The sequence below is a fragment of the Camellia sinensis genome, chromosome 7 (assembly GCF_055761805.1).
Source record: "Camellia sinensis isolate YWXY chromosome 7, ASM5576180v1, whole genome shotgun sequence".
Classification (NCBI taxonomy): Eukaryota; Viridiplantae; Streptophyta; class Magnoliopsida; order Ericales; family Theaceae; genus Camellia; species Camellia sinensis.
This window is the reverse complement of record NC_138967.1, coordinates 41,282,623-41,354,711: the sequence shown is the minus strand read 5'-3', so window position 1 is coordinate 41,354,711 and position 72,089 is coordinate 41,282,623. Positions and strand designations below refer to the sequence as shown.

Sequence of the window (72,089 nt, the reverse complement as noted above, 5' to 3'; positions counted from 1 at the left end):
AATTTCCAACCAAATAGCCAAGAACTATCCCACAATTAATAATCCAATAAATTACAATCCCTCTTATTCAATCCGTTTAAACAAATATAGCATCGTGGATGATTTCATTAGATGTTTTGTAAGGGTTTAGGAATTAGTATGTGACCACTACTTTTTGGGGGTTCATGGAGTTTTTAGGTCTTTCAAAAAGAAAATGACTGAGGCCCCAGTGGGGGTGACCCCAGCACTCCCACTGTTTTTTCATTGGCTGAAATTTATTTTTATTTATTTATTTATTTATTTTTGTCTTGCCATCGCAGAACCCCACGTGGAGCTGGGGTTGCTGGGGTCCCCACCACAGTTCCTTTCAAAATTGTGTTTATGGGTGTGTACCTATTATACTTTATTATCTTTTTAACAAGAGTAAATTATGTAAATGATCTCTATAGTTTATACGATGTGTCAATTTGGTCTCCGTCGTTTTAATTTGCTCAATTTTGCCCCTTAATTTAACAAATTGTGTATTTTAATCCAATAAATAATGATTTTTAAATTTGATGGAAAAAAAGTCTACACAATGTGTCAATTTGATCCTTATAATTTACATAATGTGTCAATTTCGTCCCTATTGTTTTAATTTGCTCGAATTTGACAGGGACCAAATTGACGTTAAGAGCAATAGTTTTGTTCTAATAATTTGACTGATCTAAATCGCTATATGCTATCTGTTTTTCTACAGTTTTATGTCACCCTCTTGCATAACAAAGTATAATGTACACAAAATGATTAAATATATATATATATATTTAGTTACATAACATTTTTTCTTATTTAAATTTAACACATTTGATTAAGGAAACAACAGGGACTTAAATGCTGCCTTTGCCTTACTGTAAGAAAGAATGGAAAATACAGTTTGTGCCATGGTGAGCATAGTATAACCGCAGCAAGAAATGAAACAAATGCCTATGGACTGTTGAAGTAATTCCGCCTTAAGTTTGTCATCCACACATTGGCGCCGCATACAATGGTTATCCACATTATTGAAAACTTCATTATAACCAAAGTTATTGGCATTTCTCATGGTGACCTTGATCGGTTTGTGCCACATGGTGTAAACCTCTACACCATCACCTACCCAACTTTCAATAATTCCACTATGGTGGAGCAAATTAACATCCTTTGAAGAATTGATGAGGCAATCCATGAACACGATATAGTCACAAACACACAATGGTTGATTATGATCTAAAGGACACAACTCGTATGCAACTAGATTTCTAAGGAAAGACTCTGTATTATCCGTAATGGATAAGAGTGGGACTTTTCAATGCTCCACTTATGAACTTTATATCAAACAAGTTGTCGCTTTTCAACCATCTTGAATTGAACCCCAAACTCTTGAAGCTTTGTTGCCAAGTTTATGAATTGCCATTGCTTTACCTTTACATTTGTACAAGTCCCAACAAATGTAAAGCACCAATAATCATGTACCAAGCCAAGCAGATGCTTGATGTTGTCAATTGGGATTCCATACTGAGCTTCGAAATTTGTATGTAGCTGGGTATGTTATAGAAAATTTATGGCAATATGAATGATTCCCAAGCTTGGAAGCCTAGTCATGTTGAACAAACAAACAAGGATAAAGAATGGAATTTGATTTTCTAGTAAAACCAAATCATGTCGTAAATCATGAACAATTTGTTTTGATTGGAAAATATGGTCATCACTATCTCTCAGTTCCTTGTTCATTGACTTGCGAAATAACTCAATGATAAAGAAACCGTCAAGAAGCATTATTTCCACAAACTCATCGAGTCAAGTCTAATGGTTTCTGCATAACAATTGCATGCACTTTTTTCTAATTCTCTTATGGCCATAACATACCTATCCACGCTCTTCTCTTTCTGTCGATTTAGAAGCCTTTGCAGGTATCATAATTTGTGCAGCGCCATTTCTTGTAAGTTAGCCTTACTGGGATGGTAAGGGCCAATGGCAACTATTGCTGGTTCATATGCTTTCTCATTTTCCATGCATTAGTGGTCATTGATTCTGAAGATTCAATGATCAGAGGATGTATTCGATAAATTAGCATGCATTTTGTCAATACGAATGGAAACATGATCTTCGATTTCTTCCAATTCGCTTAGCGCCATGGTTTAATTACCTATAACGAACAAATTAATTTAAGTTATAACAGTTAGATATTTACATGAAATTTTTTCTTCTCTTTGAATTTTTTTCTGATATAAACTCCCAATTCCTCCACTACAATTTTCATTGCAGAAGCCATGGGAGAAAAGAAGCTAATTTCTATTTTCAGTAACTTCAATCACAAATTCATGCTCTTACCATGTTCACTGCAACTTCGAACACTGCGGATCATGTAATTAATGGAGAAAACTATTTGAAATTATAAAATAAACTTGATAGAAATTCCACTACTTATTCCCTCTGCATATATTCTCTTCAAGTGGAAATGAGAAATTGCTTTCTATGATTGAAATAACTAGAAAATGAGAAGACTCTTTTCACTTTAATAGGAACTACGGTGGGTGCACAAGTGATGTGTGTATAAATATTTTAGAAATTGAAAGGAGAGATCTGCACCATGAAAAGCCAAAGTGAAAACCCAAGTCTTCAATCTGATATTGAATAAGAAAAGAGAAGCAAGTGACCTAATTATTTTGAATAAGAATCATCATGTGTCTAGCCACCAGGCACACTATTCCCACATTGAACAAGGAAGGATAAAATCTATTTTATCATCTTATAGTTACACCCTGTAACACTTTACTTCTCTAGCATTTAAAAATAACCAAAGAAACCTCACGTTGTTTTAGTTATTTTGTAATTTTTCTCCCTACCGTCACTAATTCCATCAAAATTGACAGATTTTGAAGTTCACGCATCAATTATGAGAGTGAGTGGCTAAAAATAAAAAATAAAGTCAAATCACAAGGCAAAATGACAAACTCACTCTCTTCCCTTCTATACAGCCGCTCCCTTCACGATTTTCTCCCCTCCCACGGCACCAGCAAACATCTTCTTTCCCACCCATGCATCCCAACTAGATCTGTTTGCCGAAACACGATGCAAACAAATGGAAAAATTACAAATTCATCCCTTGAGGTTTGATTAAAATACAAATCGCTCCCGATAGTTCTGAAAATTACATTATACTCCCTGAGGTTTCTAATTTCATAACAGATTGCCTTTTTTATTAATAAATCATCAAATCAATTAACAATTTTTAATGATGTAGAAATATGTTTCTATTAATAATTTAGGTAATTTTATTATTGTATAGGATAATTTGTATTTTAAGTAAATCTCAAGGGGCGTATTTATAATTTATCCCAAACAAATTGATGCAATATTTGATGTTACTAACTAGAATCCAAAATTTTTTTTTTTTATAACAGTGTATATATATGAACATTGAATTTATATTTATATATATATATAAGAATAATTAGAAATGCTATTAGATTAAAAATTAAGATAAAAAAGGTTTGAAACTAATTTATAAAATTAGGATTATTAAAGTTAATAGATAATTTAATTGGTTAACACGTAATTAAGTTATTAAATTAAACGTTATGATAAAAGGTTAAAAATTAATTTATAAAATTAAGAGTACTTTAGGTTAATATGTGATTAAATTAGAATTAATGTGAATAATAGAAGAGGGTAGAAAGAAAATGAAAAAAGAGAAAGAGAGAGAGAAATAGAACATGGGTATCGAGGTCATTTTTCACATATCAGTAACGATGCTAATGTTGTATTTTAGTCTAAAATCATATTAAACCTATTTAACTATTTTTATTAGACAAGGAGGTGAGGTGCTTTAGAGCAAACTACAATGCGGTAAGATTTTTCTCAACAAAAAATGAGTGACTGACCCAATTGTACTTTACATAATGGCCTTGTGTGTAGCCATTAGAGTCCAAATCATCTACAGTGGCTTCCTGCAATGCTTCCTGTTGTGGTATCAAATGACGTCGTTTTGATTTTTTTTTTTTTTTTTTTTTGCCCCCTTGGTTTCTTCTCCCTAACTCACCGACGGAGCAAGAACAAAGAAATGAAACGAAGAGGCGAGGCAAGGGTGAAGCGACGGTTCGTCGAACATTTTCAGAATGCACAGAGGGGTTTTCGAGTTCATGTGTTTTTGAAGATACAAAGATGAAATACTTGATAAATATGAAGATATTTTGGTGAAGATTTTTTTCTATGTGATGAGTGTGTGTGTGTGTTGGGTTAAGCTTGCCTGAACAGGGATAGAAGGATCCAAAATTAGGGTAAATAGGTCTGAACTTGAAAAAAAAAAAAAAAAGATCAATTTTGGCTTCACCTAGTAAAAAACACAAATTAGATCTGCCGAACAAATAATTCGAAAATGAATAAAAATTTTCCTCTTCTTCCCTCAAATCTATTTGCTTTCTGAGAAAATGTAAAATTCCTTTCCAACTCAATTCAACCTTGGGAAAATGGGTCTGAACTTGAAAAAAAAAAAAATCTTAACCAAATCATTTTTTATTTTTCTGGTGAAGTAATTCTCTTTTGCAATAGCCCGAAAACATATTAATAGTATTGCTTTTAATTCAATGTTGTTTATTGAAGAGGAAAACATGATTTGCTTGCTGGGTTTCTCTCTCTCTCTCTCTCTCTCTCTCTCTCTCTCTCTCTCTCACAGTTCGTCTCTCTGTTAGGTTAGGTGAGGAACAAAACAAAGCATCTGACAAAGAAGTGCCAAAGAGTGGGAAACCCAAAAAAAAAAAAAAAAAAAAAAAAAAAAAAAAAAAAAAAAAAAAAAAAGAGTAAACAAAACGACATCGTTTTGTCGTACTACAACAATCATGGCAAGAAACCATAACAGAAGATCTGAACTCATAGCAACTATGGCCGCTCCAAGGAGTAATAAGAAATAATCTTCTTTATATTCATTGAATTTATTATTTTATTTATCATAATTACATTGGTTGAATAAGTTCTACTAAAAGTGATAATACATCATATAATAAATTAAATATGATATATGAATATAGTTAATCTAACACTCTCAATAACAAGGAAAATTTTATTATGCGCATCCCTCGAAAAAGTGTATCATATGTACTCTTAATTATATTATTTTCTTTTTTAATTATAATCAACTTTTTTGTTTCAGTTATAATAATATTTTAGTTATGACTCATGAGATCTTTAGTTATGCCTTATGTGAAATTTAATGTTAGAAAAATGATTTAAAAATCATTAGTAGGTGAATGAGAAATTGATTTCAAAGTGCATCATTTAACAATGGTTTTAAGACAAAATTTATTTAATATAAAATTTGATTTTTATTTCAATAAATTTGTTATTTTCTAGGTCAAAATTGAATCGAATTCGATACAGAAATTGAACCCGTTTGTGAGAACAATTGTGTCTATTCAATTGCACCTATTCAATGAGAGAGTTGTGTCTATATAAGCAAGTCCCATTGCATTCATTAATAATTGAATTCATCTTGAAATTCTCTTCTTTTACAGTCTGTCCTTCTTCTATAAAGAAGAGTTTCTACACAGTAAGATTCGTCAGACTTATGGATTGCAGTGCTATTCTTGCAAGGTTCGATCGTTGTATCGCGAAAGATAAACGTCCAATTTAAACTCAAGAGCACTATAGCGAGGGACGAATTTGTCACAAGTCTTGATTAAACAATTTTTGGTTCCAAATTTTTACATGTTAGTAAGTTTTCTATTTCTCTGTAAGTATTTCCAATTTTTTCTATACGGTTTGGTTTGGTTTTACCCAAACAAGTTACATTATCTTCAACTTATATATATATTGATAATATATTTGATATAATTATTACATGTTTAGATAGTACATGAGAATTAACCTCAACATTTAATTATAATTTTTTTTTAAGTATAACTTAAAAAATATAGAATCATGCTATTTTGAATATTCAAAATAGATAAGTCATGCTATTTAAATAAGTTAAAATATTCAAAATTCAATGTTAGTAATCCTTTGAAATGGATAATGATTGATGAACCGGATCAATATTTTTGCGATAAATTATACTTGGTACTCTTACATATTTATTAAAATTTTATTTTGATCTATTTATTTTTAATTATAACAATTAATTCTTTATATTTGAAATTAATTTTTAATTTCATCTTTTCATCCATATACCGTTAATACCATCTCTAATCTTTCATTAGATTTTTCATCAAATTTAAATTTGATTAAAAACTAATAAAAAGGTGCTCTAATCATTTCATCAGTTTAGTATCAAATGAACGAAACGATACTTCTTTTATCAAATGAATTGAGCATTTATTCTTTCATCAAATTTGTAGGTGGCTGTTGGTTCAGACATCCGTTCAAAGTGCTCTCAGACATCCTCCCGGACAACTGATTTTAAGAATGAATTTGAATTTACTTCAGACGGACGACCAACCAGTTGACTGGCCAGATTTGATGAAAAGGTTAGAATGTATCATGTTAGATCAATTTTTTATTTAAATTTTTATTCAAATTTGATGAAATATCTGATAAGCAATTGGAGATGCTCTAACAAAACTAACGGAAATTGAAAGTGAAAGAACTAAAGTAAAATTTTGGTGAAAGTAAGAAGATTAAAATGAGATTTTAATAAAAGTATAAGGGCATTAATGAGACGACAAAAATGTCAAGTATGCTTCAAATGACAAATTTTGTCAACTTAATTAATTAAATAGATGAAATGGTGATATTACAACTTTACTTAAAGTATAAGAGATTGACTATTACAATTGAAAGTAAAAGGATTAAAATGAAATTTTAATAAAAATATAGAGTTATTAGCGCTGTGTTTGGTTAGAGGATTTGAGAAATGATTTGGAAAATAAAATAGAAAATAGAAAATGAAGGTGAAATATGAATAAAATATACCTACATTTCACCTAATTTCACACACCTTTTTCCTATTCTTTTATAAATTCCTTCTCAAATTTCCTAACAAAACACAACATTATAGGTAATTTACTCATATTTTTAAAAATCGGTGCATGAATTTGCCCCAGTTTTGAATTTTTTACCATTAAACAATTCAATAGTCTTGATCAAATGTTTGTATCCAAGGGCTAATAAGGTTGCATATGTTGTGCAACTGTAAGGGATTGCACACTTAAACAGCACCCAACAAGCAAAAAAAAGAAGACTCATGAAGCATTGATGTGTACTTGTGGCACCATCATCAAAACCAAATAGAGGGTAAGATGGTTCAAGTGAAAAATAATAAAAAAAATCAGAGCGTTCATTGCCCAACACCTATTTAGCATAGTAAAATCTCATATATTGTGTGTGTGTATATATATATATTAATGTATATATGTAAAGCCCTGTAGAGGAATGGTGCAGTAATTTTTGGTCTACAAATTTGGACTTATACCTTGTGGAACCAACCAGGTTTTGATATACGTAAAGCTTTACAGCACCATTCCTCAACACACAAACTCACACACATACTATTGTACACATTTTTCACATAGTTGAAACAATTATACATAAACATACAAATAGAATCATACTGATGAGGGCTTGTGACGAGGGATATCAACTAGATAGCAATTAAAAACAACTAAAGTGATTGAAAGAAAAATGATGAGCAGATCACAAAATGTAGATAAGCAGAACAAGACATAAAGATTGAACAAGCAGATCATATAGAAATTCATCGAGCGCACACATACACCTTACGGTATATGTAGGAATATATATATATATATATATGAATTTTTTTAAATTGGGGCACTCAAACCTGGTATCATCATCTCTAGATTTTAAGAAATACAGAGAGGGAGATCTGAGCTAGGGCTTTGACGGCAAAGTATGTGATCTGTCTCATTTAATATCTAAAATTACACATATAGACCAAATTGAAGCTTTTTTATGTATTCGGGACTAAATTGACACAGTTTAAACATAGGGGATCAAAATACACAAATCTCATATTTAAAGATTACAAATGTAATTGACCTTGTACATATATATTATATATACATCATGTATACAGAGCAAACAAAAAAGGAAACAAATCCAAAGAACAAAGCAGCAAACCCACTAAACAAATGTCATACAAGGCGAAGATCTGAGATGAGATCAAAATTCAATTTGATGGAGGAGGTTAGATAAACCCAATCTTGGGGTAGAGCTAAATTATGTCCTAGAAGAGTTCTCTATTCCTCCAGAAAATTTAATCTTCCTTAATTTGATTGCTCTGTTTGAAATTTTTTGTTTTTTACATCCATATGTAAGCGTACTGATGGGCACAAAATAAAATTCAAACTCTGGCAATAATCAACACATTCACATTCCAATGTATCAAGTTAAAAGTTCCAACATAGAGAGATAAAGAGGGAGCGAGATGAGAAAGAGAGTGACCAAGAAACTGAGGATATATATATATATATATATAGATAGAGAGAGAGAGAGAGAGAGAGAGAAAGAGAGTGGAAGAGGGTTTACCAGAATGTAATGGCGGTGGATGTAGTGGTGGTGGTGGTGGTGGTTTTGAAACCCTAGCCCTGAAACCAACCCTCGATTTTCCTCCAGCCATCAATTTTCCTCTGGCATCACTTTCGAATCGACTACACCAACCTTCGGCAGGACCACTACACATTCTCAGTCGATTGAGGGTCCATCTACTCCTCGACTTGGCTCACACGAGAGAGACGCAATAGGGATGAGAGCAGAGAGAAATAGTGATCGCTAGAAGGGGAGGTGAATAGAGAACGGAGGAGATCAGTCCACAATCGGACTGAAGAACTGTTTCGGCCCAGTTTTGTTTTTATAATTTGAATAGTTGATATTTTAATATTCGTCAAATACTTTCATAAAAGTTTAAGGAAAATTTATTAGAATTTTTGTTTATTAATTAATTCATAATATATTTTTATATTTTAATAAGTTCTATTATTTGAATATTTGATCTATCAAATCTTAATTCTCATATTTAAGATATTTTGTAAATATTTTTACTCTTACAAATATTTTTTGAAAGGTTAGTAATTTAGTGATGTGAATATTCATATTTTACAATGTGAATATTCACATTGACGTGTGAACATATATATTGATAATATGAATATTCACATTAATATGTTAACATTCAGATTGATCGTATAAACATTCACATTATGGAACATTCACACTGTAAATATAAATATTATTAAGGGTATTTTGATAACTATGTCACCCATAAAACTTATTGAAACATAAAAAAAAAATAATGTGAACTAAATAGAATATAAATAGCTGAAAAGGAATTTATGAAAAAGTGTCCCAAAATTTAAATCCATCGAATAACAATAATTATATGTTTAACTTAATTTTTTATAGAAATAAAATACTTAACAAATTTTAAAATATGAACAATTTAAATTATTAAAACAAAATCCAAAAATGAGTCAATTGGGTCAAATAACATTTTTCAGTCTGAATTATGGATTGGAGAAAAGCTCGAGAAAGGAGAGTATGGATTATTCCGGTTGCCCTTTTTCAACCATTAAAAAAAATAATAAAACAATTCAGTAATCAAGATCAAATATTTGTAATCTAACAACTTAAAACTACCATGCATGTATGTAGCCCTTAATGGGTTGCACATGGAAACACCACCCTTTATTTTAGGGGTCATTTGGTAATGACTTTTTTAGTTAGTTTTTTGATTTTTTTTTTTTGATTATTTTAACCTGAGACTTTTTTGGTTATTTTGTTTCCTGTTTGGATTTTTTGGTTTTTTGACATTGGAATGGCAATTTTTTTTTTTTTTTTTTTTTTGTGATTTTTTAACTTTTTTTTGTCCTTTCGTGATTTTTTAGCCCAATGAGGAAAACCAAATGAGCACTTAATATGTGTATAGGTAAACATGGATGAGTTCAGATCCCCTCCTTGAGAGTCCTACTTTACTTCCTACATTCAATGGTTGAGATCAACCGTTGCACATCCAACGATTAAATATATATATATATATATATATATAAAATTAAAATTTCAAAAAATTCCTGCCCGATGCTATACATACAAAGGTTATACATTTGCTCTCACTCTCACTTTCACTCAGCCTCACAGACACCCGTTCTCGTCCACCGAACCCACCCTCACCGATGACCGATCCTGACGGCGACCCAGACAGTGAACCCATTCCTAACCCTAACCTGCCGCTCCAGCCCTAATATTTTCTGCTTCGTGAACCATAGCTTCACCGCAACCACCATCGACTAAGCGAAGAAATTTCTTGACGAAAATGTGGGCTCTCAAGCCATAGATGAACCAGGTTTGTCTTCAAAACACTGAAATTAAGAAGTTAGGATTGTGTGATTGGGATTAAGAAAATAGATTTGAAATTTCAAAATTAGGGCTTTGATTTGGGATTCCAACGGCTAAAAATTTAGGGCTTTGATTTGGACTTTCTCTTTTTCTTCTTCTTCTTCTTCTTCTTTCCATCTCTCTATTACATTGTTTAATACTTCTTTAGGTTTGTTTTGTTTATTCTTTGTTGTGGGTGTGTTTTTGATGAATCAGTATCCATAAACCTATTTAATTAGTGAGATAAATTGATTGAAGCTCCCTAATTTTCTATCTTAAATTGATTGATGCTCGCTATTTAATTACTTCTGTGAGTTTCTGTCTTAAATTCCAAAGACAACAAATTCATGAAAATATGATATGAAATATGAACAATCTGAATACCAATTCTTTAAATCAGTAGCCAATGTTTGATAAATCAGTAGCCAATTCATGAAATATGCTCCCTGTTTTTGATGAATCAATAGCCAATTTTTAAATTTTTTTTAATCTCATTACTTAATTGCCTCAAATCTGAACAATCTAAATACCAAGTCAACAGTTATGATGTTTAGTACTCAAGTGACAATGTGGACCAATAGATGTGAGGTTGGATCATCACATCATCAAAAAAAAAAAATTAATAATAATAATAACCAACATTGTTTTATGAGTAGTGCTATAGAATTGAGGTTGTGACTAATAGAGTGTGTTTGGAATTTCTGTTGTTTGACCTTTGCAATAAGCCAAACAAAAAAAAAAAATAACACATGTTTAAAGGTAAAAAGATCAGTAAACATTCAGAGCCCAAGATCCCAAATATTGTTTCCAACCAACATTACTGTGCCCTTGTAACTCATTCTCAAATGTACCTACATTGCAAAAAGAATCTACACAGAAAAATTACAGAGAATTTTAAATATCAAATGCATATCATATGAATGGTAAACACTTGATCCTATGAGATGGAGCACTAATGAATGATATCATATGAATGCATAATAGCTTGTTCATATCATATGAATGATCATATACAGACTGTGTTATATTGGTCATAAAAATATGGTCAGACATCTTCCTTGAATATCTAACACTTGTTCCTATGAGATGGAGCACTAATGAATGATATCATATGAATGCATAATAGCTTGTTCATATCATATGAATGGTAATCACCTGTTCCTATGAGATGGAGCACTAATGAATGATATCATATGAATGAATGATAGCTTGTTCATATCATATGAATGATCATATACAAACTGTGTTAGTATTGGTCATGAAATAATGGTCAGACGTCTTCCTTGAATATGTAACACTTGGTTAGTGCAGATCCCAAACTAGTTTGGACTTGGAAATGGGAACCATTTTTACTTAAGGCACATGTTGTAGAAATCAACTTTTTTACGCAAGTTTAAGCCACATGTTGACTTTGTTTCTTATGAAAATTCAGCCATATAAGTCTATATGCCATTCTTAATCATTGATATCAAAACGTTTGGTGATAATCAGACAAGAATGTTCAAAATGTCAAGCACAGTCATTTTGATCCCTTGGCAACTATATTCTTAACCACACTTCACTACTGAAATGAAGTAAAGAACAACTTTCATTAGCACCAAGTTAACCACACTTCACTACTGAACTACATTCTTAACCGCACTTCCATAGAGTGAAAGACACATCAAAGCTTACACCACCTATTGTTTTGAGATTGTTTGTATTATGTATGCACACAAATGGCTTCTTCTTCTACTAACAATAGCAACATAAGATTAAAACCAAGATTGTGCAATTGTGGAAGAGCAACTGCCGTATATATTGATAGAACCAATGAGAATCGAAATCAAGGGAGTTTGTTCTTTGTTTGCCCATCAAAATATGTAAGTATGTATTGGAAATATTAAATATGTAAGTAGTGAAAAATTAATTAGTGTTATTCGACTAACTGATTGTCATGCATTGTAGAGTAACACTGCCCATTGCAATTACTTCAAGTTCGTGGATGAAGATGATGAAGATGTTACGTCCACAATCCGTTCCAACACTAGAGCTTTTGATGGTATTATAGTAGAAGACTTTAACGAGCTAAGGATGAGGCTTGATGGCGTGGAAAATGAAAATGATGACTATGGTCGAAGGCTTGAAAGGATAGAAAATAATTTAAAGGCGATGGTGTATTTCATTGTATTTTCTATAATTTTGTACTTTATGATGTAACTTATTGTTTGGTTGGCTTCTGGAAAATTTGACTAATGTTATTATGGATTTTATGAAACTTAACGGATGTATTGTCAGCGTTTGTAGCATTTTGGCTTTGATGAAAATATGCAATGATTTTAGATGGTTTTCATGAATGGAAATTTGATGAAAGTAGTTATGGATTTGATGATTATAGATGCAATGATTTTAGATAGTTTTCATGAATAGAAATTTGATGAATGTAGTTATGGAATTAATGATTATAGAACTTGGAAATTTTAGCATTTTGGTCTTGTTTGCATCAATCTTACCGCGAGTTGGTTTGGGTGTAGAGATAGTACTTGATTGGTGAACAAAGTTTTTGGTGTCGTTCTTGACATAGCCTCTAGAAAATTTTGAAACAACCATACAAACGATTCGGCAATCTCATCATACAACAAGGCTGCACCAAATATAACTATTTCCCTATGATGGTTGAATCCCACAAAAGATGCAAAGGGTCTATGTTCTTTGTTTAACTTGTAAGTCGTATCAAATGTGACAACATCACCAAATTGGGCATAATCCATGATCATTTGTGCATCGGCCCAAAACATATTCATTATATGCTCCTCATTATCTAATTGAAAAGTATAAAAAAAAGAAGGATTCTACAAAGATTTTTCTTTAAAGTATTGCAACACATTGCCTTCTTCCCCATATGCTAAACTTTGTTGTCTTTTGGTTCTCAAATAATTTTTTTGATCTAATTTCGTAAACCCAAGACATTGCCTCCTACTAGCTTCCCTACCCATGAGTTCAAAAGACTGGCCTAAACGAAGACCAGATTGTGCCGCCAAATCTAACTCAATTGCTTGGGTAGTCGATATCTTTCTTTGTGACGACAACATGTGGGCACACTCGGGTGATACAAGATCATGCTTGTGTTTTTCTTTGAAATCAATCACAACAAATTTCCCAGTACCCTCATCTAATTTAATATAAAGTCTAGCCTCATAACCAGTTCCAGTTTCAGCTTTAGGGTTTTTTGCCAATGGGTCTCGCTTGTCAACCTTCCGAAATCCCTCCTTGTTGCAAACCAAAAGTCCACAAATAAGTTAGTTAGTGAACTTGTTCTTCCTACAATAATCTCTTCTTATGCTAAACCTCATTCTTCCTCCATATATATTATAAAAATCATACGCACATTGTTCAGAATCAAATGTCATTCCCTATTTTGGCTTCCAAGCACAATCATTCTCAGGTTCCATATCCATATCAAAATGCAACTGAAAATCCATATAAATAAAATCTTAGCTACATAAATTAAATCTTTATTTTAGAGACAAAAAAACACAATATCTACTCCATAGATAAAAAAAATTCCAGACACTATTTTCATTTGGCAATGATTTACTGTGTTTTTCATGCTTCTATGTCCTCAGTATACTGGTAGTATTTCATTTATATTTTCATGCTCTATTTGTTTTATAAATAATTTAGAGTTTGTTAAAAACCCATGAAGCCATCATTAAATTTAGTTTGACTTTTTATCTATAGTTTAAAAATTTGTTAGAACTGGATACAATATCTTGTTGTGAATCCTATAGTCGACCCCAATTGATTGGGATACCACACTTCATTTGATTTGACCTTAAGTGACCCTAGTTGCTTCTATGTCTTCACAATTCCAGACACAAAAAATAATTCCAAACACAAAAAAATATTCCAGAGACTAATTTCAGTTTTTAAAAAATTCCAAACACACATTTTTGGGAAGAGGATATGTTTGAAGCTCAATCAAACATAATCAATAATCAATTACAGAGACAGAGACAAATAATCTTGTCAATTGACGGTATTGTATGCATGTTTGAGCTTCAAACTGAAATTGCTTTATCAGAGACATTATTTGAGTTTTAACATTGGGTTCAGCTTAACAAAAAATGAGGGCAAAGCAAATAATGAGGTTGTTAATTACAAATAATGGGTTAAACAAGCTCAAATGAGGTTGTTAAACAAAAAATAAGGGCAAAGCAAATAATCACAAATTAGCAAATAATGAGGTTGTTAACCCATTTAGCAAATAATGGGTTAACCCATTTAGCAAATTAGCAATTTGTTCAACCCATTTGTCCTCATTATTAACAACCTCATTAGTTGCTAATTTGTGATTAACAAAAAATGAGGGCAAAGCAAATAATGTGGTTGTTAATTTTTTGTTAGATAGAGACAAATGGGTTCAGTTTGAAGCTCAAATAATGGGTTCAGTTGGACGGTATTGTATGTATGTTTGAGCTCAAATAATCTTGTTAATTGACAAATATTGCTTTATCAGACTATTTTCAGTTTGAAGCTCAAATAATCAATTACAGAGATAGAGACAATGAAGAAGACTAACCTCTGGTTTGCGAAGTGAGGGTAGATAGAATGAAGGCAAAGCAATGGGTTCGGTTTGAGGAGTGGGTCACTGTAGAGAGAGTCTGCCGATGCGACGGGTTCGGTGAGGTAGAGGAGAAGAACGTAACGACTCTGGTTTGCGAAGCAGACATAATTTGTATCGGGTCGAGAGTGAGTCACCATTGTTGGATCTGCAACGGTATCGAGAGTGGGTCCCCGCCGATATTGGGTCGCCGGTGAAGGTGGGTTCGACAAAGGAGAATGGGTGAGTGTGAGGCTGTGTGAGAGTGCGTATCAAATCTATATAACATCTGTATAAGCTATGTTTTGTTTTGTGCGGGAAACTGAAATTTCAATTTCATATATATATCTATATATATTTATGGTTGTTGGATGTGCAAAGGCTGATCTCAACCGTTACAAGTAGGAAATGAAGTAGGATTCTCAAGGAGGGGATCTGAACTCAGACATGGACTGTTCAACAACTACAAATATATATATATATATATATATATATATAATATTCTATTTCATTTGGTGGTTGATGGTTATTAACAGTTTACAAGCATGACCAGGGTCAATCTTGAGGCAAGGCGAATGTAACGCCCCAAAATAATCCCACATAACTATTACGTCAACCCACTTCCAAAATGAGATATTAACCATGTTCCTTTACATAATTCCAAATGTTTTACAAAAATAATCTCACATGCGCTAATGCATTCATTGGCAGACTATTACATGAATCTATAGCATGTAAAATCATTAAATCAAAATGAATAAGGCCCTTAAGGGCTTACAAGTTCCAAGGCAATGGCCTGGTTACATAAAATGGTCTCTCGGACCCATACACATTAGCCCTAGGCTTTACAAAAATAACAAACAAAATAGAGAGCAATCTACTGTTCACAAATAAATCCACGCCCTCAACTTGGCGGGATCACCACATCTTTACGTGCACCAAACCCCATAGGGGTGAGCATAAAGCCCAGTAGAGAGTTCTCACAAAGTATATACAGTTATGGCAATTCCCTCAACATTTTTAAAAAATGCATATGTAGTGCCATGCGAGTGCCAATAATGAAGGAAAATTTTATTTCAATGCACAATTTGGAAATCATCAAGTTCTTCATAATATTTTTCAATTTCATAAATTTCACAATTACCAATATTTAAATCAATCAGGGCGGTAAATACGATACTAGTAATCCATAGGTTGGTGTCTGCAAGTAGGCTCTACGAGTACTACCAAACTGTCATTTTTACCGGTATTAACCGAAAGGCTCGACACCTATCCGCGCGGTTTTTTGGTCTTTCACCATGGACGCTCAGGCCAACTTATCAAGTTCAACTACACCCCCTATCCGGACTTACCACGTATTTACCGTATACACGTTATCATAGTTCTCATTACAATGTAATCTTTCTCAAAATAAATGTTTCTCCAACGCATGTCTAGATGCACAATAATGATACTCCCTCCGTCCCAAAATATTAGTCCCTTATTCCATTTTTCATTGTCCCAAAATATTAGTCCCTCTTTATAAATCAAGTATAAAAATAATGTAAATTTCCTATTTTGCCCTTCTTTTAAATTAATAAACAATTTAAAAAGTACAATTATGACATTGATATTCTCAAAAAATGTACTATCAAAAGGGTAATTTTAGAAAATCAACTTTTTTCAAATGCAATAAGTGTACTACCAAAAAAAGTTGAATTCCCCAAAAGGGATCAATATTTTGGGACGGAGGGAGTAATATTCAATTTAAACATGATGCAATAATTACTATTACGTAGCACCTTTCTATTCTCATGATATCTCTACAACAATATCAATCAATCCCATTTCTCATTTCTTCTCTTTCAAAGCCATTTCACAAAATATCCATGTGCCATCAATTCCTCACAACAACAAACTCTCACCATGCACAAACCACAACAAGTTAGCCTCTTTACGGTAATATGATGTTTTCAACATAATCCCAAGATCTTACAATTTTCATATTCATGATACATAGTCATTCACCACTTTCCAACAACACATGTTCAAATATTTTTAATGGTTATGCTATAATAACATCTCATTCATCTTAATGACACAAAATAATAAAGGATTTCACAAGCATTTACATGTTTCCTCAAAATCCCCAAATTCTAGAGTTTTTCCTCAAGACAATCACCCCTTATTTCTTGGTGAAAACCCTCATCAAAACATTTTTCTTAGGTCAACAAAATGGAACCCTCAAAGATTGACCAAATTTTTGAAAGTTTAAAGAAAAACCCTCTTTTGAAGAAAATCTCTACATTTTTGAAATCACAAAATTGAAATCATCAAAACTAGAAGAGGGTTCTTAAATCATCATCAAAATAGCAAAACTAGCATATATAACTCAAGAATCTCTACCTCAAGCTTGTTGATGAAAGGTGAGATGAAACCCTAGCCTCAAAGATGAGAGAAACCTTAGATTTCCACCACCCAAGTGAAGCCCTAACTTTGGATTTTCAAGATTTAGAGAAAGATGATGAAGATCTTGACCCAAAAATTTGCAAAATCAAAGTGTTTTGAAGCTTGAGGAAGTTTTCAAGAGAGAAGGGGGAGAGAAATAGGGTTTAGAGTGAGAGAGAAGTGTGTATAATGAATGTTATATTCGGACCAAAAAGTTATAAAAAAATAGAGCTCAGACTGCCCAGTTGGCCGCACGTGTGGCGCTCATTCCCGCACGTGCGGCGGCCTCCACCGCTCGTGCGGTTGACCCCACCGCTCATGCGACCCATTTCCCCAGCTCGTGTGTTTTAAACAGAATGCAAAATTCTGGGTTTCAACCTCCACCGCTCGAGCGGCCCCTCCCGCCGCTCGTGTGGCCCTTCTCCACACGTGCGGCCTTGGGCCCCGTACGTGCAGCCTTGGCCCAGTCACCCAAAAGTCCCGTTTCGCTTCCAGGCACTCCGGACTCGGCCACGCACCCTCCGAACGAAAGAAAGGCAACCCGAAAATAAATAAGGATGTGAATTAAAGAGGAAACATCCGAAATCAACAATTTCCAAAGAAAACAAAGGAAAGAAATGCATGACAAAGCCGGTCATCATAGCGGACAAGATTCTTGTCTCGGATTTTCAAATTTCGGAACAATTTGGCAACTTGATAAAAAGCTAGTTTTTTGGTTTTTCACCAAGTTCTCCCAAAAAAGTCACAAAGAAATCAGCCGTTTTGCTAAAAAAGCCACCAAAAAAGTCAAAAAGTAAAAAAGTCAGCTTTTTACCAATTTTTCAAAACACAATAGAGTTTCAAAATAATTTTGATTTTAAATTATATTTGATTAATTATTTTGATTTTAAGTTATATTTAGTTTGTTGAATTGAAATTGAATGGAATAATTATTTTATCATCATATTTGTCCTCAAGTTTGATTTATTAAAAAAATATTACAAACAAAATCACCATTTATCATTATAAGGGAATAGTAATTTTATAAAAGGGCAATTCTATACCATTATAAGGGAATCGTCATTCTATAAAGGAAATAAGGAATAACTATTCCTTTCAATTTAACTCATTTTAGTGAACCAAACACTATATTATAATGTTAGTAGTTTAAAAATAAAGATTTGCAGAATATTTAAGAAACTAATAATAATAATAATAATTGAATTGGTGAATTATTTAAAAATAAAGATGGATGGCTGTTTGCCAAATATATGAATCATTTATAGAATATTATTTGACTATACAATTGCTTCGGGAGAAAGAATTTTTTTTAAAAAAAAAAAAAACAATTGAAGTTGATCAAATTTTATAATTCAATCTACTATGCCAAGAAAAAATGTGAATAAATTAATAAGGTTAACAATCAAAAAAATTCAAATTTATCCCAACAATTATGTTTTTCGTCAATCTCGATGGTTATGATTAAGGAGGAGGATCCCTCCAGTCCAAAATTTGGACTAGAGGGTGTTGTTTTGGTCCATGGGGCTTATCAGGGGCCTCGTGATGATCTGACCCATTTATTTTGTCAGGTATTTCATGTATTTCATCTATACAAAAAATTAGGTCGATCGGATAATTGTAACTTATTACGTTTGTCACTAAAAAATGTATGGTTTATTTTTAAAAATACAATTGTTGTCTATTTTTTTATTGAAAATTTGAATTAGTTACAATTATCAGATCGACCTAATTTTTAGTGTGGATGAAATACACAAAGTATCCGACAAAATAAACGGTTCAGATCATCGAAACTGGACTCATGGTCGACCTCACGGACCCAAACAACATCCTGCAGCTAGACTGGAGGGAATCCTCCTCTTATGATTAATGTCAACTATGAAAATAATATGAAATTGTTTAAAAAATATAATATAATAATTATTGTGAAAATAAATTATGATTAGAATAGAATAATAATTTTATCATAATCTTTATCCTCAGGTTTGATTTGTTACAAAAATATTACAAACAAAATCATTGTTTACTATTATGAAGGAATAGTCAAAATTATTATTTAGATTGATAAAATTAAAAAATTAAAATTTATTTTATTACAAAAATCAAACTCTATTTTTACGCGTGTGGGTGTGTGTGAGTGCCGGGCTTTCATTTTTGTGTGTTTGTGTGTGTCTATGTGGGTGAGAGCTGGGCCTTCATATTTTTTTGAAAAGTTAGAGCTGGGCTTTTAGTTTTTAAGTTTGCCTTGAGCTTTCAAAAAGTCAGGATCAATCTTGATCACACCACTCAATTTTGGATATAATATTCAATACTCCTAACCATCATACTGCGAATTTGCGACCAAGACTAATATAGACCTCAATATTATTTAAAATCGTAGTCCTCATCAAGAAAACGGGAAGAGAGTGTTTAATTAACACAACATTGTTTCTTTCTTTTCATGATAGTCATTTTTTTTTCCCCATAATTAAGTCATATTATAATCAAAAAAGAAAAATATATCATGAAATTCAATACACTTCTTTTGCAAGAAGAACAAAAATAAACAAAAATAAACTATCCCATCAAAATAAACAAAACTAAGTCTATAAAAGATAAAAACATTCATAACAAAAAGGATTCAAAATTTTCCTCTAACATTCATGATAGTCATTTCAATGGTGAAACATTTATAGCACATGCATGCTTTGTTCTTGATTTATGTTTGCAAAAACAATTGACCGCTTTGTGAGATTTGAGATTTTGATTTCCATCCAAACGAGAATGGTGCGCTTGATCGAACTTATAATTCAAACACATGTTTGTGTCAAAAAGGGGAATACCGCAAAGGTTCTTTCTTATGTATGTAGAGTGTGGAACTTAAGATTAACTAAACAAATGTAGTAAACTACTTGTGTAGCCGAATAAATGAAACTGAGTCCTCGGCTGGCATAGTATGAGTCGGCGGAACACGCTGAATCCATGGTCACAGGCAAGTCGGCCATATCAGGTTCAGTGGACCAAAGCCGAATAAAATCAGGTTTAAAGGGCCGTCTGAGCCAATTATCCCATAGGCCATATAGAGGGTCCATGAATGGAGTCAAAGCCCAACAGGGAGCAGTGGGCCCTTAGAGAGTCACTAGGGAAACAATATAAAAGAAAGGAGAGGAAGACAGAGAGAGGGATTTTGTTTTTGGATAATAGAGTATTCTTAAACCCATTACACCACACTACTCTACTGATAAACAGAGAAAGTTTACAAATCTAATTGGTGTAAAACCTACAACTATCGTAAAAAAAAAAAAGAAAAAAAAAATCCAAAGAAAGACATTATAAACTATGAAAATTAAGAAATGCAAACAATAATGGCACTACGCGGAATTGAAATGCTAAAATATAGAGCTATATTGTTAGTGCTGGGACCTTTCCCTATTGTGTCTTTACAGCAGTCTACCACATGGCCCATGTTAATCCTAATACCAACCCATCTGTCCATATTACATCACATGCTCCATTACAAGGCACGGTTTTGCTGTGGTCTTATGCTCTGGTTGTTTACAGTCGTTGACGTGGTCCAATGACATACTTTCGTGTTTTTAAGTTGGATAAACAAATAACTGAGATGACGCGGTTCTTTACCTTACTCTATTTTTCCCCTCTCTTCCACATCATGATGTTCTCTTTTTTTCTTTCTCTCCCCTCCTCTCTCTCTCATCTCTCCTTTTTTAAAAAAGAAAATGGAGATCTCATTACATTCACCATTGCTACCTTCTCCTTTCTTAATCTCTTACACTGTGCTTGGTTGGAGGATTTGGGAAGAGATTTGAAAAGAAAAATAGAAAAGCTAAGTGAAATGAGAATAAAATATACTTACATTTCACCTAGTTTTGTTAGGAAAAATCGATGATTCTCAACAAGTAAATCAATCAATGGGAATAAAAACTAATGCGGAAAAATTAGTTCAAAAGCAACACAAGAATTTTTACGTGGTTCCCTCAATGTGAGGTACGTCCACGGGATCGAAATCCGATTCCATTATCAACCAAATAGTTTCCAAACGATTACAAACGAGACACGAATTGTCTCACAAACCACCCTTAGGTGAATTCCAAATATTCACAAATAAACAAGAGGAAAGACCTCACCAAATAGATGAACAAAAATCTTCAGAAACCAAAAGTGAAGAAGACCCAAAAAAACGAACCCAAATAAGCTGAAACAGAGCAACTAACCGAAGATCCACACCTTAACCAATTTGTTGCCACTAAATTAATTACCCAAGCCGAAACAGAGCACTGAATTGATGTTTCCACAAGGACTATCTCACCAAAAAAATATGAATAAACTTTGTTAACCCACCAAATTGATTTTTTAATCAACACAACTTGTAGCAGCCGCAACACCTCGGAATGAGCAAAGACAAAACCCTAAAATATTGTGAATCTAGGGTTTATTATCAAACCTTAGTTGTTTCCAAATTGGATTGGGTCTCCACAAATTAAATATAATATATAAAAATATATTATAATTAATACTAAACCAAATCAAACTCTTTTTTCAAAACCAATTGGGCCCCACACTCTAATAAGGAGGTATACCCGACAATTCTCCCCCTACCGACTTAGGTGGAGAAATCAACCATACCTGCCAAAGTTCCACACTTTAAATGTTTGTCCCTCGACAAAGTCTTTGTCAACATATTTGAAATATTATCATCTGTGTGAACCTTTTCGAGTTGTAACAATTTCGAATCTAACACATCACGAATCCAATGGTATCTCACATCAATGTGTTTCGATCTCAAATGAAAATTAGAATTTTTGCTCAAGTGAATAACACTTTGACTATCACAATAAAGCACATACTTTTCTTGCTTCAAACCCAACTCTTGCAAAAATTTCTTCGACCATAACTCTTTTTTGCAAGCTTCCGTAATGGCGAAAAAGTCAGCTTCGGTAGTTGAGAGAGAAACACATTTTTGTAATTTTGATTGCCATGCCACAGCTCCCCCTGCAAAAGTCATCAAATACCCCGAAGTAGATTTCCTAGAATCAACATCACCAGCCATGTCAGAATCTGTGAACCATCAAGCATCGGCTTACCATCCCCAAAACACAAACATACCTTCGAAGTTCCTCGAAGATACCTTAGAATCCATTTTACCGCTGCCCAATGTTCTTTACTCGGATTAGAGAGAAACCGACTCACCACACCAACGGCGTGAGCAATATCCGGCATTGTACAAACCATGGCGTATATCAAAGAACCAACTGCTGAAGCATAAGGAACTTTCAGCATCTCTTCCTTGTCTTTCTCACTTGTAGGACATTGATTCGAACTAAGCTTGAAGTGACCCGCAAGTGGACAACCAACCGGCTTTGCTTTATTCATGTTGAACCTCTCAAGAACTTTCTCAATGTAGCTTTCTTGAGACAACCAAATCAATCCACGGCTTTGCTTTAAAAACTAATGCGGAAAAATTAGTTCAAAAGCAACACAAGAATTTTTACGTGGTTCCCTCAATCTGAGGTACGTCTACGGGATCGAAATCCGATTCACACACCATTTCCCTTTCCATATCCAAATCCGTCCCCAAATCTCCCAACCAAACACAGCATTACTGTCTCTCCACTGAGAACAACCCGCATCAACACCAACCTCACTGTTTTCCCATCGCTATTACACCCAAAAACTCAATGGAATCTTCATCACTACCACAACTGACTCCATAGCCACCACCACCATCTCCCCCTCCCCTATTCACATCAAGACCAACAATCAGTTCACAACTCACAACACTATCTTTTTTATTTCACTCATCAAATCTCTTTGGTGGGATATTTGGAACAATTTTGCAATTTTTTTTCTAAGTTCTTTTTCTTCAAATTCTGCAATTTGTAATTCATATTATAGGCATTGTCAAAATGGAAGATTGTACAGTTTTCTATCAACCAAAAAGAAAAAAAGAAAAAAAGAAAAACAGGGAACTTGAGAACAACAAAATAATTTCTTCCCATGACTGACATTGTAATTTTGTAACTCTAAATTTGAAAGAAACAATGCTTTGGTGTTCAATTAGAAACACTGCTACAAAATCGATCCACGATGGATCCGCTGTAGGATCTTGTTCCCATGACTGACTTTGTAAAAAATTAATGGAGAGATGAGATAGAAGGAAAAAGCAAAAAGAGAATAAAAAATAAATAAGAGAGAGAGAAGAGTGAGAGTGGAATAGTAAATAAGCAGAGAGGATATAGACTAAAAAGGTAAGACAACGCCAACTCTCCATCAGTTTTACAATACAACAATACTTGGTAGTCTGAATGTTCGAATATCCCAAAACCACGTCATTTTTGGTGTAAAACGATGTAATTTTGATACATTCGAGCCATTCGGGCTACAGAAATTCAAGCTACCAAACATTTTTCTTTACAGTATTTCAGAAACATGTGTCACGTTTTCATTAGGCCAATAAGCGACTGGAAGTGACTGGAGCTTCAATGACAGTAGCAACAGAGAAGTTGGTTGGTCCTAGGGTGGCCCATGTGTGTGTTCTGATTGGTGGAGGAAAGAAAACTTAAAATTTTGTGTTCTGTAATTAAGGAATATAAGGGAGCATATGATTTTGTGATCGACCATGAGTATGTGTCACGACCCCAAACCGTCCCTAGTAGTTTGGTGCCGTGATGGCCAGTAATCCGAGATTACCGAAGGCCAACTTTCAAAAATTTAACACAATCAGAGTATAGTATGCGGGGTTCACAAATGCGGAAGCAATAAATCAAAATACAAGAGCAGTGCGTAAGTCCAATGAAATGGCATACATCTTTACAAAACTTTACAATTTGAATACAACAAGGTAAAATACGTATTACTTCTTGATCAAAAGGCTTCTCGAGCCGACATATACAAAATACAGTGAATACAAGCCAAGAAGCATGATTTTCAAGATTCGCCGACATAAAAGAAATGACATCGCCGACGTGAATACAAAACAAAGCCGACAAAACCATGGATCCAAAACAAGCTTTCAAAAACACATTCTAGGCGTCGCCGACGTCCTGCTCATCACCTACATATATATAGAGAGGGTGAGCTTGGATACTCAGTGAATGGTACTAGAAATAAAGGTTTTGCATGACTATAGCCGAAGTCTTTTCCAAACAAAATATGCCAAGACCATACGAATATTGGCCGAGATCCTTCCAGAGCGAAACACATCAAAACTTTATCAAAACAAGAGATGAACCGTATTCATATATCAAGTCTTACAAGTCTCAAGGGATGCTCCCTAGCATCGACAAAACACAAATCAAGCTTTCCGAACAAACCAGTCCACGCGGTAAACCGTTAGTGGCAAAACAAGGACTGCACGATCCGTAATCGATTAGTCAAGGTACTGTGAAAGTTTATAGTCCTCCAGCACAAGGGACTTGTGTTACTTAAGCCCGTAGCTCCTTTTAACACGATGGTCTTGCGTTACTTAGGCCCGTAGCCCGTTTTAACACGATAGTCTTGTGTTACTTAGGCCCGTAGCCCGCTTTAACATGATAGTCTTTCCAAGAAAGGACCGTATCCTTTTATACTTAGTGCTGCGAAAGTTTAGAGTCCTCCAGCACAAGGGACTTTTCAAGGATGACATCAAAACAAAGCTTATACTTGATACATCAAAACGGAGCTATTCATTCATGCTTAACAAATACTTTCGTCAAAACAAAGCAAAGCAAGATTTATTAAAACAGTATAACATAGCTTTATTAGAAATACCACTCACATAGATCTCCTCGGGTGTAGGCTCAAAGCAAAGATCAAGGACCTACAATCACATGGCAATCACATTCTCAAAACAAGCTTTATATGCATGCAAATGATCCCGGCATTCTCACCAGATCCAAGTCAATAACAAGCAAAACATGTTGGGAGTTTAAACACTGCTTCCGTCCCATGAAAACACACTGGGTACCAACCAGGTCTTTGCCGAGGTCCTACACCTCCTTGCCGAGGTGTGGTCCCGATGGCCTCATTCAAAAGCAAAGTCGGGAAAACCTGGGTTTCCCTTTGAAGAACATGAAGAACATGGTCATGAAGAAGATGAATGCAAAGATCATAACTTGTTACAAAAATCAGAGATTTCATTCCATGAGTTCAAAACATGGACCTGGGTACCCATACAAGAAGGTCATGCAAGAACAAACACAAAACATGGTTCTTGTTCCAAACTTTCGGATCAAAACGAGACTTTTCTTCAAGAACACATGAATACTATCTTTCTCTTCCGAAACCAACTTCAAATCGATCCATGACATGCAAAACGAATTCGATCATGCAATGCAGCTAGATGATCAATAACAACAACCAGAGTAGATTAAGATTCTTACCCCAAAGCTCGAATCTAACGGCTCAAACTCCAAAGATCAACTCAAAGATCTACTCTCTCACTCTAAAACTCCTTCTCTCTCTTCTAGAGCTTCTCTCTCTTCAAGAACAAAACTTGCAACAAAATGATACAAAAGAATGATATGTTCACAGGCCTGCCGGCTGACTTAACCTTCAGCTCGGACACGTGGCGCTACCGGGTTGGTTTAACTCAAAAGGTGACTGATTGATAAGACAAGTCTATGACAAAGCGTATTCAGCAAGCTAAGGCAAGACACATCGGCAAGTAATGACATCGGCTAAAGTTAAAGCTTCGGCAACAGGGTAACAAAGACATCGGCTAGAGAGGACGACACTTGACTAAGCTGTGCCACACCTTGGCCTGGGTGTGCCACACCTCGGTCTAGGCCAAACCTGCCCAAGGACAAGGATCACTAAGTGCAAAACATCTCGGCAACATGCCCGGGGTGAAGATGGGGGTCGACCAAGTGGTTCCAAAACAATTCTAAGTACAAAGGTTCAGAGGTGAACTAAGCTCAAGATGACCTCGGCTACACACCAAGCAAGGAACAAAATCATGCAAGCAACACTTAAACAAAACAAGGCAAGGCAAAACTTGCAAAACAACATAACAAGACGAGATCATACATGAATGTATGCAAGTATGACAAGAGTAAGGTGAGGGTTGCTACAGTCTACCCCCCTTAAAGAAGTTTGGTCCCCAAACTTAAATTACCTTACTCTATAAACAACTCCGGATAACGGATTCTCACATCCTCTTGCTTTTCCCACGTGGTTTCTGTGCCATAATGCTCCTTCCATTCGACCTTTACCATTGGTATCGATTTGTTTCTCAACTGTCTCACTTGCCTGTCAATAATCCTCATTGGTTCCTCCTCGTAGCCCAAATCCTCATTAACCGTAATCCCAGAATGATCGATTATATGTAGTGGATCTCGGATATACTTCCTTAACATCGAAACATGAAACACATTGTGGACTTGGCTTAAATCTGGCGGCAAAGCAAGTCTGTAGGCAACAGGGTTAATTCTCTCAAGAATTTCAAACGGTCCAATATATCGGGGTGCTAATTTACCTTTCTTTCCAAATCTTGAAACTCCTGTCATCGGCGAGATCCTCAAAAATACATGATCCCCAACCTCGAATTCTAGTTCCCTTCTCCTTTGGTCGGCATAACTCTTCTGTCGACTCTACGCGGTTCTAATCCTCTGCTGAATGAGCTTAATCTTTTCGGTCGTTCCTCGAACTAACTCGGGGCCAATCAAAGCTGTATCTCCCACCTCGGTCCAACATATCGGCGACCTGCACTCCCTTCCATACAAAGCTTCGTACGGCGCCATTCTAATGCTGGCTTGATAACTGTTGTTGTATGCGAATTCTACTAATGGTAGATGCGATTCCCAACTTCCCTTGAAATCCAATACACACATTCTGAGCATGTCCTCAAGTGTCTGAATGGTTCTCTCTGTTTGCCCATCAGTCTGGGGATGAAAAGCTGTGCTAAACCTCAATTCAGTTCCCAAGGCTCCTTGCAGGCTCTGCCAAAATCTAGAAACGAACTTCGAATCTCGGTCTGATACAATGGACACCGGCACACCATGAAGTCTAATAATCTCATTCATATACAGTCCGGCAAGTCGGTCGGCATTGAACGTAGTTTTAACTGGCAAGAAGTGTGCTGACTTAGTTAACCTGTCAACGATAACCCAAATTGAATCCATACCTCTTTGTGTCCTCAGCAAACCCACCACAAAATCCATGGAGATGTGTTCCCATTTCCACTCAGGAATCGGCAAAGGTTGAAGAAGTCCTGCCGGTCTTTGATGTTCTGCTTTCACTTGTTGACAATGCAAACACTGGGACACGAATTCGGCTATTTCTCTTTTCATATTTGGCTACCAGAAGGTCCGCTTCACATCTTGATACATCTTGGTGCTTCCTGGATGAACGGCAAATTTGGAGTTGTGGGCTTCTTGCAAAATCTTCATTTTCAACTCTGGGATGTCGGCCACACATAACCTTCCTTCAAACTTGAGTACTTGATTTTCGATGGTATACCCTAATCTCGGCTTTGTGACAATCTCCTCGGCTACTTTCTTGAAGAATTTATCCTCCATCTGTCTTGTCTTTACCTCATCAACAATAGTCGGCTCTACTGCTGTCATGGTCAAACACGCCAAATTTCCATCTGACTTCCTGCTCAAGGCGTCGGCCACGCTGTTAGCTTTACCTGGGTGATATTGAATTTGCATATCATAGTCTTTCAACAACTCAAGCCACCTTCTCTGTCTCAAATTCAATTCTTTCTGAGTGAACAGGTACTTTAAACTCTTATGATCTGTAAAAACTTGACAAGAAGCTCCATACAAATAGTGACGCCAAATCTTCAAAGCAAATACCACGGTCGATAATTCTAAATCATGGGTAGGATAGTTCTTCTCATGGGGTTTCAACTGACGAGATGCGTAAGCTATAACCTTACCCCCTTGCATTAACACACAACCCAAGGCCTTATGTGAAGCATCGCTATAGATATGAAACTCTTTGTTACTTGATGGAAGTACGAGTACTGGTGCTGTAACTAACCTCGTCTTCAGTTCCTAGAAAGCTGACTCTCGATCTTTAGTCCATTCATACAGTGTTCCCTTCTTAGTCAATTGCGTCAATGGAATTGCAATCCTTGAGAAATCCTTCACAAACTTCCTGTAATAACCTGCTAAACCCAGAAAACTATGAATCTCGGACACATTAGTCGGCCTCGGCCAATTTACTGCGGCTTCAATTTTGCTAGGATCAACCGAGATACCCTCTTCATTAATCACATGACCCAAGAATGAGATAGTAGGAAGCCAAAACTCACACTTGTTAAACTTAGCATACAATTTCCGGTCTCTCAAAATCCGTAAGGCAAGTCTCAAATGATTTTCATGTTCAGCTTTACTCTTGGAATAGATCAATATATCATCAATGAAGACAACTACAAACTCATCTAAATATGGCTTGAAGACTCTGTTCATTAAATCCATAAATGCAGCAGGGGCATTAGTCACCCCAAAAGGCATTACTAAAAACTCGTAGTGGCCATATCTTGTCCGAAAAGCAGTCTTCTCAACATCTTCGGCTTTAACTTTAAGCTGGTGGTAACCAGACCTAAGGTCGATCTTAGAAAAGACTCGTGCTCCTTGTAATTGGTCAAGCAAATCATCAATCCTAGGTAATGGGTACTTGTTCTTGATAGTGACCTTATTAAGTTCTCTATAATCGATACAAAGACGGAGTGTGCCATCCTTTTTCTTAACAAATAAAACAGGTGCTCCCCATGGTGAAGTGCTCGGCCTAATAAATCCCTTATCCAACAATTCTTGTAATTGCAGTTTCAATTCCCTAAGTTCAGCTGGGGCCATCCTGTAGGGTGTTTTGGAGATCGGCTGGGTTCCCGGCATGATATCAACAGTAAACTCTATCTCTCTATCGGCTAAGTGGCCAGGCAATTCGTTTGGGAAGACGTCGGGGAATTCACTAACAACTGGGATGTCGGCTAAATTAACATTTCCATTCTGATCACTCAGTATACTACACAAGTAGCCTCGACACCCTTTCTGAATTAACTTATAGGCCTTAATGGACGAAATCAAGTAAGGTGGGGGCACTATCCCTTTACCCTGGAAAATAACCTCGGCTAGGTTTGGGGGTTTCAGTGTGACACTTTTCGAAACACAATTAATAGATGCATGATTTGCGACTAACCAATCCATTCCCAGTATAACATCAAAATGAGTCATGTCTAGAGGCATTAAATCTACTAACAATTCAACATTCTCAATCACAACAACACATGCTCTATAAATGGATACAACAATCATAGATCTCCCAAATGGAGTAGACCCAGATAATACATAATCAAGGGGCTCTAGTTCTCTATTAATTTTCTCGGCAAACTTAGCAGATACAAACGAATGCGTAGAACCCGAATCAATCAACACATAGGCATCTTGGGAGCAAATTAGGAGTATACCTGACACCACTGTCTCAGCATTCTGAGTGTCTCCTGGTACTAGCGCAAATACTCTGCCCTGTCTCATCTGTCCTTTTCCAACATTACCCTGCTGGACGGAACCCGAGATATTCTCACCTTTCTTGTTGTTATCAGCCTTTGTCTTAGGGTAATCCTTCACATAATGACCCATTTCGCCACATTCATAACAAGCTCCGGACGTCCGACGACAGACCCCGAAATGTTGCTTCCCACAATCCGAACACGTCGGTTTAGCATTACCTTCCTGCCTTAGGTTACCAGCACTGCCCATGCTCGTCTTCTTCTTGGTGCCCAGCTGTGCTCGGCGATTGTCATAGTTCTGTCTCTTTCGCTGGTTCTCCCCCGAGCACTGGTATCGATTCAAGTTAGCTTCGGCCAAAATGTCTTTGTCCAACACTTCGGCGTAAGTCGGCATATTATGCAAGTTAACCCGGTCTTGAATCGGTCCGCGAAGCCCACTCTCGAACTTCCTGGCCTTCATGTATTCATCGTTGGCCATGTGAGGTGCAAACCTCACCAATTCAGTAAAAGCGCGGTCGTATTCCACCACTATTCGGTTGCCTTGCGTCAAGGTCTGAAATTCGGTAGCCTTGCGGTTTCGAACACTTAGGGGAAAGTGTTTGTTGTAGAACAACTCTAAGAATCAGGTCCAGGTCAGATCTGGATTGCTTTCTCGAACCATCATCCACCATCTGCGAGCGTCATCATCTAAGGTGAATGCTGCCAACGTCACCTTCTAAGCGTTGGTGCTAGGAAAAATCTCGAACAACTTTTCCATTTCCAAAACCCATGCCTCAGCCTTCATTGGCTCTATACCCCAGAGAATCTCGGTGGTTTCATTTTCTTGAACTCCCTGATCAAAGCTATCGTGCCATCCCCATATAAGGCTGGCTGCAGAGGAACTTGCGGCACTGGAGGAAGTGGAGGCGGAACTACATTTCGGCCGTTGGTCTGCTCGGCCTGAGTCGACGTAGCACTAGCGTACTGCTGTCTTGTTTGCCTCAACTCGCGGGCCAAACCTTCAACTAATCTTTCCAGTCTGTCCAATCTGTCTTCGGGCTGATCCCGGCCAATTGGAGGTCTACCTCTCCTCCTGATGCTATGAGCATGCAAAGTGTGACTTTAAAACAAATAAGCAAATAACCATGTAGGCAAGTAACAAATAGGTATGTCAAGACAATGCACACCTCGTTCAAATAGCAAGCACCATGATGCAATCCTAACATCTTTCTAAGGGAAATCCTATGCTCTTTAGGACTCAAAGTGTGAATATCGTATACTGAGGAACTTGTGCTCTGATACCATTCTGTCACGACCCCAAACCGCCCCGAGTAGTTTGGTGCCGTGATGGCCAGTAATCCGAGATTACCGAAGGCCAACTTTCAAAAATTTAACACAATCAGAGTATAGTATGTGGGGCTCACAAATGCGGAAGCAATAAATCAAAATACAAGTGGTCCATAAGAGCAGTGCGTAAGTCCAATGAAATGGCATACATCTTTACAAAGCTTTACAATTTGAATACAACAAGGTAAAATACGTATTACATCTTGATCAAAAGGCTTCTCGAGCCGACATATACAAAATACAGTGAATACAAGCCAAGAAGCATGATTTTCAAGATTCGCCGACATAAAAGAAATGACGTCGCCGACGTGAATACAAAACAAAGCCGAGGAAACCATGGATCCAAAACAAGCTTTCAAAAACACATTCTAGGCGTCGCCGATGTCCTGCTCATCACCTACATATATATAGAGAGGGTGAGCTCGGATACTCAGTGAATGGTACTAGAAATAAAGGTTTTGCATGAATATAGCCGAAGTCTTTTCCAAACAAAATATGCCAAGACCATACGAATATTGGCCGGGATCCTTCCAGAGCGAAACACATCAAAACCTTATCAAAACAAGAGATGAACTGTATTCATATATCAAGTCTTACAAGTCTCAAGGGATGCTCGCTTGCATCGGCAAAACACAAATCAAGCTTTCCTAACAAACCAGTCCACGCGGTAAACCGTTAGTGGCAAAACAAGGACTGCACGATCCGTAATCGATTAGTCAAGGTACTGTGAAAGTTTATAGTCCTCCAGCACAAGGGACTTGTGTTACTTAAGCCCGTAGCTCCTTTTAACACGATGGTCTTGCGTTACTTAGGCCCGTAGCCCGTTTTAACACGATAGTCTTGTGTTACTTAGGCCCGTAGCCCGCTTTAACATGATAGTCTTTCCAAGAAAGGACCGTATCCTTTTATACTTAGTGCTGCGAAAGTTTAGAGTCCTCCAGCACAAGGGACTTTTCAAGGATGACATCAAAACAAAGCTTATACTTGATACATCAAAACAGAGCTATTCATTCATGCTTAACAAATACTTTCGTCAAAACAAAGCAAAGCAAGATTTATTAAAACAGTATAACATAGCTTTATTAGAAATACCACTCACATAGATCTCCTCGGGTGTAGGCTCAAAGCAAAGATCAAGGACCTACAATCACATGGCAATCACATTCTCAAAACAAGCTTTATATGCATGCAAATGATCCCGGCATTCTCACCAGATCCAAGTCAATAACAAGCAAAACATGTTGGGAGTTTAAACACTGCTTCCGTCCCATGAAAACACGCTGGGTACCAACCAGGTCTTTGCTGAGGTCCTACACCTCCTTGCCGAGGTGTGGTCCCGATGGCCTCATTCAAAAGCAAAGTCGGGAAAACCTGGGTTTCCCTTTGAAGAACATGAAGAACATGGTCACGAAGAAGATGAATGCAAAGATCATAACTTGTTACAAAAATCAGAGATTTCATTCCATGAGTTCAAAACATGGACCTGGGTACCCATATAAGAAGGTCATGCAAGAACAAACACAAAACATGGTTCTTGTTCCAAACTTTCGGATCAAAATGAGACTTTTCTTCAAGAACACATGAATACTATCTTTCTCTTCCGAAACCAACTTCAAATCGATGCATGACATGCAAAACGAATTCGATTATGCAATGCAGCTAGATGATCAATAACAACAACCAGAGTAGATTAAGATTCTTACCCCAAAGCTCGAATCTAACGGCTCAAACTCCAAAGATCAACTCAAAGATCTACTCTCTCACTCTAAAACTCCTTCTCTCTCTTCTAGAGCTTCTCTCTCTTCAAGAACAAAACTTGCAACAAAATGATACAAAAGAATGATATGTTCACAGGCCTGCCGGCTGACTTAACCTTCAGCTCGGACACGTGGCGCTACCGGGTTGGTTTAACTCAAAAGGTGACTGATTGATAAGACAAGTCTATGACAAAGTGTATTCAGCAAGCTAAGGCAAGACACATCGGCAAGTAATGACATCGGCTAAAGTCAAAGCTTCGGCAACAGGGTAACAAAGACATCGGCTAGGGAGGACGACACTTAACTAAGCTGTGCCACACCTTGGCCTGGGTGTGCCACACCTTGGTCTAGGCCAAACCTGCCCAAGGACAAGGATCACTAAGTGCAAAACATCTCGGCAACATGCCCGGGGTGAAGATGGGGGTCGACCAAGTGGTTCCAAAACAGTTCTAAGTACAAAGGTTCAGAGGTGAACTAAGCTCAAGATGACCTCGGCTACACACCAAGCAAGGAACAAAATCATGCAAGCAACACTTAAACAAAACAAGGCAAGGCAAAACTTGCAAAACAACATAACAAGACGAGATCATGCATGAATGTATGCAAGTATGACAAGAGTAAGGTGAGGGTTGCTACAATATGACCACATAGTACTCTTAAGACTAACCAATAATTTTTCGTAGCAAAACCACTCCCCACATTATAAGCATCATTGTATATCTGATGTTACATCCCTCTTATGGTATAACATTTCTCCTCTGAAACTCAATTTTTTGGTGGTTGGCTTGGAATGGGAGGGTCTAAACAGCTTCTTATTTATAGAAAATTAGGATCAATGCTAGTCTCGCTCGAAAATAGGCTAGTGTGAATGCTAGCATCAATTGTATTTTCTGTAATTCAGAAGTTGAATCAGTTGATGATGTGTTGTTGTTGTGCTCATCAGTTTGGAAGGTTTGGGGCAACTTGTTGGATTGGTGGGGTCCAGTGGGCGGTGCCTAGGTCAAGAGAGGGGTTGCTTAATTGGTGGGCTGGATTTAAGTTTAAGAAATTTGATTGGTTGATTCGGAAAGTTATTCCTTCGGCTCTGATGTGGTCCATGTTGATATTTTCAATAAAAATAAAATAATATATTATTTTAATAAATTTAATAAATTGTGAGTATAAAAGGTTTTATATCTCGTTATTTTTTTATTTAATATAATGTTAAATGGTGATTTATGGTTATCGTTAAGTGAATTTTTATTATATAAGTTACTAAGAGTGCTATACATGTATATGGTTTTCTTTGAGTTGGAAGATGCATAAGACAGAAGAAGAGATTGAAAAGATGATTCGAGAGATAAAATATTTTATGAGAGTTATATATATTTTATATTGTATTTTGGACAAGTTTGGTTCGTGACATAGTTCAAGCCTCCTATTGGTCATGAACACTAGATGAGGTACACTGTGAGCAACATAGACTTTATCTTGGAACTATTTCACTCCTGTTGTATCTTCGCAAGAGGAGGAAAAACAGTTTTAGGACAGTGATAATGCTACTCTCAAAGTCTCACAGTTACACTTCACTACACTTAATTTTGTCCATATATATTATTGTTTATTGTCATTGATATTATATAATTCATACTAATTATCTTGTTTATTATTTTGCTAGACTGACAATCTAAAACAACTTTTCTTTCTAAATTGTAGTAGATCTAGCAATGTGTTATTTGATTTTGTTTAATATATTGTTTGGCAGATTGTTTCATAAAATAAGTAATGTTTTCTTGGTTTAAAAATGATAAAATAAAACACACATATAGTGTCAGTTTTCTTGATCATTCTTCTGGAAAATTGTAATCATTTTTATGTTACCAAAAATTATTGTCATATTCTAATTGAGCATTTAAATGTCAATGATATGCTAGAAATTCATTGCTACAATATCTTCTGTGCAACTCCATGTTTGCATGTACTTGTTGATGATCTTTAAATGTCCAAGTTGAATTTTGCATGCCAATGAACCACTCATGTCACTATGACAAAATGCATCTTTGGCGATTAAAATTGGCAACTAAAAAAAAATTTGGTGGTCAAAAGTTGTGAAATTGGCAACCAAAATTTTTTTGGGGCATTTATCAATCTATCCTATTAACTAGACTTATTTACCAATAGGTCCTAACTAATAAATTTATCACTATAAAAACAAGAGACTGATAAATTTATCACTATAAATTTATTCATAAAAACAAAGAGATTGATAAATTTATTCATAAAAACAAAAGGCATAAATTTATCAATAGGACTTAATGGGTAATAAGTCTCAAAAGTAGGACCTATGGGTAATTTTTTCAAATTTGTTTAGTCAGCAAAAGTAAAATATTTAGCTACTAATATTTCTTAGTTGGGGTATATTGGTTATTGGTGACTAAAAAAAATTTAGTCGCTAAAAATGCCAGAATTGGGACTAAAAAAAAAATTTAGTCGCTGTGTATTGAGGTTTGGCTACTAAAACCATTTAGACGCCGAATGAAAAATAAAATTTATTTTTTTTCCTTTGGCGACCAAAATTTTGGTCACCAAAAGTTTATTTTTAGCGACAAAAAAAATTGAAAAAATTATGTAAATAGTCCATGTAGTTTACACGATGTGTCAATTTGGTCCCTATAGTTTCAATTTGCTCGATTTTGCCCATTAATTTAACGGATTGTGTCATTTTAGTCCAATAAATAACGGTTATTAAGTTAATTTAACGAAAAGTCAAACAATGTGTCAATTTGATTTCTGTATTTTTCACAATGTGTCAATTTAGTCCTTATCAAAATCAAAAAAATTGAAACTACATGGACCAAATTGACATATCGTATAAAGTACAAGGACCAAATTGACACATTGTTTGACCTTCCGTTAAATTAACTTAACAACCGTTATTTATTGGACTAAAATGACACAATCCGTTAAATTGAGAGGCAAAATTGAGCAAATTTAAACTACAGGAACCAAATTGACACATCATATAAGTTACAGGGACTATTTGCATAATTTATCCAAAAACATTTTAGTCACCGTATTTTGAGTTTTGGTTACTAAAACCATTTAGTTGCTGAATGGAAAATAAAAAAAATTATATTTTACCTTTATCTTCAGCAACAAAAAAGAATTTTAGTCGCCAAAGAACTAAAATTTTTGGCCAGAAACATTTCCAATATTTTGTAGGGGTTTATAAAATATTTTCAGTGACTAAAAAATTTTAGTCGCCAATAACCATCTCTACAAAATATCTCACGCTCTCACTCTCTCATCCTCTCTCATCTCTCTTTCTTTCATTCCATAGAGAGTTGCCTGCCACTGTCGCAAGGAGCACCCATCTTCGACCAGCCACCGTTGCACACGAGCACCCATCTCCGACCAGCGACAGTACCACATCGCGCATAGTTGGTATTTCTTCTTCCTCTTCCTTTTTTTTCTTCCCCTTCTGTAACGCCCTCAAAATAAACCCATAATAACCATAACATTAACATGCATTTATAAAAGAAAATGAATCATTTGAGTTATTCATCAGAGTATTCTTATTGAAAGACATCACATGTAACATCCTGCAACATCAAAATAAATGCCCTAAGGGCTTACATCTTTCCAAGCTAACACTTGGACACAAAAAGGATGAGTACTAACTCATTTACAAGTTAAGCCCTAGGCTTGAATGTTTACATGAAATCTCAAAAATAACAAAATAAACATATAACTAAAGACAAGTCTTCAAAATCCCAAACATCAAATCCTTCCAGGCTAAATCATTAAACAGTCTCATGACACTAATGTCTAAGACACATCTCACTTTCCATTATTATCAACATGGCTCAGAACCTGGCCAAACTTACAACAGTGAATTGTATATCATATTCACATTACTTCCAATATCAACAAAACAAACGAGACTCATGCTCATATCAAAACACTTCATACTTCCCATTTGATACACATTTTAGTGCTGTATCAATAATCATGTAAAAACACTTCAATATAATAAGCACACATAAAAAATGGTGCTAATGGAGTCCATCCCCTATCTCCTCCCAAACAAAAATCCGGTTTAGAGGTCCATCCCCTATCTTCCCCTAAACCGTGGAGTACATCCCCTATCTCCTCCCACACAAAACAATGTATGCAAATGCAATGCTCAATCAATACACGTATTTTCTGTATTAATGCAATAGTCAAAATTAATGACTTAACCAATGTGATTAGTTTCAGTTATTCCTAATCCACATGCAATGTCTACAACAATCACGACTATCCTCCACCGATAGCCCAAAACAGTTATTTCTAGACTGGAAATAAATATATCAACAATTCAATAGGCGAGTGATTTTAATTATCCAACTACACCATTTAATCAATGAATTCCTCAATTTCATGCATTTAACCAATTTTCCCAATTTCCTTAAATTAATTATACAAATTAATTTATTAATACAACTAAGGTTTTTCCCAAAATTACCAAAGTACTCCCAACATATCAAAATGCCAAAAAACTTAGGACAAAACTTATAGGAGGGAGTAGGAAATCCCTACCTTGAAGCGAAGAACTTGAATAGAGAAGATGACGAAAACCAAAGTGCTCCAAATCCAAGATTGTTCAGATTAAACGGAAGCCCTCGACCCACTCTATCTTTTTAACAAAGGGCTTAGGGTAGAAATACACTCTAAGTAGATCAAACCTAAGAGAGAAGGTGTGTAGGGAGAGGGAGAAGACGGTTCTAGGGTTTTAAAATCAAAAAGGAGATGAAAAATGATCCTGAAAGTCGGATCTCGGATTTTTATACCAGTCGCCCCGCTCGAGCGTGGAAACCCCCGCTCGAGCGCCACTCACGGACTCCCGCTCGAGCGGCCAAACTCCCGCTCGAGCGGCTAATGCACTCTCCCAGAAGTTTTTGCAGACAGGTCCCCGCTCGAGCGCCCAACTCCCCGCTCGAGCGTCACTCACGACTTCCAGCTCGAGCGTCCAATTCCCCGCTCGAGCGGCCAACACTACACAGGACATACTAGATGGATGTATTCCCCGCTCGAGCGTCCAAACCCCCGCTCGAGCGGACAAGCCAAAATCTGGGCAACTAGACTTGGTTCCTAAGCTCAACCAACCTGCTCCAAATCTTCCCAACACAACCCAAGACTCAAAATAAGAAAATAATGAATGACAACAACAATTATACAATGACGGAATCTACGGAACCTAAGTCCGGATACAAAAATCAAATGGGAAAAGACCGGGGTCGCTATACCTTCCCTTTTCTCTCTCTCTCTCTCTGTGAAAACTTTTTGGGTGCAAGCATTTGAATCTATGAATAGAAAGAGAAGATAAAGGAGAGCCAAAAGGAATCATTTACTGATCACTGCCGTCGCGACGCCACTGACCACCTCTCGTCTTGCCGTCATCCTCTCTCGAAGACAACACCGATCAGCTTTTCTCTCCTCTCACCCTTCTCTTTCGCCTCTCTCCTCTTGCAAGGTAAATTACAACTTTTGTCTCTCTCCTCTTGTTTCTGATTTGCTTGAATCTGGATATGTTTGTGGGTTTGTAAAGTTCAATCTAGATATTTTTGAATCTGATATGATTTTGATTTCTGATATTTCATACCCCTTTTTTATTTGCCCTTTCTAAATCTCTACTTAAATTGATACTCCAAACACAGCCGTAGTGTTTCAGATCCATATGATAATTCCGACTCTCAAACACGTTTTTTTTTTCTTTCTTTCTAAATACTCCCTGTATCATATCAGATATGATTCAATTTTTAATTGTAATATATATAGTTGATTAGATTGAGGAGAAAGTGTTTTGAGCAGGAAATTGGTTGTAATTAAGTGCAGGTGTGGCCTCCACTTGAATTGAAGAAGTTCCAGACCCTGTCTTACCTTCCTCCACTCTCTCTTGTACAATTGGGAAAAGAAGTTGATTACCTTATTTGCCTGGCATGAATTCCTTGCTTAGAATTCTCTATTGAGGTTATTTCTACCTCTTTCTTTCTTTTTTCTTCTCAACCCTTGTTCTTGTGGTGTGTGTGGCTTTTGCACTTCAACCCTAGTATAAAATTGTTTTTCAATTTTTTTTTTGTTTTTTTGTTTTTTTTTTTGTTAATAACCTAGTAAGTTGTGTGTCCAAAGATGCTGCTCTGCTTCAAAGGAAAAGGATAGTATTGTGCAAGCCTCATTGCCCATTTATTTATTTTTTGGATGTGTATGAAAATAAACAATCAAAAGTTAATCGCAATGTTAGCTTGGTTCTTCCTTTGAATGACAAAAAAAGAAGAAATTAAACTCTAGTTTGACAAATAATTCAATTAGAAGAAAGAATTGTACCTTACTGTTACTCTTATAGAATTTCCTGCAAGGGTTTATTAAGTTAAATTCTGCAATTTAATAGTAATGGGTTCTGGAGATTGGTTTAAGAATACAATTAGCTTAAAGAAAGGGAATGATGCAATTTATTCTTTTACAATTTGTTGTTTTGTAACACAGAGAAGTTGAATTTGAAAAGTGAAAATGAATATAAATACTTGAGGCAAAGCAATTGCTATTCAATTTATGGGGTTGATGATGCCGAATAGTTTCGCATCGTAATGGTATTTTTCCCTTTTGGAGTCTTATTTTTCCCTTTCCCCTTCAAGTTTAGAAATAGGGGTTGATTTATATATGAACGTCATTGTGTCTTTTTTCACTCTTCAGGAAGCTGTGGATATTGTTCATGTTAGCAAAGAGGATCAAGAAAGTGTATTTAAAATGCTCACTATAGTTTTGTGGTTGGGGAATGTCTCCTTTACCATGTTGAAAATGTCTCCTTTACAGTGATTGAACCTGTGGCTAAAATTGGACATGGCAATCCTTGTTGCAGTGAAGAGGTTTTGAAACCCCTTCAGAAAATATTGCATTGCTGATGGTGCTTCATGAATGCCATCAGTTGTTCTTATAATCAAATCAAAAATTTAGAAAACAAGCTCATAGGATTTTGGAAAAGGGAGAGGAACTATTAATAGATTAGACTAATTGTTGATATGTGCTGATATCTACTAGGGTGAATCTTTTATAGAGTAATTAAGTGTGTAGGAGCATCCACTGGTGTGTGTTTTTATCCCGGCAAACATGAGATTGAACTAAAAGTATTGTTGTTTGTTTGGATTTTGCAATGAAGCATGGAGCATCACCTACATCTATTTAAAAACCAATTTTGTTCATGATTTTAGGAATAGGTAGGCATGTAAGGAAGTGGAGTTTTTGCATTTGAACAAGTAGAAAATTTGTATTAATAGGTTGAAAGTTAGAATTATTAATTTTATAATTTTTATAATTTGCAGAGTATAATATATTAGAATTATTATTTTTATAAATGTTATAATTTGAAATGTCAATTTTATTGAATCAGTGATAATGGTTATTTTATTTTTATTTTTTTATAGATTGCTTTTGCGTGGGCTATTGTGGATATTTATTTTTGTGTATGAAGAGCATTTGTTCTGTATATGGAAGACATTTAATTTTGTACAATCCTCTGTATTGGAAATCCAGTATTTTTGTATGTAATATTTAATTTAGATGGATTATACTTGGTTGGTATGGATTTATATGACATTTGGAATATGATGTTACAAGTTAAAGTTTTTGGATAGTTGATCATGAAATGGGTATTATTGGTAATGGATTTAGATTATAATTGATAGATGTATTATTATGCATATGTACAGGTTACAGGGTGCATTGATAATGGAATGCATATAATTTAGAAATTAATGAAAAATATTCAAATAGAGCTTTTGGCGACTAAACATTTAGTAGCCAAAAAATAAAAAGGGAACTTATTGGCGACTAAACAGTTAGTAGCCAAAAAAAAATGAAAGTTTTTAGTGACTAAAAAACTTGTAGCCAAACAGGAGTTCCACGTTTTTAGCGACTAAAAAATTGGTAGCTAAAAAACTAAAGATGGCAAAAATTTTTTTTTTGGTGACTAAATATTTTCTTTTGGGCGACTAAATTTTAGTCGCCAATTCTTTTGCTGACAATTAGTCAACGACCAAACGGGTGACCAAGAATTTTAGTCGGCAAAAATCTTTGACAACTAAAAAATGACTTTTAGCGATTAAAAATTTAATTGCCAAAAGTGTAATTTGTTGTAGTGTGTTTTGGTTTTCATTTGTTATATTAGTCATATACTTGATGTAATAGCAATACATTTGATAAGCATTCTATGTGAGTGATTAGAAAATATGTAATGTATGCTTAAATATACTTGAATGGCATTTTATAATATGAAATCTATATATATATATATATATATATATTTATCAGCAAAAAAAAAAAAGAAAAAGAAGACGATATTGACGAAAAAGCGAAGTACAAAGTACAAGAACAATTACATCAATAAAGGAAGGCAAGTGCAAAAGGCATCACGATAAACAAGATCATCCGAACGAAGTTGGCACTAAAATGCATATTCTATCATTTGCTAGCATATCCTCGAGTAACATTTGATTAGCATTATATGTGAGTGATTAGAAAATACGTAATGTATGCTTAAATATACTTGAATGGCATTTTAGAATAAGAAATCTATATATAATAGTTTTAGTTATTAGGAGGATAAAGGTTATGCATTTTGTTTAGCTGTATAGAAAAACTAATTTTGGATAGATTAATTTTCTGGAAAAAGGTGGCATTTTAGAATAAGAAATCTATAAATAACAGTTTTAGTTATCAGGCGGATAAAGGTTGAGTTCAAAAAAAAAAAAAAAAAAAAAAAGAAAGAGGATAAAGGTTATGCATTTAGTTTTGCTGTACAACAAAACTAATTTTGGATAGATTAATTTTCTGGAAAAAGGTTTTGGTTGAATAATTCTCTAAATACATTTACTATTTAGTATTCCACATTTGCCTATAGGGAATTTTAATTCAATCAAAATATTTTAACTAATTGTTATATTTATTACTTGACCGTTATGACACTACAACAAAATGCACTTTTGGTGACTAAAAAAAATTTAGTCACCAAAAGTAATGGAATTGGCAACTAAAAATAATACTAGTCGGCAAAAGTCAAATATTTAGCTAGCAATTTTTTTTAGTCGGGAAATATTGATTATTGGTGACAAAAAAATTTTAGTCGCTAAAAATGCTACAATTGGCGACTAAAAAATGTTTTAGTCGCTGTATAGATAGTTTTGGCTACTAAAATTTTTTAGTTGCTGAATGAAAAATAAAAATTTACTTTCAGACTTTTGGCGACCAAAAATTTGGTTGCCAAAAATTATTTTTAGTGACTAAAAAATGTTTTAGTCGCTATATAGCTAGTTTTGACTGCTAAAATTTTTTTGTCGTTGAATAAAAACTAAAAATGTATTTTTTATCTTTGGGTTTTGGTCTCCAAAAATTTATTTTTAGTCGTCAAAGAATTAATATATTTGGAGCGAAACTTTCGATTTATAAATCTAATTGGCGAGCAAAATATTTAGTCGACAAATTACTACTTTTAGCGACTAAAACAAATTTAGTCGGCAATAGTATATAATTTAGGCTAAAATAATATTTATTAGTCAGATTTTTCGCACCTTTTTTAGCGACCAAAATAAAATTTAGTCACCAAATGGCATGAAATTATTTTCTCCTGACAAAGAAATCATTTAATCATGGAAGCTCAAAATTTTATAAAGGGTATAATTTGAAATTCGCGCCTGTGTCTCACACTTTTACCGTCTATGTATACACCGCAGCCACAGAGCCTCTCTCTTAGCAAACCTCACCACCGCAAATCAACAAACCTCATGGCGATCAAACCTCACGACTGCGCATCCTCAGCACCGTCGGTCTGCGTACGTCGCAAATCAGCACCGCCACCGCCGCTAATAGGTTTGCTCTCTCACTCCCTTTCGCTCTGTCGCTCTGTCGCTCTCTGTCTCGCTCTCGGTATCTCTCTCTCTCTCTCTCTCTCTACCCCTTTTTCTATTTCCCCAACTGTGAACTCTTGCTCTAGGGTTGTTTATTCTACCCATTCAATTTAATTTTGTCTTCATTTCTGAAATGGGTTTGTTTGAAGTGGTTTCGTTACTAGAGTTTTATGGGTTTAATGTTGTAAATGGGTTTGATACATTTCCCCCTATTTTTCCTTTCTTTCTCATTAGTTTCAAAGTAAGTTTGTGGTTATGTATATTATCTATGAACCTCATAATACTTCATTTGCATTCCTGTAATCATGTTCTTGGTGACATTTATAGAAAAAAATAAACTTCATTTTTTAGTAATTTTAAATTTCATTTATGGCATTTTCCTCAGCTGTGGAACTGAAATGGTTTATGATTCAAACACACGCCTGATTACATTTCCTGAAGGAAGTAAAGCTTGAGTGGAGGTAGATTCCCTATTTGACCTTTAATCTCTTTCCAACCATGACATCAGAATTCATAAGAAAGCAAAAATCTTCAACTATATTCATGTAGTGAGCGAAGTCAAATGGCCTAATTTATGGCCATACATAATAGAGCAACACATTATTATTCAAGTGTACATATTAGTTGATGGCCTAATTTTAAATGTTAGATTGAACATAATTATATTCAGTACTTGACTTTTTCATAAAAAAGATTACATCTTTTGTATCTCCTACAGCCTACAGGATACTAAAAACAATGAATTGATACAAAATCCAATACCCAATTTGACAACTATAATTACAAATTAATTCAGTATTTGTTTTGATTCGTTTGGTTGTTTTAAACTCTGTGAAATGGGAAGACTATGAAGCTAAAAAAGTTAAGGATTTATACGTAAACTAAGGCAAGCTTAATTGCGGCAAGAATTTGAGACCTGGAAAACCTCAAGTCGCCATTTTTCTTGCATGATACATTGGTTTGTAAGAAAAAAAAATTAAAATGACAAACTAATTTATATTACATTTTCTGTTGTCTTAAAGGCTAGGTTATGGCACTTGTCCATTAATATGTAATTCCCAATAATATGTCATTAACTTTGTGATGTTGATATTGCTTCTCTAAAATGCTAACTCTTTGTTAAAAATATTTACTCTTTGTTGATATTCTATTATTAAAAGGGAACAACAATTTTGGTGTCATGAAGCCACTCCTCAGAAACTTTTCTCAATTTCCCCTAAAAGGACCTTAACTTTTTACACTTACATCAATTTTAATTAGGGGTAAAATAATAAATTAAAACAATCAATTTCACTTTTCCGCTTCCCACTCTCCACGTCTCCTTATTGCAGTTACAATATCTTCACTGAAAAGTTTTGAATATTTCATTGCATTTTGCATTTGTTTTGATTTCACTGAAAAGTTCTGAATCAGTTACTCCCCACGTCTCCAAGCTGCTGTGAAGTTAAATCAGTATCAACATCTTCACTAAAAAGTTCTAAAAAAACATGCTTTTCATGGAACTGCATTTGTTTTGATGGATGCTAGGCAGAGTCTCTTTTGAAAGCGTCCCTACGGATATGTGACTGGTTGTAAACGCCCTTTGATGATGTGGAGATGGGTTACAAGACCCTAGGTTCCAGATGGATTCATAATCACATTTTATAGAAAATGTTGGGTTTGTACAGAGAGATTTCTTGGGCTTCTATTTTCTATTTGGTATGTTTTTATATTTTTCTATTCAATTTTATAAATGGGTGTTGGTGCAATTTATTTATTTAGTTGTTATCCCCTATTTCACTTTGTTAATTTTTGGTTTTTTTTCTATTTTGTATGTTTCTTTCCCTGTTTCTTTCCCTGCAATTTCTTTTTAAATTTCATCAAAGTTGATTAAAAAAAGTGTGTGTTGAGAATTTAGTGAATGATTTGGTTCATACTTAATTTAGTGAAAAACTTGTCTCTCATCTCTTATTGGATTTGACATAGATTTGATGAAATGACTGGAGCATATTTTTAACCATTTTTTCATCAAATTTGAATTTGATAAAAAAAATAATAATAATAATTTGATGATGGATTGGAAATGCCAACTCTAAGAGCAAATTCAATTTGTTTCAACCTTTTGCAATTCAATTTCAGGAGCAACAATCCATCCTCTTCTTCTTGCCTTTTATATAGATGTATAGAATTAATTATTTAGTTTGTGCGAATCTGATTTTTTATTTCTTTGCAGGCAATTTTTCCGGGTATGTGGTTGACAGAAGTAACACCAGATACATACAAAGTTCCTGATGAACCCGAACCAGGGAAGGTAACATTTTCAATTCTTTTATCATTTTGTTTGATCACTTGTCCATTTTGTTGTGAATATTCAGATTATCAGCCTTGAATTTATTTATTTATTTATTATTATTGTTTGTGCAGGGGCAGAGATGAAGGGTTCGATGATTTATTGGTTGCATCATCTTGATGCTTTCTTAATAATATTTGCTTATCTACCAAAAAAAAAAAAAACTTCTTTTTTGTCATTCTTTATTTTGCCTGATGTAAGACACAATAGAGTCGTTAAAGAATGATGTAAAGTATCAAAGGAAAATGTTTGACCAGGCTGTTCAACTAGTTCACCCTAGTGGAGTTTTAGTGTATTCCGCATAAGTGTACATTTTTTTAAAATTAATATTTTTTTATGAGTATAATATTTTGTAACGGCACCCAATTGGTGCAATCTGGAAAAAAAAAAAAAAAACTACACATCAATCCTTTTTCAAAGGTCTATAAAATCTAAAAGATGGTCTAAAGACAGAGAACTGGCCATACAAAATAGATAAAAACTATGCAGCACGGACATATGATACGACATGGACAAGCTGACACGTTGATTTGCAAAAAAGGTAGGACACAACATGCTTGGGACACATTTGAAATTATACTTCTACCAGTTTATTATATGTCATACAAATATCTTGCTTGATAATCGTCAGTTACCACCCTTCTATTCAACCTCCCATTCCAATGAGAGGTAGGGTAAATATCTTGGTTGTAGGTTGGGAATATTTGAAAGGTAGGTAAGGCATTTGAATAGAAGGAAGGGACTATTTTTAAAGGTGGTGAGATTAGATTGTTGGTTTAGGAGTGGTAAAATGCATGAAGAGAAGAAGAGAGGGGAGGGGTGTTCCTTGATGTTAAGTGCCAAAGGTGAATTTGTCATTGGGTTGACAAACTCTTTGATCAATATGATGTCCTCCTTTCTTTACTATACCTCCTTTTTCTAAGGTCTGGTTGACCAACTCATAAACTAGTTGATAATCTTGGTTGACCAAGGTTGAGGCTTGATGATTCAATTGATTTTCTTCAATCTAAATCATCTCTCCAAGTGTGAAGTAAGTTTTGTCTTCTATATGTTGTTTTGGGAAGCTTGGCATTGGACTTGTGAACTACAAAGCAGGATGTGTAGCAAACAAGGAATCATGCATTAGGTAAAGAAGTTTTTGGTTTTCTGAGCTACAAAACAATGTAAACAACGTATGGTTCCTGAAACAGCCCTCGAACCACTGTGTGGCTCTCACAGACAACTTTCCCATGACAAATAGGACTTGTGACAACTGACGAAATGTAATTCAGACCTATAGGTTGGGAGTTAGAGGGAAATACGCCCTAAACTTAGTAGAAAAAGGGCTTTCCGGGGGTAAAAATTCAAAACAGCCCCTGAACCACTATGTGGCTCTCATGGACAACTTCCCCATGACAAATAGGACTTATGACAACTGACATAATGTAATTCGGACCCATAGGTTGGGAATTAGAGCCGAATACGCCCTAAACTTGGTCGAAAAAGGGCTTTTCGGGGACGAAAATTCAAAACAGCCCCCGAACCACCGTGTGGCTCTCACGGACAGCTTCCCCATCACAAATAGGACTTGTGACAACTGACGAAATGTAATTCGGACCTGTAGATTGGGAGTTAGAGTCGAATACGCCCTAATCTTAGTCGAAAAAGGGCTTTTCGGGAGAGAAAATTCAAAATAGCCCCTGAACCACCGTGTGGCTCTCACGGACAGCTTCCCCATGAAAAATAGGACTTGTGACAACTTACAAAATGTAATTCGGACCCGTAGATTAGAAGTTAGAGACGAATACGCCCTAAACTTAGTCGAAAAAGGGCTTTTCGGGGGTAAAAATTCAAAACAGCCCCCGAACCACCATGTGGCTCTCATGGACAGCTTCTCCATGACAAATAGGACTTGTGACAACTGACGGAATGTAATTTGGACCAATAGGTTGGAAGTTAGAGCCGAATACGCCCTAAAATTAGTCGAAAAAGGGCTTTCCAGGGGCAAAAATTCAAAACAGCCCCCAAACCACCGTGACTCTCACAAATAGCTTTCCCATGACAAATAAGACGTGTGACAACTGACGGAATGTAATTCAGACCCATAGGTTGGGAGTTAGAGCCGAATACGCCCTAAACTTGGTCGAAAAAGGGCTTTCTGGGGGCGAAAATTCAAAATAACCCTTCGAACCACCGTGTGGCTCTCACGGACAGCTTCCCCAATGATAAATAGGACTTGTGACAACTAACGGAATGTAATTTAGACCCGTAGATTGGGCGTGAGAGCCGAAAATGCCTTAAGCTTAACTGAAAAAGGGCGTTAAGGGAGCGAAAAAGCGAAATAGGCCCGGAACCACTGTAGGGATGCCATGGCTATCTTCCCCATGACAAATAGGACCTGTGATAATAGATGGAATGTAATTAGCACACTTACTACGGGAGTTGGAGTCGAAAATGCATTAAGCTTAATCGAAAAATGGCATTAAGGGGGAAAAAATGTGAATCAGCCCCCGAACCACCGTACGGATGTCACGACCACCTTCCCATGACAAATAGGACCTATGACAATAGATGGAATGTAATTAGCACGTGTAGGTTGGGAGTTAGAGCCAAAAACGCCTTAAACTAAACCGAAAAAGGGCATTAAGGGGGCGAAAGAGCGAAACAGCTTCCAAACCAGCGTACAAATGTCACGGCCACCTTTCCTGTGGTAAATAGGACCTGTAACAACAGACAAAATGTAATTAGCACGTTTATGTTGGGAGTTAGAGCCGAAAACGCGTTTAACTTAACTAAAAAATGGCGTTAAGGGGCCGAAAATGCGAAACAGCCCCCGAACCATCATACGGATGTCACAGCCACCTTCCAATCACAAATAGGACCTGTGACAACAGACGGAATGTAATTAGCATGCGTACTTTGGGAGTTAGAGTCGAAAATGCATTAAACATAACCGAAAAAGGGCGTTAAGGGGGCTAAAATACGAATTAGCCCCCGAACCATTGTACGAATGTCACAACCACCTTCCCTGTGACAAATAGGACCTATGACAATAGACGGAATGTAATTAGCATGTGTAGGTTGGGAGTTAGAGCCAAAAATGCCTTAAACTTAACCGAAAAAGGGTGTTAAGGAGGCAAAAATGCGAAACAGCTTCCGAACCAACGTACAAATGTCATGGCCACGTTTCCCGTGGCAAGTAGGACCTGCGACAATAGACGGAATGTAATTAGCACGTTCAGGTTGGGAGTTAGAGTCGATAACGACTTAAGCTTAATCGAAAAGGGGCGTTAAAGGGGGCAAAAATGCGAAACAGCCCCCGAACCATTGTACGGATGTCACGGCCACCTTCCCCGTCACAAATAGGACCTGTGACAACAGACGGAATGTAATTAGCATGCGTACTTTGGGAGTTAGATCCGAAAATGCATTAAACTTAACCGAAAAAAGGGCATTAAGGGGGCTAAAATGCAAATCAGCCCCCGAACCACCGTACGAATGTCACGGCCACCTTCCCCATGACAAATAGGACCTGTGACAATAGAAGAAATGTAATTAGCATGTGTAGGTTGGGAGTTAGAGCCAAAAATGTCTTAAACTTAACTGAAAAAGGGCGTTAAGGGAGCGAAAATGCGAAACAGCTTCCGAACCAACGTACAGATGTCACGGCCACCTTTCCCGTGGAAAATAGGACTTGTAACAATACACGGAATGTAATTAGCACATTTAGGTTGGAAGTTAGAGCTGAAAACGCCTTAAACTTAACCGAAAAAGGGCATTAAGGGGAGCGAAAATGCGAAACAGCCCCGAACCACCGTGCGGATGTCACGGCCACCTTTCCCGTCACAAATAGGACTTGTGACAATAGACAGAATGTAATTAGCACACATACTTTTGGAGTTAGAGCCGAAAATGCATTAAACTTAATCGAAAAAGGGCGTTAAGGGGGCGAAAATACGAATCAGCCCCCGAACCATCATACGGATGTCACGGCCACCTTTCCCGTGACATATAGGACTTGGGACAACAGACGGAATGTCATTAGCACACGTAGTTTGAGAGTTTGAGCCGAAAACGACTTAAACTTATGAGAGTTTGATATCCAATAAATGGTCAACATTTTTATTGTAAATGATGCCATTGTTTCATCATACATGGTGGTCATTTGGGTCGTGAACATATTAAGAAAGCATGATATGGTTATGGAGATAATCCCATAGATTACTCAATCATTTTACTTTGACTAGGAAAATCAGAATGAAGAAGAGTTACAATAAATTTACCACCAAAACATTCTACTCATAAAAATTTATTTTATGAAGAGGTATGCTCCTAATAATTGTATTATTTGTAAATTGAAATCAAGTTTGGAATAAATTTTTCATGATACATACATATGGTTGTATTTCGAAAAAAAGTTTTTATAGATTGTTTTACTTTAAATGCATGTTATTACAACATTTTTCCTATATCTTAACGAATTGATATTTTGTAATGGGTGAAATTGTTTTTTTATTTTTTGTAGATGGCTTTTGGCGTGGACTTATGGATAGTCTACATTTTGGTTTATGGAGGACACTTGACACTTTTGTATAATCCTGTTAACTATGTCTTCCTCTGCTTTTGTGAATATTAGCGTTACTGATACATATAACTTTTGTAATCCAACTGATAGTTGCTAGCGTGGCATAGAGATCACTTTTTGTCATAGTACAAATTGCGATGGTAAGTTGTACCACGCCAAATGGCCATATCGCATGATAGTAAATATATTTTTTGTATATGGCAGGTTGGATTTTTGTATGGAAATATAATTTTAGTTTGGACAATAGTTGGTTTGTATGGAATATATATATTTAAGGTTATTCATTTTTGGATGGTTGGAAGTAATATGGACTGTGGCATGATTGATAATTTTACGTTGCGAAATGATGGTCAGTATATGTATTGTTTTGTTTATATATGTATTACAGGTTTGAGAGAATATAGACAGGTTGTGAATAAATTATAATTTTGCGATGAAACATAAGAGCATGTTTTTGGCTACTAAATTGTTAGTAGCTAAAACAAAAATTCAGAAAATAGTTTTGGCTACTAAAAATTTAGTAGCCAAAAAAAAAACAATCAAATATTTAGTGACTAAAATATTTTGTAGCAAAAAACAATTAAACATATGGTGACTAAAATATGTCGTAGCTAAAAAAATAAGCTGAAGAAATAAAAAAAACTTTTGACGACTAAAACTTTAGTAGCAAAAAAATGTGAGACTTTAGGCGACCAATTGTTTAGTAGACAAAACACAAAATGTTTGCTAACTAAAATCTTAGTAGCTAAAAATATAAGACTTTAGGCAACTAAACCTTTAGTAGCCAATCTTTGTTTTTTGATATTAGATGACTAAAATCTTAGTAGCCAAAACATTGTTATTTACTTTAGGCCACTAATATATTTAGTAGCTAAAACTCTTTTCCGCGACTAAATGATTAGTCGTTAAAAATATTGAACTTTTAGCAACAAAAAAATTAGTCGCCAAAAATATGATATTTAATTTTATTTCAAACCTTTTGGCGACTAAAAACTTAGTTGGCAATGTAGTACATTTTGCGACTAAAATAATTTTAGTCACCAATGATCTTTCTTGACAATTCTTCCCCGACTAATTCTGCGACCAAATATTTTTGTTGCTAAAAGCCTTTGGCGACTAAATAGTGACTTTTGACGACTAAAAATTTAGACGCCAAAAGTGAAAATTCTTGTAGTGTGAACTGAATGGTGTTGCAACAAATTAATTACAATTCAATTGTGAGTATTAGATGTTCTGATTATAATATAATTTAATACATAGCATGGAATTTGTATTGCCATTATTTGACCATTTGTGTTCATCCGTTCATTATATTTGATAAATGATTGAGTGTAATTCTTGTATTAAAAAATAAAAATAAAAAATAGTCATATGATTTTAATTGTCATTTTAATGGATTAATCATTTGTTTTATGGAGGAGTTATTAGTACTTAAATTACATTTACTTCTTGGTTGATTAGCCTTATATGTTTTCGAACCTAAAGAGTTACATAGAAGTTATATATATTGTTCCATTTAAGTGGTAATGATATATACCGTTTGGGAATCGATGATTTTGGGAAGGTTTGAAGGTTTGGAACACGTGGGAGTAAACTAAATTGTGTGCGTTTACAAATTCTTATTTTGTGGAAAAGGAGAAAAATGGTTAATGATTTTTTAATTGGGTGATAGGGCTAACTAATTCTATTTGGAATAGTTACTTTCTGTGACTTTTTAATAGCACAATTTATTTGTTTGTTACATATGGTGCATTATTACTTTCAGAAAAACTTGATTGCCTAAATTCTTATATTGGATGGTTTCATACATAAATTATTCTCAACTCCAATTCGAATTATTCTTCCTTAGAATTTGTTAGTAAAATTTTTGTTAGGCTTAGATCGATAGAGCCTTAACAAAAATTTTACCAAACAACACAATGATCAAGTAATTGTGTTGAGGTTCTATGCCTTGAAAGTTCAAGGACTTCCTTGGAGTAAAAATAATGGCAATACAAACAAGAAAAAGAGAAAGAGAGAGGAAGAAGATAATGATGTAAATGATTGAATGAACAATCAAATATAAATAAAGTACATTAAGACTAACTCTTATCTAAGTTTAAACTACTCCTATGTAGATTAGATCTATTCCTAGGATAGAAAATAAATAGAAATCAAGTCGTGTATTGATTTGTTGGTGTCTTACAATAGAGCCACTAATGGCAATTTATAGAAAAGATGAAGGAAAAAACTTCCATTAACCACCTCCTAAATAATTATTTTTAACTTCCTAAATCTTCCATCTTCTTTCTTACAATGACATGTGTCTTCCATCCGTTAAATCTTCAAAACTTGTCTAACTTCTCTTCAACCTCCAAGATTTTCCTGCATAACAAGAAGAAAAGAAGAAAAAAAAGAAGTAATAGAAAATTTAAACCTAATCATAATTGACGAAAAATTTATTTATAGTGCAAATAGAATTTTATTTCTATTGAAATATTTATCTAGAATTGGCTCACTCACATGCAAGTTACTTTCTATATATTCCTAATAGCATGCTAATAGCTGTGTGGTGGTTTTGTCAATTTGTAAATTTGGATTGTGATGGTCGGTATTGTTTTTGTTATATATAATAAAAGGTTTTTTTTTTTAAATTTTACTCAAAAAAGAAGAAGAAGAAGAAGAAGAAGAAGAAGATTGGAATGTGGCAGTGAGTTATTTGTAAGTAAAATCAAGTTGTGTGACATTTTTAAAAAGAGAAATATTTGAAATATTTTTCAATTTTCTGTAAGTGTGAGTAAGAAAATATCTCTTGGAAAAAAATGATTGTGTTTTGACTTTCTAAAGATTTATATTGTGGGGTGAATGATATATGTGTGTTTTCCAATTCTTTATTATAAAAGGATAATAAACTTATTTGTGAAAAAAAAAAGAATTTTAAGAGGTGAAAAATATTTTATTTCAAGTTCCTATCATGGGAAAAACAAAATGAAAAGAAACTAGTGACTCCCACTGAATGTGAGATCACTGGCCAAAATGCATAGTTCCTAATAGTAGGCTACTGATTATGAAAATTTGTAATTCCTAGTAATATGGCTATTGACTACTTGGAACAAATATATTTGATGGATTCAATATGTTATCTCAGTTCGGAAAACATAAGGATCGTACTTGCTTGATGGATCCATGTTGCCTTGATGAAAAATTGGATATATTTGCGTGATGAGTCCAATTTAAAACCCTAAAAGGGAAAATTGTGGTGCGCAATAAATAAAAATGGGCTTTATTATGAGATATTTCATGTAATGGATAAAATAATTGATCAACTGATATATGAAATTTGAAGCTTGAGAAGCTCAAAATTATTATGACTTGAGAAGTTAAATATTGAGGCAAATATTATTAATAAACTCGAGGAGTCATCGCCTCTAGACTAGCAAGGCTAGAACCATATTTATATGTCAAGGGGGATGGGCTAAGCCGAAAGGAAGTAACCTAAGGAAGTAACCCAACCTCTATGATTGGAAACCTCATGAAGGAGGTTCAATGGGTAGAAACAATCCTTAAAATGCGACTTAATTCCAGCACTTAATATTTTAGGAGACACCATAAAAGTTGTTCTCCTATCCATCCCTAAGGAAACAATGCTAATGAGTGACTGGCTAGGAAGGATTTTACCCTGAATGAAATCAAGGCCTCTTGTAAGGTGTATTCTGTCACTTTACCTTTGAAGGATTCTACTAAATGGAAACCATTGTGAGGCCGCGATCGTGGGACTTGGGCTAGTCTCTAAAATTTCCATGAGATTCAAGATCAGAGTGCATGACCATTAAAATCACTAATCCGCGAACTATTGTTTAATACCAGTGTTATGTGTGTGACATGTTAACCTTTGGTTCAAAGAGTCTAGTTCAAGTTCATTAAGATTTTTTGGAGGGAAACTGTTATCACTAAGTGAGATTCAAGTCCGGTAGATGCCTACACCTATTACACAGTATATGTTGCCCATTATATATGTTCCATATCTATATTATTTTGAATTGTAGTTTTGAAATGTGGGGATATGTTGCAAATTTTGTAAAAATATTAAAACTACTTATTTTTATTAAAAGTGGGAGATTGTTGGGATATTTTTAACAAAAATAAAATAATATATTGTTTTAATAAATTCAATAAATTGTGAATCACAAAAAGTTTTATATATATCTCATTATTTCTTTGTTTAATATAATGTTAAATGGTGGTTTATTGTTATCATTAAGTGAATTTTTATTATATAAGTTACTAATATATAGTGCTATATAAGTATGTGGTTTTCTATGAGTTGGAAGATGCATAAGACACAAAAAGAGATTGAAAAGATGATTTGGGAGATGAAATGTTTTATCAGAGTTTTATATTGTATTTTGGGCAATTTTGGTTTGTGATATGGTTCAAGCCTCTTGGTGGTCGTGAACACTATATGAGGGACGCTGTGAGCAATATGGATTTTTATCTTGGAACTCTTTCACTCCATTTGTACTTTCACGAGGGGAGGAAAAAAAAATTTAGGACAGTGATAAAATGACTCCCAAAATCTCACAGTTATGTTTCAGTACACTTAATTTTCTCTCTGTATATTAATGTTTATTATCATTGATATTATATAACAAAAATGCTTGGAACCTCTAATTAGAGGTGCCACTACTGCCACTGTCAATGCTGTGTCTGTTTATTTTTTATTTTTTATTTTTTTTTTCCTTTTCCACCTCATTAGAGGTCTGTTTAGAGCCTCTAAGTTAGACGTCTCTAGCATCACTGATTATATAATTCATACTAATTATCTTATTTATTATATTGTTTGACTAACAATCCATTTGGAAGTGTAGGAATGAATGTGTTTTCAATGGATCTCAGCATCAACTGGATGTATTATGTGAATTGGTGAAGGTTAGGATTGTCGTTTAAATACCACTTTCCTCACACTTCTGTACTCTTGTAGAAGCTTTGAAGGTGTCGTCCATGTAATTGAGCTACTCTGTTTTGTTTGTGATTGAGCAGCAGGGGAGTATTGTGATGGTTTCTCACCAACTCCCTTAGCTTGAGTTAGTATATAATTGTGTGATCTCCTTGGTGCTAACTTGTGATTTGGATGCGTCACTATGATGCTTTTTGCCCTTGACTTCCTTTTACTGGTATAATCTCATATTTGATGTATGTGTTTTATCATTAATAAAGTTTATTTTTGTTGATAAATATATATATATATATATATATATGCATTCTTAGTTATACCATTTTCTTATTTAGTTATAACCAATTTTCTTCTTTACTTATAACATTATTTTAGTTATGACACATGAGATCTTTAGTTATGCCTTTTATTGTATTTAGTTATGACATTTTATTTATTAGTTATAAAATACATATGATATACACATTTTGAAAGGGATGTACCATAATATTACTCATGATTTTATTATATGATTTACATAATTATATTGGATTACTTATTGTAAGCCATTTACTCTCTTTTACTCAAATCATTATGGATCATAATCAATAGAGACTCCCATTACTCAATCATTATGGACCATAATGAATAGAGAATATATTTTGGGAGAATCGTCTCTCCAATTGGGATATCAATTGGAGGGTATTGTTGGATTTCTATGAGCTCACCACAGAACTCACATCGATAATTTTAAATATTAAATGTATACGTCTCATCAAGTATTTTAACCTTGCAAAATATTACATTGATCAGATATCGACAACCACTTGATCAGATCACATTTGTATCAGTAATTTATTTTTAAAATTATATTTGTCATTTTAACAAATGTGATATGATTAATTGATTGTCGATATCTGATTAACGTGATTTTTTTTTATAAAAATAAAATATTCGACGAATCTTACACATTGAATAATTTGAATCATCAATATAGATACCGTCACAGGCCCACAGAAGCCAAATAATATTCTGTAATCTGATATAAATCGGACAGAAGCCCATCCTCTATGTTTTTCATTGTTGTCCCATGAACCAAATGATTAACGGACAGTCACGTTAGCCACTTTTATTCACACATTTACTCTAAATTCTTTACTTTTGTGTGCCTGGGGAAATTATTTTTCTCTGTTCCTTTTTCCTCCCTTTGTCTGCCCCAGTCTAACCTTCGGTTATTGAGTTTATTTGGTATAATTTATTGTAAATTAAAAATTGATAATCAAAAGTGTAGGTCAAAAATACAAAATTTTTAACCTTTGGATAATCAATTTTTTTCAACTCATTTCAGAAAAACAAAAAAGAGCGAGACATTCCTCTACAAATTTATACAAGAGCATAAGGACACCCTACAGTTTATTTGCTAGTTAAAGTCCCTGGTTGTTTAAACTTCAGATGTTTAGGTCTAGTTCTGGTATTTTTGTAAAATGGATTAGTAAATAATATGGTCCTTTTTCACCTGGTCTATTTCTCTTTTGTTTTTAGTGTAGTTTTTATTGTTTCTCCACATCACATCAAACGCCATGATTTTCCACTACTACAGATTCTGAAGGCTATCAATGTCATCCCATTACTGACATCTCTCGTCCTGAATCACATAGGTGAACATAGAATGTGTCTCAACTCCGTGGTTTTACACATAATACTCTGAAGATGTGTAGAGAACACACTTCATTTGTTACAAATGATTCAATTGATGATATATATCTTTTGTATCTCTGCATTGTGGACATTTTAAATCCCAAGTGATTGAATAGATATTTGGTTTCAGTTTTCATTATCGTTTTAGTGGTGATATAGTACTAGATGTTTGTTCAAAACTTTTGATTAGATGACAAAGTGGTTGGTTAGGGTGCATTACAATGGGAATTACTTACTATTGTTCTTAATTACTTGTTTTGGTTTTAATTTTTAATTCTAGATCTGTGGAATATGAATGAATTGGATTTGATCAGAGTTTGAAGAAATCCACATATGTTCTTTGAGCTTTCTCTCTGTCTCCAAAGAAGATGATCATTGTTTTGTAGCTTTTAGGCATATTTGCTTGGGTAGATTTTGTCATGGAATTGTCGAAAGTGGGAGATTGTTAATGTTTGGAGCCTATACTAGGTTAACAATCCTTTAAACAAAAATCTAGTTAAATCGTTATTGTTTTAATTTGAACTATATTTATTTTAGAAGTTCAAGTTCAGTCAGAATTAGTATTAGAGTTGGGCGTAAAGTGTTCAATTCTTTGGTATGAACAATTAGAGATTTCTGAACTAACTACATCGTTGTGCCATATGTTGAGTAACCATTCAAGCTGTCAACATTTCAGAAACTCTGTGGATTTTCATAGCTCAAGAGAAGGGTGACGATTTTATGAATTCTGAGGGATGTTTGAACTCAAGTTTATGGAATTGGTTTTCGACTCATCCTAAAGCACTTAAATTATAAATATGAGTGTGGTTAGGGAAGGAACAAAATGAGTTTGGAGAAGATTAGTTGACTGATTCAAATAGGTCTAAACTGCTTTATAAAGTTTACACACATCAACTTTATTAGATATAATATATCTTATTATTAAGAGCAATATTTCTTTTCTTATTGATAGTTTGATATTGATCTAACTTGCTGTAATGTCATCCAAGCTTTATTTATTTATTTAGTCACAATTTTATCATCTCTCTTACTTGACAATGTATCATATGGCATAAAATAATTTTGTCACCTCTTACATGGAAATGTATCGTATGGTACAAAACGATGGAACAAATGAGGTAACTATAGATTCTTTGCTTATTTAAATTTAACACACTCAATTAAGAAAACAATAATTTATCACCTCTTACATGACAATGTATCATATGGCACAAAACGATGAAACAAATCAAATAACATATAACATCTTGTCTTATTTGAATTTAACACACACAATTAAGAAAACAATAATAGGGACTCAAAAGCTGCCTTTGCCAAAAGAAAGAATGGAAAAGATAGTTTGTGCCACAGTAAGCAGCAGTAGTATGGTAGCAGCCGAAAACGAAATCAATGCCCATGGACTGTTGAAGTAATTCCGCTTTAAGTTTGCCATCCACACGTTTCGGCATCCCTTACAATGGTTGTTTACATTAATGAAAACTTCAGGGTAACCAAAGTTTTTAAGATCTATTAGGGTGATTTTGAACAACTTGTGCCACATGGAGTAAACCTCTGCATCATCACCCACCCAACTTTCAATAATTCCACTACGATTAAGTAAACGAACATCCTTGGAGGCATTGATGAGGTGATCCATGAAGACAATATAGTCACAAACGTACTTTGGCTTATCATATGAAGGACACAGCTCAAATGCAACTAGATTTGTCAAGAAAGACTCTGTATGGTCTGTGATGGATAATAGTGGAATTTCTAAAGCCCCACTAATGAATTTTATATCAAACAAGTTGTTTCCCTCGGCCTTCTTGAATTGAACCCCAGCCTCCTGAAGTTCTGTTGCAGAATTTATGAACTGCCATTTCTCTCTCGTTATTACATTTCTATTCGTCTCAGGAAACTTAGAGCACCAACAATTATGTACTAGGTCAAGTACATGTTTAATGTTGTCGATTGAGATTCCACTAGGAGCTTGTAATTCAGTCTGTGGTGTTAAGTTTTTTGGAAAATCTAAGGCTATTTGAATGATTCCCAAGTTTGAATCGCTGTTAGTCATGTCAAACAAACGATTAAGGATAAAGAACGGAAGTTGATTTTCGAGTAGAATTAAATCACGTCCTATGGCAGCCAAAATTTGATCTGATTGGAAAATATGGTCATTCTCATCTACCAGTAGTTGCACAATCTGGAAGGCTTGGAAAATATGGTAATTTCATCTCTCAGTTCTTCTAAGGGCTGGACTGATTGGGAAATTTGTTGATTTTCACGTAGTATGCAGAACATCGTAAACGTGCGAAATAACTCAATGATAAAGAAACCGTCAAGAAGCATCATTTCCACAAACTGATCTGAGTCAACGCCAAGGCCAAGGATACTGGTTTCTTCCACATAACATTTGCGTGCTCTATCTTCCAATTCTCTTATGGCCATGACATATCTATTCACACTCGTCTCATTTCTTCGACTCAGAAACCTTCGTAGGTACTGTAATTTGTGAAGTTCCATTTCTTGTAGGTGAGCTTTACCCTGATGGTAAGGACCAATAGCAACTATTGATGGTTCATAAGCTTTCTCATTTTCATTTCGTAAATGATCATACATTCTGAAGATACAACACTCAGAGGATGGATTAGATAAATTAGCAAACTTTTCTACAATACTTATGGAGACATGATCATCAACTCTTTCTTCCAGTTCTCTTGTGCCCATGACTTCCCTTCCCCGAAACAAACAAATTGTCACGCTTCTGTTATATATATATATATATATATATATATATATGTATAATTTTTTTTTATTAGCAAAAAAACTTTATTAATGACCACAAAGTAAAACAAGGTGGTACCAAGTGATACATGAATAAAGAGAGGAAATAGTACTTAAGCATCATAACCAATGTGAAAATCCCAATAGCGTTGGCACTCACACACGGGCGTAAATAAATGCTAGCACAAAACCTTGGTTGATAAGTCACCAATTGAAACAGCAGTACACTACTCAGCAACTGCACAAACAAGACTACACACAGCAGCAATAGGACTGACAGCAAAACCAGCTCATGCTACCTAGCAAAAGGCCACAGCAGTGCCACAGCAGAACCAGATTCATGCACCCTTCACCTCAAACAATGTCTAACCTGTTGAAGATTATGAACAAAATCATGCACAGTGTAATTCACATTTGGTAACCTACTCCTAGCCCAAAACGCTATCCTTGTCTTCACCATATCTCCAAATCAGCAAAATTAGGATGAGCATCATTAAACAATACATCATTCCTCAACCTCCAAATCGACCACAATAAGACTAATGGCATAATTTTCCACACCTCCACCTCTTTTTTCTTAAATGAAGCCCCTGCCCACCAATGCAACAAAGCCTCAATAGACCCAAGGATTACCCACCACATATCCCACCATCTTATAATTTGAGACCAGACTCTCCAAATCAATGGGCAGTGCAATAAAACATGATTTACACTCTCAGATTCTTTTTGACAGAATACACACTGTGTGCTAGCATTTGCACCCAACACCCCTATTCTCTGCAGGAATTCTGATGTTTTCACCCTTCCCTTCCATGCTAACCAGCCAAAAAATTGGATTTTGGGAGGGGCTACATTTTGCCACAGCTCAGTTGTTACATGCAGCTTCGGTCCCTTATCTACTTGCAACCATTTCCAAACTGATGCCACTGAAAACTGATTTGATGGATCAATCTCCCACCTCAAACAGTCATCCATAGTCCCCCTGTTTATAGGAACTGAACTCAGCCACTCAGATAGCCTGTTAACCTTCACTTCTTTCCATGCTTGCAGCCCTCTTCTAAATGCCAGGTTCCATTCCCCCGTCCTTTCCCTACTCAAATTGTATTGCATCAAAGAGCCTTCCTTTGCGACAGATAGACTAAACAATCTTGAAAACTTTTCACTGAGCCTACAGCTATTTGTAGACACCCCATTTTTGACCGACCTTAAGACTCAGACGTCACCAGTTGAGCGCTTGGTGATGTTGCATATCGCACTCATTCAGAAGTTTCAGAGTCGCGGCCGTGAGCCCTGCCTCCGGATTTTCGAACCCTCTTCTGTGCTTTGCCTCGGTTTGCGAACCAGGCTCGGTTTTCTTTGTTTCTTTTCCTGAGGGGAGGGAGAGGTCCTGTAGACCATCTCTCAATGGCCGTGGGCTACATTTCGTGGCCGTAGGCCATTTTGCCCATTTCGGAGTCCGGTTCCCGATTTTCAGAGCTGTCAGACCGTGTGCCTAGGTTCGGGACCGCCTAACCATCTCCGTTTGCTCTAAATTTTGGCATACATCTTATTTTCTCCCTTTTGAGGGACACTGGGGTCTGAGAAACCCACTTCGTGGCCGAACGCCACTTTCGGTGTTTAACGGGCAGTTTCCGGGGCCCCGAACTGCGCGTTTTGGCCCCCGAACTTTCGTTTTGCATTGGTTATAGTTCATTTTTGGCAGGTACCTCTGTTTTATCACTAGGAAGGCCGTAGAAGGGTGGGAGGCCTGCAATTGTTGCAGCAACCAGTTTTTTACTCCTCCGGCGCCCTCCGACCCCCGTTTTTCGCACTTCTAGGCCAATGTTGAACACCTTGGAGCTACTTTCTTCAACCCCAAACCACATATTTGTGATGTACACACATGGGAGGACCCTAAAAGTTGGTGGCCGGCCAGTAATTCCACCTGACCCTTTTGAACCCCTCCTTCCGGGATAATGTTGAACACCTTGGGCCCACTTTCTTGAACTTTGAACCACATATTTGTGTTGTACACACATGGGAGGATCCTAATAGCATATGGCCGGCCATTAATTCCTTTTGACCCTTTTGAACCCCTCCTCAAAATGGCTTGTTCTCTCTCCTGTTTTAGAATTTCCAAATTCGAACCACGGGGTTGTGAAGAGGAGACCTGGGAGGCCACCAATATGTGGTGGCCGGCCACTAATTATACTTGACCCTTTTGACCCCTAGCTGGCCGGCTAGGGGGGGTGGCTGGCCGGCCACCTGCAGCAAAAGTAAGGGGCCGGCCTACTTCCTCTCAACTTGCACTTTACAGCTGTGCAGCTGTTTCCCCCAGAAAATATCCCAATCCGGGGGATATTTTGTGGGGGAAAGCTTACCTCCTTTTTGCCCCACCTTTACACCCTCTTTTTGTCCATATAACCAGCTGGTGGCATCACATTTGGGGGTTGGAAAATTTGTTCTTCAAGCCTCAAGATCCATATCTCCCTCCATCCTTCTCATTTTCCTAAAAAACCTTAAGTCCTACATCTTATTTTCTTCATCACCACCAAGCTCTACCACCACCACTTCATTTCCAGAAACAAGGAGGGCTTCTCAAAGGCTAAAGGAGCTGTAAATTGGTCCAAGAAGCAACAAAAGACTTGTCTCCAAGGGTGAATTACCATTTTCTCTTTTTTGAGCTTTTCTTTGCAATATTTCTTAGCCTCTCCTTCTTATACATTCAAGCTCCGGCCCTAACTTAAAGTGGCCCTCTTTTGAGCTCATTTTCACTTTTCGTTAAGGGCTCAACCCTGTTTGAGCCCTCCATGATGCACTTGCTTCATTGATCCTCTTATATGTCATAATCTTGCATGCTATTTTTGGCCCATGAGTAATCTGTTTTTGAGCATGATGTAATCTGTGAATATGCTTATTTTGGGCCCTTCTTCAACATTGTTGAAGGGCCCCTCACCATTTGATGCCTCCATGTTATACTTCCCTTTATATCCCTTATTTGGCCCCATTTTTGCATAAATTGGTAGCCCCCTTTGCTTTTGTTTTTGGCCATTTTACAGTTCTGGAAATAGTCTTATTTTGGCCTATACTCCATGTTTCATTAACATTTTTTTTCTGTTTGGTGATTATTTTGTATACTTCATGTTATAGCACCTTTTGAGCCTCAATCTTGTGCCTTTTTTTAGCATGTTTGTATATTGATTCGAGGCTTGCCATATACTGTAAACATTCATATTTTTGGTCCCTCTTCAATGTTGCAGAAGGAAATTTTTCAGTTTGGATTTTTCTTATATCACTTGCTTCATTACCCCTCTCTTGGCCCCTATTCTTGCATGCCATTTTTGCCATACCTATGCTTGATGTTTAGCCATGTTTATAACTGTGAAAGTGCCTTTTTTGGGACTGCCTAGCTTCTGTCTTTGCATTACATGTCCATATTGTGCATGTTTGGCATAGCTATAGGCCATTTCGGGTGCCTAAATTCGCATTTCGGGACAATTCCATGCTTTTGGTGTCATTTCGCCTCATTTCGGGACTGTTTTCCCTCATATTTTAGTGCTGAAATTCTATTAGAATGATTGCTTTCCATTTCCATGTCATTGCATCGCATTCCGCCATCGCCTCGGTTTGCGTGCCCGTGTGCACGCATTTCGAGGCACCTCATTTTTATCCGTCGGCATCCTATGTGAGTGTGGCTGAGGCTCACTCATGTTGGTATAAGCCCATATCACATTTCCATGTCATTGCATCGCATTCCGCCATCGCCTCGATTTGCGTGCCCGTGTGCACGCATTTCGAGGCACCTCATTTTTATCCGTCGGCATCCTATGTGAGTGTGGCTGAGGCTCACTCATGTTGGTATAAGCCCATATCATGTTTTCATGTAATTGTATCGCATTCCGCCACCGCCTCGGTTTGCGTGCCCGTGTGCACGCATTTCGAGGCACCTCATTTTCATCTGCCGGCATCTTATGTGAGTGTGGCTGAGGCTCACTCATGTTAGTATAAGCCCATATCATGTTTCCATGTCATTTGCATTGCGTATGCCATTGCCTCAGTTTGCGTGCCCGTGTGCACGCATTTCGAGGCACTTCATTTTCATCAACCGGCTTCTTATGTGAGTGTGGCTGAAGCTCTCTCATGTTAGTATAAGTCCATGTTACCTTTCCCATGCCATTTTAGTCACTTGCATTGCATATGTCATTTTCTCGGTTTGCGTGCCCGTGTGCACGCATTTCGAGGCATCTCATTTTCATAGCATAGTGCATACTAGGTTGTATCTTAGATTGCATTCATGCATTTTCTCGGTTTGCGTGCCCGTGTGCACGCACTTCGAGGCATCTCATTTCCATAGCATTGTGTATGTTAGGATTGTATCTTAGTTGCATTTCATACATATCATGCATATTGCATCGTGTCCGGAATAGGAGTTAGCCCGGGCACGGGAAACGAGGTACATTTCGTACTCCGAGTGACGGAATGTGTCTCAATTCCCCAGTCACCGACACTCCGGATTATCCATGACGGAGTTAGGTTTTAGCTGTAGTTTCATGTGCATTCATCCTATATTGAGTTGTGCATTTCGACTCCTCGGCCATCATGCCTCGGTATGCGTGATTGGTGGCACGAGGTTCGAGACATGCATATATCTGTGCAAATACATTGCTATGCCCCTTTCCTGCTCTCTGTTGCAGCAAAACGAAGAATCAGCAACTTTTTGGGGCTTGGCACGCATTTCAAGAACAAGTGTAAACAGAGGCTAATTGGGGCATTCTGGTGGATTTCCGTGCAAGACAACCCGGACATGCATCATCCATCAGAAGCAAGGCAGTCCCTGGCTTGCACGCCAGATTTATTTGCTTTCTTAGTTAATTCATTAATTAATTAGGAATTTGTAAATTAATTAGGATTCTGTAATATTCGGACTGTAATTATTTATTTGGGACTGTATTATTTATTCGGACCCTCCGAGTGAGGGCATAACTGTAATAAGTGTGCGTGAGTGTGATGTATGTCTTCCAACCCCACGTCTTTCTCCCTTTTATTTATCCGCTTATGATGGTTAGATTAGGGCATATTTCAATTAACATACAGTATGATAGCATGTTTGCATTCATTCATCTGTATTGCATGCACCGGGCTCGGCGCATCATACTAACTGCATTGTACTTTCAATTCCAAATTGAATACATGATAGTTGTAACATTTCATATACCATGTTTAGAATAGCCGAGCCTGCTATAGGTTGCATTTTTGCATGTGTTGCATTAGGCATTTCTGTATACTTAGGATCATGCATGATTTCTAATGTAGTCTCTTTTTTGGCTTGGAGTACCCGGTGAGCTTTATGCTTTAGCATCCTTGCATGCGTGTGAGTGAATGCCATGATAGCATGGTTACCATGAGGCTATTTGCTTGTGTGATATAACTGCCTGAATGCCTGTGGGTGAAGGTCGGGTTATTTAAATTGGAACAAATCATTGACTGTGAGTTTTAAGCCCACTAGATAGTGGCAAAACCATCTTTTCTAAGCCCACCCGAGGGTGGCAAAATCTGCATTTTAAGCCTACTTGCGAGTAGCAAACCATTTTTCAAAAACAAACATGAAATGTTTTGTTCCAATTCGGGTGACCCGGTCTATACTTGTATGCTGTGAGCATCACATAGTAACCTAGGCTAATAACCGGAATAAGAACTCACAATGTTTTCAAAAATAGATATCATGGTTAGTAGAGGCCGATCTTTGATCGGGCGAGCGGGGGTGCTCACGAAGTGACCTTCCCCAATCGTACCCAAGTTCCCGAGCCGAGGCAACTTTGGTGATGACGGACACGTGGCCTTTTGGCACCGAGTCAGGGTTTCCTAAGTTTCCCAAAATAAAATATTTAGGTGGCGACTCTGTATCTGGCAAAGCAGTCCATGTTTGGCACTTCTTTCAAAAATCAGTTTTTCTCAAAACGATTTGCCGGATTTGGACTCTTTGGTTCAGATTAAGAACCGTGACTGCGAAAAGTCGAGTCCGAGCTGTGGCGAGGTCCCCCGCGGGCTTGTTACACTATTCCACCAAATATCAGCCCAGAAATGGACTCTTGCTCCATTCCCAACCCTTATCTTTGTGTTTTCCACATAGAAATCAAGCACCTGAGGATAATCCTTTGCAATACTTAGAAATACCTTGCCAAATTGGAGACAAATCACCCGTTTCACCAACATCAGGCCACCACCCACCACCATATTGCCCATATTTACTACAGATCACAGCCCTCCACAAGGCTTTGTCTTCAACACCATATCACCACCACCATTTTAGTGATAAACAAACATTCATTTCACTTAGACTTCTGACCCCTAACCCACCTTGCTTTTTAGGCTTAATAAGCTCCCGCCATGTCACCAAATGCACTTTCCTCTTAACCTCACTGCTTCCCAAGAGAAACATTGCCTGCAACTTATCAATTGTCTTCGCTACACCCTTAGGTATCTTAAATATAGAAATATAATCTGATGGTAAACGGGCTACTACTGACTTAATCAAAGTCAGTCGACCTGCAAAAGACAACATCTTCCTCTTCCAAAGAGACAGCCTCTTCCTAACTTTATCAACCACGGGCTGCCATGCGGACTTCCTCCTAGGATTAGCTCCTAAAGGTAAGTCCAAATACAGAATAGACAGCTTCTTACTTTGACAATTTAACTCCCCTGCAAAATCCTTCACCTCATAATCAGAAATGCACACACCACACACTACACTTTTGTGAAAGTTTATCTTTAAGCTAGACATCACTTCAAAGAACCTTAATATCCTTTTAATCAATAGCAGCTCCTTCAAATCTGCCTCGCTGAAAATTATAGTATTGTCCGCAAACTGCAAATGTGAGATGCTCATACCATTAGACCCAACCAAAGCTCCTTTAACCAACCCCAACATCTTAGCTCTATTTAGAAGCAAATTTAACCCCTCAGCCACCAAATAAAATAGGAAAGGTGAGAGTGGGTCACCTTGTCTTAACCCTCTTTGCGGTGAAAACTCTTCAGTGGGTGACCCATTCACCAAAACTGATATTCTAGATGAGGATAGACATTCCTTAATCCACCCTAACCATTTCTCTCCAAACCCAAAATTAGACACCATTGAACACAAGAACTCCCAATTGACCGAATCATACGCCTTCTCGAAATCGAGCTTAAGTATCACCCCTTTTTGCTTTGTTGATTTCCACCACTCAATGATCTCATTGGCAATCAAAACTCCATCTAGAATACACCTTCCTCTAATAAATGTTGTCTGAACCTCAGTAACCAACCTAGGCAAGACCTTCCTAATTCTCCTAGATCGAACTTTAGCTAGAATTTTGTAGATTGAACTCACCAAACTAATTGGCCTGTAATCCACCAAATCTACTGGACTGTCCTTCTTAGGAATCAATGTTATAAATGAACTATTAAGCCCTTTGGCCAACTTACCATTACTATGGAACTCATGCATGAACTAGAGGATTTCACTTCTCATCACCTCCCAATTCTTCTGAATGCAGTAAAGGTTGAAACCATCAGGCCCTGGAGCTTTATTCCCATCACAGTCTTTCACAGCTGCCCACACTTCTTCCAATGTAAACTCTACTTCTAAATCCCTCTTTGCCTCATCATCCCCAATGGTAATAAAAGGACCATCCAGCTTTGATCTGCTTTTCCACTCCTCAAAATACAGTTTTCTAAAATGCCCTACCACTACTTGTTTCACCCTCTTTGGTTCCCCAATAACTTCCCCATTCTGAACAACTGTATCAATTAAATTCTTGCCTTGTCTCCTCTTAACCATCACATGAAAGAATCTCATATTTTTATCCCCATCTTGAGCCCATTTAATTCTAGATTTTTGTTGCCAGATCCATCCCAATCTCTTCTTCAGCTTCCATACTAAACTTCTTAACTCTTTTCTTCCACCAATTTCAGTGTCCAGAAGAGGCCCAACTTCAGCTTTTAAGTCAATCTCATGGAACTCCTCCTCAGCGGATTTTAACTGAAGATCAACATTTCCGAAGACCTCCACATTCCATTTCTTCAATGCCATCTTCAGAGATGCTAATCTTTCCTTCAACCTAAAGCCAGCCCAACCATAAGTCTCAGCCTCTGTCCAAGATTTCTTTTCCATAGCCATAAAAGTAGGATGCAAACTCCATGCATTTAGGAACCTAAAAGGTCTAGGACCCCAGTCTCTTTCATCCTCTATCAGCACCAATGGACAATGATCAAAAAAACTCCTTGGAAGGCCCCACTGCTTAAGGCTAAACTTCTCTAGCCACAAGGAATCTAATAAAAACCTATCAATTCTACTCCATCTATCTCCTTCCACTGAATTACACCATGTAAAGCCTCTCACTAACAAAGGCAAATCTAAGAACTCCATACGTTCAATAAACTCATTAAATTCAATCATTCCTTTGTTCCTTCTCAGGAAACTCCTTCTTTCATTCAAAAATCGAATTTCATTAAAATCCCCTCCAATACACCAAGGTTTGTGAAAAGATGACTTCAGCCTTCCCAATGCTTCCCATAACTGACCCCTACTTCTCACATTATTAGGAGCATCGATGTTAACAATTACACACTCAAAGGATTGCTTAAAAATACCTGATAGAAGTAAAAAATTCCTCGAACTGCAGCACTCTGAAATCTGGAAGACCCCAGGATTCCACACACGTAGCAAGCCCCCTGTACTTCCCACCGAATCCACTGCCAAAAACTGCAAAGAATCAAGTGGCCTCAAGGACTTCACGAGCAATTCATCAACATTGGATTTCTTAGTTTCTTGTAACAACAACATATCCAACTTTTTATCCTTAACCAACTTCAAAATTTTTCCCCTTTTATCTTTCCTCCCCAACCCTCTTACATTCCATGACATGATCTTCATTGGAAAACTTAAAACTACTCCTGAGACCCCCTTTTCACCCATCTTAAACTGGGGCTACCCTCAGCCCTCCTTCCATCTTTTCCTTATCTTGTAGCTCCATTTTCACAATCCGATTCACAACTTCCTCCTCCTTTCCCTTGCAATTCATCCCCAACAACTTACCCAATTGAACCGTTTCACGAGCTTCCTTCAGCAAAGCAGCTCTTCCACTGGGACAACTCGTCTGAGGTACTGATAATGAAGCTGCAATGGCTACAGCTCTGCATATAGCCCCTCTGGAAAAACAGCTCGAACGCACCATGACCCTCTGGTTCATCTTTTTCTGCATATACTTCTTCACACCAGAATCTCTCGGCCCTCTGCTTCCATCTTTTCTCTTTCTAGACAACACACCTGTACTTTTTCTATCTGGCACCAACTGTTTAGAACCTGGCCCAAGACACCCATCAAATGGACTACATACTTCCTGCCCCAACGAAACCCTCCTTTGGGCCAAACATACGTATAATTATTAACATAGAAATAATTAGCAATAAATAATTTGGTCATTCCGTCTAAATTGGAAGCTAAAATTAATAATTTTAGAATACTTGTCAATTTTTTGAGAGTTTAATTTGGTTCTTCCGTCTATATTAAAGGTTAAAATTAATAATTTTAGAATTCTAATCAATTTGTCTAAGATATACACACATCCAAAATAACAAAAATTTAGACAGAATAATCAAATTAAAATTAAGTTTAAAGTGTAAGAACCGCATTATTCAAATTTAACCTATAGAAACTAAAGTAAAATTTAGATCAAACTCAGGATGAGAATTGTAATTGATCTATTCCTACAAGATGTGTTTTTCGATAGCAAGTGAGCCATTTGGGTTTATTCTTTTTGTATTTTTTTTCTTTAATATGTTTGAGAAATTATTTAAAAAGTTACTTTTGTTTTAAAAAAAATGACATTTGAATTTTTTAACTAATGACAAAAGATTGCTAGGAATTATAAAAAAAAATATCATGAAAGATTTTCTACTCTTAGATTTTCCACTAATCAAATGATGAAAATTTTTCATAAAGTATTTCACAATTTTTTTTTATTTTTATTTTAATGATCCTTAGTATTATTTCAAAAGATTTGATGAATTTTTAGCTTACTTTAATAGAAGCGGACTTTGTTACGATGTTGGCAAACATACTGTCCTTCTATGTTTCCTCAATATTCACTTGTGAGAAATATAAGGATCTAAACTGCCTTTTTTAATATATTGTATATATTTTGTGATAAACGTTACATGATTTCCTAATAAATCACGATAATTTATAGTTTAAAAATAAAATTATGTATTTTTATGGCTTACAATAATATTGAACTATAGAATGTGTAACATTATACCACAAAAAATGCATAGCATTTCAACAAAATTGTAAAATTTCATTTTTGAATTATAAATTGTCATTATTCTACCAAAAAATTATATACATCTACAACAAAAATGTATAACTTATATGAAGAAAATGCCTAACAAGGTAAATATAAGGGGGACGTACTAAAAATATTCTCTTTCTTATAATTATCATGTGTTAGGGAGTTACTACGGTGTACATATTTAAAAAGGACATATCGTATAGACTTTGGTCCCGTTTGGTAGAGCTGTGGGAAAGTGATTATAACTTATAACTTAATAGCTTATAACTTATAACTTATAACTGTGAATATAAGCTGATTTTTTACTAATAAATTAAGCTTCTCCTCCCCCACTCAAAGAATAAGTTGATTTTTGACTTACAAAAAGTTATAAGCCGTATTATTGAGCTGAACCAAACACATCAAAATAACATAAATTAAGCTAAAAGCTAAAATAAGCTGGAAATAAATCCTACCAAACAGGGCGTTTACTACTATAGATGTAACTTAAGTGTAATATTCCTTAACAAATACCACATATGTCCTTCCCTCTAGGTTGTTCACTATTTTTTTTAGTAGATAGATTGATTTAGGGTTGATATTTTATGTAACCCAACGTTTTCTTTTTCTTTTTTTTTGGGATTGACAATGTAACCCAACATTGATACAAGAAAATATGCTTATTTATATATATATATATATATATATATATATATTATCTTTTTTTTATTTATATATTTCATCTTATTTTTTACTTTTTATATTAATAGAAATTGATATAGTTCATATTTTTTTAAAGAAATTATTAATATATGTTTGTTTCTCTATGCTAAAATTTTGAATCAGTCCCTGATTCTGACTTCTGAACCTTTCAAAATTTTCATGAGGAGAAAAGGAATTAATGCGAGTTGGTGCCAAATCAATATTCAATCATTAAATATATGTGGACAAAAATCAGGCATAAAAATATATTTAAAAATTAAAAAATGATTTAAATTCAACATTTTGTATAGTATAAGGAAAATGAGTGGGAGCACTAATTAGTGCTACCACTAATGATGTGGCAGTAGGCCCCACCATGAATGATTTGATGTTTTGGTCTTGGTGTTGTATTTTTTTTCTTTTTTTATTGAATGCCATGTCATTGGTGGTCTTTTTAGAGCTCCAAGATTAGTGATCTCTATCATTGTTGATAGTATAACACATCAGGATAGCGTGGTTGGCCCAATAATCCATGTATTTGCGCTGTTATGTTTTCAATTTTCAAAAACAGTTTTTTAAATTTTCAATTCATATTTTTAAATTTTTAATGATTTTAATTTTTTTTAATATTTAAATTCACTTAAGCCTAACATACTTAAAAAGTAAAAAATTTGTACAAAAATATTTTAAAAATTCATTGAATACAACAAAATATGAAAATGTATTGAATTTTCATATTTCTTTTGTCTTTTTTTGTATTTGGAGAATTTTTTTTATTTTCTTCCTTAAATATTATATTTTTTAAGCATATTTAGATTATGTATATGTAAAAAATAAAAATTTTGCGTAAAATATTAAAAAAAAATTACTAAAAACAAAAAAATACGAAAAACAAAAAACTATGTGATTTAGAGCTACCACTGTAGTTTTTTAATAGAGTAATTGTGAGATTTCATTTTTTTATATATATAATTTCATATTCAATATAGATCCCCTTCAAGGAAAATTCACCTATAAATTCTATCTTGAGGAATGTGATCCGTTTAATCTCAAGAATTTTTTTATAGACCAATTAGTATAATTGATTTTGCAAATGTAAATTTAATATATTATTTGAAAATTAAATTTACAGTTATACCCTTATTTATATTATGTTTTCTTTTTCTTCTTTTATGCTAGAAAAGTAAGATACACAATTTATGAGAATCAAATATGTGATGAATTTTTATATGATAAACTTTTTATTTTGAAAAAATTTCAAAAGGAATACAAAAATAACTTGAAATATGTAATTCTTCAAACATTCTAAAAAGATGTGAGATTTTTCAAACATTTCAAGAGGAATACAAAAACTCCTTTATAAATTTTGGACAAATGTATAATTTCAAAATATAACACTATAATATAACATTCTAACAAAATTTCTTGAGAGAAAGCCAATTAACCCTTGGGAAACTGAGAGTAGGATATTGGCACCTCATCGCACGAAAGATCAACAACCAACAAGTGTAATGCGATCTGCATTCCAAGCGTATTTCCAAGTTTGTCTGAAAAGCCATTACATTATGTTCAGCTAGCACTAAAAATGCTACTCCTTGTAGAACTGGTAGAATTATTCCAAGTGTTTCGGATAGAACAACTGTGTACTTTTTTTTAAATGTAACATTCTAATCTAACATTTCAAATAAACTCTTTAATGCACTTTTTTTAAAGGTAACATTCTAATACAATACTCTAAAAAAACTCCTTAGTGTACTTTTTTCAAACATAATACTCTAATATAATACTTCAAAAAATCTCTTTAGTATACTTTTTTCAAAAACACTATAATATAACACTCCCAAAAAAAAAAAAAAAAAAAAATTAGTGTAACACTCTAATATAATACACAAAAAAATTTCTTAGTATACTTTTTCCAAACGTAACACTCTAATGTAACATTCCAAGAAAATGATGTGGGATTTTTTTAAACCATTTCAAAAGGATGTGAGATTCTTCAAACCATTACAAAAGGAGTACAAAAATTCTTTAGTAAGTATTGGACAAATGTATAATTTTAAACTGTGATCG

At 35.4% G+C, this 72,089-nt stretch overlaps 2 protein-coding genes, 2 long non-coding RNA genes and 1 pseudogene across 5 annotated transcripts; 1 reads left to right on the top strand and 4 right to left on the bottom strand.

Moving 5' to 3' along the window:
* Nucleotides 1–1,622: 1,622 nt before the first annotated feature.
* Nucleotides 1,623–8,816, bottom strand: LOC114278190 (uncharacterized). The gene is made up of 3 exons (XR_003634832.2): nucleotides 8,482–8,816; nucleotides 2,960–3,055; nucleotides 1,623–2,146 (listed from the first exon to the last, which is right to left on the bottom strand). It is a non-coding gene; the product is annotated as an uncharacterized LOC114278190 (long non-coding RNA).
* Nucleotides 8,817–13,154: 4,338 nt separating this feature from the next.
* On the bottom strand, nucleotides 13,155–29,892 carry LOC145795754 (protein FAR1-RELATED SEQUENCE 5-like). The gene is made up of 3 exons (XM_082880636.1): nucleotides 29,838–29,892; nucleotides 27,838–27,935; nucleotides 13,155–13,571 (listed from the first exon to the last, which is right to left on the bottom strand). The coding sequence occupies exons 1-3, from the start codon at nucleotides 29,890–29,892 to the stop codon at nucleotides 13,155–13,157; spliced, it is 570 nt and encodes a 189-aa protein (XP_082736762.1).
* Nucleotides 29,893–38,111: 8,219 nt separating this feature from the next.
* Nucleotides 38,112–40,175, top strand: LOC114272176 (uncharacterized). Of its 2 annotated transcripts, XR_014334563.1 has the most exons (4): nucleotides 38,128–38,339; nucleotides 38,702–38,836; nucleotides 39,350–39,453; nucleotides 39,557–40,175. It is a non-coding gene; the product is annotated as an uncharacterized LOC114272176 (long non-coding RNA). The 2 variants fall into 2 exon arrangements; XR_003632575.2 differs by lacking the exon at nucleotides 39,350–39,453 and having other exon boundaries at nucleotides 38,112–38,339.
* Nucleotides 40,176–57,376: 17,201 nt separating this feature from the next.
* LOC145795059 (UPF0481 protein At3g47200-like) lies at nucleotides 57,377–60,201 on the bottom strand (annotated as a pseudogene).
* Nucleotides 60,202–66,496: 6,295 nt separating this feature from the next.
* Nucleotides 66,497–67,963, bottom strand: LOC114272168 (uncharacterized). Its single transcript, XM_028213839.2, has one exon. The coding sequence runs from the start codon at nucleotides 67,961–67,963 to the stop codon at nucleotides 66,497–66,499; it is 1,467 nt and encodes a 488-aa protein (XP_028069640.2).
* Nucleotides 67,964–72,089: the final 4,126 nt, after the last annotated feature.

Excerpts from the sequence above, each read along its gene's own strand:
- LOC145795754 (XM_082880636.1), bottom strand. The coding sequence starts at position 29,892 with ATGGGTCATTATGTGAAGGATTACCCTAAGACAAAGGCTGATAACAAC. Across the intron at positions 27,936-29,837 it reads GGCTGATAACAACAAGAAAG|GTAAAGCTAACAGCGTGGCC; the intron begins GTGAGAATATCT and ends AATATCACCCAG. Across the intron at positions 13,572-27,837 it reads AGCCGACTATTGTTGATGAG|GAGGGATTTCGGAAGGTTGA; the intron begins GTAAAGACAAGA and ends GTTTGCAACAAG.
- LOC114272168 (XM_028213839.2), bottom strand. The coding sequence starts at position 67,963 with ATGGGTGAAAAGGGGGTCTCAGGAGTAGTTTTAAGTTTTCCAATGAAG.